The 71,596-nt window shown below is 38.9% G+C and overlaps 3 protein-coding genes, 1 long non-coding RNA gene, 1 other non-coding gene and 1 pseudogene across 11 annotated transcripts; 1 reads left to right on the forward strand and 5 right to left on the reverse strand.

Moving 5' to 3' along the window:
* Positions 1–916: 916 nt before the first annotated feature.
* LOC104611659 (RING/U-box superfamily protein) lies at positions 917–8,085 on the reverse strand. Of its 2 annotated transcripts, none has more exons than XM_010278824.3 (4): positions 7,681–8,085; positions 7,385–7,593; positions 2,290–2,480; positions 917–1,645 (listed from the first exon to the last, which is right to left on the reverse strand). In XM_010278824.3, the coding sequence occupies exons 2-4, from the start codon at positions 7,577–7,579 to the stop codon at positions 1,189–1,191; spliced, it is 843 nt and encodes a 280-aa protein (XP_010277126.1). In that variant the 5' UTR covers positions 7,580–7,593; positions 7,681–8,085; the 3' UTR covers positions 917–1,188. The 2 variants fall into 2 exon arrangements, with proteins under 2 accessions (XP_010277126.1, XP_010277125.1); XM_010278823.3 differs by having other exon boundaries at positions 7,385–7,599.
* A 3,020-nt stretch (positions 8,086–11,105) lies between these two features.
* On the reverse strand, positions 11,106–19,399 carry LOC104611658 (Syntaxin/t-SNARE family protein). Of its 3 annotated transcripts, none has more exons than XM_010278821.3 (5): positions 18,889–19,399; positions 18,651–18,765; positions 17,929–18,567; positions 17,624–17,807; positions 11,106–11,706 (listed from the first exon to the last, which is right to left on the reverse strand). In XM_010278821.3, exons 1-5 carry the CDS (start codon positions 18,963–18,965, stop codon positions 11,666–11,668), a joined length of 1,056 nt encoding a protein of 351 aa, XP_010277123.1. In that variant the 5' UTR covers positions 18,966–19,399; the 3' UTR covers positions 11,106–11,665. The 3 variants fall into 3 exon arrangements, with proteins under 3 accessions (XP_010277123.1, XP_010277122.1, XP_088750228.1); XM_010278820.3 differs by lacking the exon at positions 11,106–11,706 and adding an exon at positions 14,318–15,999 and having other exon boundaries at positions 18,889–19,376; XM_088894102.1 differs by lacking the exon at positions 11,106–11,706 and adding an exon at positions 15,795–15,996 and having other exon boundaries at positions 18,889–19,376.
* Positions 19,400–19,973: 574 nt separating this feature from the next.
* Positions 19,974–22,369, forward strand: LOC104611657 (uncharacterized). 2 transcript variants are annotated; one of them, XR_737704.3, is made up of 3 exons: positions 20,114–20,685; positions 21,011–21,438; positions 21,564–22,369. It is a non-coding gene; the product is annotated as an uncharacterized LOC104611657 (long non-coding RNA). The 2 variants fall into 2 exon arrangements; XR_737703.3 differs by lacking the exon at positions 21,564–22,369 and having other exon boundaries at positions 19,974–20,685; positions 21,011–21,506.
* Positions 22,370–25,500: 3,131 nt separating this feature from the next.
* Positions 25,501–30,642, reverse strand: LOC104611655 (ankyrin repeat family protein). 2 transcript variants are annotated; one of them, XM_010278819.3, is made up of 3 exons: positions 30,324–30,642; positions 28,053–28,448; positions 25,501–26,225 (listed from the first exon to the last, which is right to left on the reverse strand). In XM_010278819.3, exons 1-3 carry the CDS (start codon positions 30,595–30,597, stop codon positions 25,912–25,914), a joined length of 984 nt encoding a protein of 327 aa, XP_010277121.1. In that variant the 5' UTR covers positions 30,598–30,642; the 3' UTR covers positions 25,501–25,911. The 2 variants fall into 2 exon arrangements, with proteins under 2 accessions (XP_010277121.1, XP_088750229.1); XM_088894103.1 differs by having other exon boundaries at positions 28,053–28,256; positions 30,324–30,638.
* Positions 30,643–45,433: 14,791 nt separating this feature from the next.
* On the reverse strand, positions 45,434–45,540 carry LOC148803762 (small nucleolar RNA R71). Its single transcript, XR_016081566.1, has one exon. It is a non-coding gene; the product is annotated as a small nucleolar RNA R71 (small nucleolar RNA).
* Positions 45,541–53,703: 8,163 nt separating this feature from the next.
* LOC104611654 (subtilisin-like protease SBT1.7 pseudogene) lies at positions 53,704–56,834 on the reverse strand (annotated as a pseudogene). The gene has a single exon (XR_016080063.1). The product of XR_016080063.1 is annotated as a subtilisin-like protease SBT1.7 pseudogene (transcript).
* Between the last annotated feature and the right edge of the window lie 14,762 nt (positions 56,835–71,596).

The raw sequence follows: 71,596 nt of genomic DNA on the forward strand, positions 1-71,596 counted from the left end.
CGCGTATCTTCACCACATTATAACACTAGCACGTTTTTTGTGCGGATGTGCTGTCTGTTTTCCACACTTTTCAAATATCAATAAATCTTGTTAGATGTCATAGACAGGTGGTAAAAACTTAGGAACTTATGATATACGTGGCGTTGCTTCTTACTTAATTAACTCTTCCATCCTTGTTAACGTTTTTGATTTTTAGTTTTTGACTTTGTACAAGTACACTTCAGTCCCACAAGTCCAACCAAAAACGGTTTATGGAATATTTGTTATTTATAAAAAAAAACGAATAAATTATTTTGAAATCAGATTAACATGTGGTGTGGAGGACACTAATGAAAGAGAATTAATAATTTCAGCATGAGCTCCGATTTAACTAACATGTGACAAAAATTTAAATATCACATATGTAGTTGATGCATGCTTTAAAAAGTCTTAATTATTTTGGGACCAAAAAATACTTAAGTATGGAAAGCGAGTTAATGCTTTTCGTGAACATGTATTCTTCATCCTTTCATATTTTCGAAAGCATGAAAATACTTTAAAAAAACTACCAAACAGCACCTTATTCTTTCAAAAATAACGAAAATCCTCCAAATTCCCTATCAGACTATTATTGTTATTTATCAAAATTCTTCCAGTATCATATTTTTGCGAGACATATATATTACGAAAAGATAGATATATAGAACTAATAATCATGAATTCACGATGGTAGTATTGATTTTAATCCAATTGCATATGCAGAACGAGACAACAATGCACAATGTGAAACTCCAAAAAGCTCTCAACTTTTCTTATCCTTCACGTTTGTTTGGCATCTATGCCAGTAACACATCAGCACCATGTCAGAAAAAAACTGTTCTAAAAAACGCTAATATGCCTTGAAAATTGAAAAATTGTGATTTAGAGCAACACCAGATTTTGCTACCAACAGAACATGATGTGATACTAATGTGAACTTCCTATAATAGGTACCAATACCGGTACTTCCAACCCACATATCAGTAACACCATTTTCTCAGCATCGATGCCAAATATATCACCACCGTTATTTCCACTTCTTGCAGACAAAACACAAATATATGTCCTTCATATCGACAACAAACTTTAGTAAATTTCCTTACAGACTGTCCTATTCTCTCCCACTAAAAGAGACCCGAATTGATACAAAAACTAAGTTACAAAAACATCTCAGTGAGGATTTAATGGTTTCTTGATCCCCATTTGGTGATGACCTACAACAATTGCCGTTCGACAGTATGGGCAATCCCCACAAATTTGCACCCAGGGATCTAAGCACGCCGAGTGAAACCTATGCTCACAGGGTAGGCTAATTAACCAGTCTCCTCCTTGAAACCTTTCCAGGCATATGCTACACTCATTTGTTGGCCTTAGCGTTGCATCCAATGGGCCTTTGCCAGTATAGCTGAAGATCTCCCTGTGCAAACAGTCAATCTCCTCTCGGCTGAGTCCTGCTGGCTTCTTCTGGTTCATGCCTTGCGTGGATGACAATGCGTCCACTTGAGCAGTTGGTCCACCAAGTGAGGCACTGCCTGGTAACCATTCCCTTGGAATTTCAGTATCCCAGTCATCGCTGGATGCAAATTCATCCCAAGAAATGCTTGGTGTTGATCCACCCCTGCTTTGCCTAGAATTAGAGTCCCAAAAACGAAAATTAGAAGAAACAGGTCTTCACCTGAACTGATACCTAAGAGTCTACATACATGTAAACCAAGAAGGGCACATTTAACATGAGATCGGATTTGGTCCTCAGCCATTTGCAACCGCAACCGTGCATTGGGAACATCTCCATACTTGGTGTATTTTTTTCAATGGGAGATATTCCCAGTGCACAGCTCACAGTTGCAAGGGACTGTGAGGACCAAATCCGATTTCATTTAACATCTATGAATCAATCAGGAAGAAAATGAACAAAAAAAAAATAAACGATGCCATCAGAGTTGTACTGATATTACGTATATGGATGACAATAACTACTTACACCTACACTGTAATTGGCTAGCAATGTCATCTCTAACGCCACCATTCTTGCTGAACAGCAAGTGGTTGATCTACATGGGCAACAGATTTTATACTGAGCAAGTGAGTATACCTGTTTCCCTTTTTTTCTTTTTCTTTTTTATAAATGAGTAACCTGTTTACTCAGCTAACACAAAGTTAACTCGAAGTTGATAAAAAATGCATTTTATGTCAAAGTTGCAAGAGATATAAAACAGAATTTCGTGAAACATCTTAGCAAATCCACATGAATGCATGGACATGAGTTTTAACCTGTTTCCAGAAAGAGATACACCTCTCAATCTCTCAAGGAGTCTTTCCCTTGCCTGTATTACAGCTCCAGGAAGTCTGTTGCCACTAGAGAATCTCAATCTGTCGGTTCTTCTACTTGAAGTTTCTGTACCAGTGCTGTTGCCTGTACCAGATTGGCTACCACCATGGTTGATCCTAGAAGCTTCTCGCCCCTGAGGATACAAAATGCCAATGGTGAGGGCAGTAGTAACCATCTCATAAGCAACCAGAGATATATCGTGATCATGATTTCATTTGTTGATGGATGAGAGGATGCAGGTGGCAGTGGTGTGTGTTGAAGTGAGGAGAGTTGGGAAGATGGATACGAGGATGCAGGTGCTGCATGCTAGCCTAGTAGGGAGGTTTTTGGGGATGGATCCTGAAGTTGGGAAGGTTGAAGCATGGGCATCTCTTGAATGGGGGAAGGATTGTCTGATGGGTGTGAGGAAGTTAAATGGTGGGCTGCTTCTGTTCATTTTGTTCTATAGTAGAGGAGCAGAGAGGATTATGGAGATAAAGATATCGAAGGTGAGATAATACGACCTTCGGTTAAGTTGGTGGTTCCCAGAAGCAGCAGAAATTAGGGAAGCAAGAAGAAGGGTGGTGTGGTAAGGAGTGATAGGTATCCCCCTTCACGCATGGAGTATACTTACCTTTATGGAGATCAGGGATCATTGCAGGAAGTTCCTAAAATATGATGATAGGGATAGGATTTGGGAAAGGTTGGACATGACTAGAATATTTGTGGAAGTGGAGATTAATTTTAGAACAAGAAGACGGGACTTTCTTGAGGGCAAACATGAAAGAGCCTGGTGAAGAGGTTGATTTGGATAAGCTGGTGGGGGATGGGGGGGGGGGGAGGGATAGTGAAAAGAACCAGAGTTACAGAACGGAGGAGGTAGGGAGATGAAGAGTCAATCGAAGGTGGCATGTTCGAAGGGTAAAGTAAGAAGTTCGAAGGAAAATTTTGAATTGGATTTACATCGAGAGGGACACGTCAGGGGTGAGGGCAGTGAGAGAGCAGATCAAAAGTCAAATGAGAAGATTTCAATAGAAGGGGAACAAGCAGTAGTGGGTAATAGGGAGTCGAGAGGCCTGAGTGGGGACCATTTCAAGAAGAAAAACAAAACAAAGTTTTGAAAGGAAACGGCTGATGGAAGAAGTTGAGGGTTTTAAGAGGGAGGGGTAAGTTACTAAGAGTGGAGAAAAAATCTTTTGGGGCAAAGGATTCAATTAGTGGTAGGAATAGTGTCGAGGAGAAATGGGTTTGGGTTTGTAGAAAGGTAGGAAGAAGAAGACAGTGCTGAAGAAAAGGGAGAAAAGGAAAGGTGATCGCAGCTTTCGCAATGAACATCATGCATCTCTCAATGGCATCTTGGCGAGTGGGGTGGAGGTTGTGACAAAGATAGTTGAGGAGGTTAATTCAGAGAAGGGATTGGGTGACACAAGCGACATTGCTGAAACCGGTCTTCTTAGTAATGAGGTAAGTCCAGATCCTATGCCTCGTACTGAGGGTTGGAATGAATCTAGTAAGGAAGTGAAGTGGGAGAAGAAGGGGGAGGGGGGGTGAGGGGAGTTGAAGCAAACTGGAAGAATTCTAATGGGACGAAAGGGCATAATCTTCATAACAGAGTTTATAATAGAAAAAAGAGAAGATTCTTGCTGAATTTGTCTGAAGGTGCTGCTGACGAGAAGGGGCAGAGATTGGTGAGGTTGAAAGGGGGGATAAGGAAGAGACAAAGGGGAAGGGTGGTGAAGGGGCCTTAGAAATTGCAAATTCCAAGGTTGGAGAGGGTGGTGGCAATGGGAAAAGCACTTGGTCTGTTCTTTTGGGGAGGTGAAGGCTTTGCAAGGAAAGCCTTTGAACATTTTGAAAAAAAGTAAGAGAGGAAAAAAAAAAGAAATTAATTGAGGGGGTGAGATTTGGGATGTGGGAGAAGCCATCATCATCATCATCCAAGCCTTATCCCAACTAAATAGGGTCAGCTACATGAATCCTGTTTTGCCAATCCCTTTAAAAGCCAAATCCAGTGCTTAAATAATTTCTTACTATTTCTACCCATGTCCTTTTTGGTCTACCCCGAGCTCTTCTAGCCCTTTCAATGTGTAATAAATCACTTCTTAACTGGTGCAATTGGTGGTCTTCTATGCACATGCCTAAACCATCTTAGTCTACTGTCTCTCATTTTATCACCTATTGGAGCTACACATAGGTTCCTACAGATAATGCAAGAAGAAATTTTTGAGAGGGAAAAATGAGGGGTTTTGGTGTTCACTGTCCAGAGGAGTTGAGTGGGGTAGAGAGATCAAGGGTGGGAGATGAATTTTCTGAGTTGGTTATAAAGGGGTTGAGGAAGGCTAGTTGAAGGGCTGTGGTTAATGGTGAGGTGTGTAATAAGACACATTAAATCAGAGGTGGGGGTGATACAGGAGTCAAAGATAGAAAGGTTTGTGGCAAGATAAAAACTCGAAATTTGGGGTTTTGGCAGCAGAGTGGTGAAATCAAACTTTCATGCTTTTTTTCTTCTTGGCCTTTGCATAAAGGAAGTTGGTTGGTCAAGATTGTGTGGAGTTGCTTCACCCTTACTGGATGATGCATTAATTGGAAAGAAGGATAAGAAGGTTGTTTGTGAATTTGCACTGATCCATTGAGAAGTGGTGGCATTCAGTGGAAAGTCAGTGGCAGTATGGGTGTTGGTCTTTCCAATTTTCTTTCCAAGATAATAGCTTGGATTGTGGACGAGGATTCCATATTGCATTGGATTTGTAAGTCTAGATTGCTGTTTAGGTTTTGTTTGATTAATCCATCCCATGGCATTACCTTGACCTCAGAATGTAATCTTTTCTTCTGTTTTAATAGAATTTTTCTTTTTACTATAAAAAATACAGTCTGTCAACCCTTAACATTCCAATTAAAGTCTGTTAAACATTTCAAAGTAGCAAAGTGTTTAACCCAAATGATACTTAACATTCCAATTAAAATTATTTTTTATATTCCAATTGGAAATATCAAAATCATGACAAATTTTCAGTTAGAGCCAAGCTGTGACCTAGATAGAAGTTTCTATTTAGAACTTTCATTAGTGCATTAATTCCAAATCACTACAAGTGCTAAACTGATTCACTAAACCTCATCTGATGATTAAATTTCAATTCTTAGATTTTGTTTTATAGAGCTAATGTTTATTGAATTTGGACCTTTTATGAGGAATAGTTCCAACAGAACATACCACTGATGAACAATCCATGGCATCACAATTTGATCAAACTGATGTCTTATTTGGCCAATAGAAGAACTCAGTTCATAGAAGTTCCTATTCCAGAATAGTCTGGATTAGGATTAATTAAGTTGAGTTGAACATAAGTCAAAAACTAGACCTTTCATGGTACTTCATTTACTTATGAATTGTTGCACACTCACCAAAGTATCAAGGAAAAAAATGCATTTAAATGACAGAAAGAAATGTATCTGGAAAGAGAAATGGTTGACAAACCAAAGCCCTTAAATTTAAGGAGATGGAGCAACGAATATGAGAGTGAGCCCTTTTGGGTTGTCATTTCCGGCTATTCCTCCTTGGGTTGGTTTTTTTTGTTGGAAAATGTTCCTAGAAAGAATAAACACATTTGACCTACTCCAGAGAAAGAGACCCAATTATTGTCTACTTCCTAATAGATGTGCTCTTTGTAAAGCTGATAGGGAATCCGGCTACCACCTCATGGTCTATTGTAAGGTTGCTAAAACTGTGTGGGAGTGGGTTATCTCCCGCTTTGGGTGTTCTTGGAATCCGCCTGAGAGTATTCAAAGTTTGTTCTCTCCCTCTTTTTTCCAATGGCCTAAGAAGCGAGAGAAGACTATGTGGAGGAGTATTAGGGCAGCTGTGTGCTGGTCATTGTGGGAAGAAAGAAACTCACATATTTTTTCAGACAAGGAAAGAACCCTGGAAGAACTGTTAGACCTATTCCTTCTAAGGGCTATCCACTGGCTAAAATCTTTAGAGTTGTTTTTAGACTTTCCTATGGATGACTTACAAAGAAATTGAAAAGAGATTGCTTCCACTGCTAGGTGCAAGAGGACTCTTTGTCCCTCTTGGTCCCCCCCCCCATTGGGTGTTATAAAGTTGAATTTTGATGGCAATAGTGTAGGGAACCCAAGGCCATCAGGGATTAGAGGAGTCTTCAGGAATGAGGAAGGGATTGTTATTGCTTTGTTCTCTGGCCCTATTGGAGAAGGTGACTCTCTTAGGACTGAGATCCTTGCTGCGCTTGAAGGAATTTGTAGAGCAAAGGAATTAAATATCAGTCATTTGATCCTAGAAGGTGATTCGAAGGTGGTGGTTAGCTGGCTGAAGAAAGAGGACAGCGGATTGTGGAACTATAACAATTTAAAGAAGCAGTTCTTGTGGTTATGTAGGGACATTGAGATACAATACAGTTGAGTGAAAAGGAGTGCCAACTCATTTGCGATGGGCTGGCCAAGCAAGGGGTGAATAGGGAGTCTGTTTTTTGGGCTAGTCTTTAATTTTTTCTCTTTGTATTCAGTTTTTGGGGAGCTAAGATATTTTATCTCCCCTCTTGTATCCATAATCCTTCTTTTCTTTTAATTAATGAAGTGGGCATCTTAAATTCAGTCAGAGATACAATATATGTTGCTGACAGCACCACAACAAGGGCAAGGTTGATAAGATGGCTATTAGCTGCTACAAGTCATTCTACAATAATGGACGCGTTGCTTTCTTAACCCCAAAGAACTAGAAAAATGATGAAAGTTTTATCATGTGAAGGGGACACAAAGAACGTTTTTAATCTTAAAATAAAGAAATCTCATTTAATCTAGGGTTTTCGCATTCAAACCGAATGGTTGACAAACCGAAATGTATCTGGAAAGAGAAATGGTTGACAAACCGAAGCCATTAGAAATACACAACATGTTTAGGGAAGAAATCTCATTTAATCTAGGATTTTCGCATTCAAATAAAAAGATAATATATTCCGTATTACATGTAAAAGAAAAGGACCATTGATACATAGAACAAGAAAAGGAAAAGAAAAGAAAATTAGAGAAATTAGTTTATCTGACCGTATGAAATCCAGGAGAACAGAGATGCCTGACATGCGAAGATCGCCGTAACGGATCGCAGTCGTCGCTGCGTTGGTAAGTATGGCGACGGTTCTGGTGGAGATTTCGATCGGTAGCGGAAAAGAGCCCTAATTCAGTGGTATTTCGGCCTGCGCGAGACCTGCGGACATAGAAAAGCTCCGAAGCACTCGTCATGCAAAATCCCTTCTCTGCTCCTACCGGCACCACAGAATCAACATAATATTATTTTCAGAAAATGAAAATGGGAAAAACGAAGGGCGAAGATTAGGAGCCACCTTCAGAGCAACCAACGAACCGAACAAGTCAGGACAGACGGATAGAAGGGAGGGAGAGTTCAAAATTGAGAATAGAGTTAGTAAGGTGGGAAAAGTTAATTTAAAGAAGAAGAAGAAGAAGAAGAAGAAGAAGAGTGAACGATGAATTGAAAATTCAATTTGAAGCGGTGGAGAACAGAAACGCAAAGTTGAGACCGTAAGGACACGTCGGACCCAAAGAAAAGTTGATGTAAGCAACGCAGCAAGCAAGAATATGATGAGATGAGACTGCCGTTTCGCGTGAACGTGCAGATATCAATCACTATTCACTATCACTATCCTCTCTCCTCTTTTAAGTCTTTTACAAGTCTTGACCAATAGATGGAAATGGATCTGGAATTGGATGGATAACGAAACCGGAAACCGTGAGTGTCAATTGAATTCTCATCTCAAGTCTTTAATATGAATCTTCGCAACAGTTTCTGTGGACTTTGACCGCATTATGGTCTATAGACTAGAGACAGCGTTCACAACCTTGGACTCGGGGATTGGATCTGGTTTGAGCGAGTTAATCTAGCCCAACCCATCCAATGGATAAATCGGGCTTGGGCTGAGCCAATACCACGTACATGTAACATGTTTGGACCAAGGTCCAACAAGGCTTTAACGATATTATAACACGAGAAATCTTATTTATTCACTTAGGCTTAGGAGGGAATACAAATACAAATATGTATTTTTTACTGTATAAATATATACAAAACAATATAAAATATAAGGTTTTACGCTCCTTCCAACTGGAGTTTTATGTTTGATTTGAAGGAAAAAGTAAGAAAATGAAAGGAAAGATAAGAAAACCTTTACAAATACTGCCTTAGTTTATTTAAATCAAGTAGTGAAGTTCAATAACTTGAGTTCTTCATTTGCATGGTGCCAATTGGTTAGTTGATAAGATCAGACTGAGATCAAATCCTGTCTGCACACCTAAGGGTGTTAACGGACCGGTTTTGGACTGGATCCCATTCAATCCAAAATCAATTTAGATAGATTGGATGGACTAACAAGACATATTGGATTGGATCAATTTAGCCCAAAATATTTATTAGATATTAAATGAATATCTGATCCATTGATATAAGATAAGAATATGGATATCAATGGACCAGGTTTGGGTTGAACCCAATCTAAATTAAAGCGAATTTGAATAGATTAGGCGGCCTAGACATTGAATGGGACTGATCCAAAATATTCATTGGATTGGATTGGACTTGGTCTATTTGTAATGGACTCACATCACACTGGACTATATTGGATTGGTCCAGTCTAATTGACACCCCACACAGTTGGGGGTTATGGGTTTGAGAGATGGACTATCCCTATTGTGTAGTCCAAATGAAATTTTCAAAATAGTAAAATATCACCCAAAATTTTGAATAAAGGTTTTGCACGGATCAACTACCCAAAATTGGCCAATTATTTAGAACTTAACTCCATTTGAGAAGAGTGCAAATGTTGGTTCAACACATATTTAGTCTGATTAATTTTGCTAATTAGGCTTGTCAATATCTGAAAATCTGTGACCCAATCCAACATCCAATCCAATTATCTTAGATTTAGATGTATTTATGTAATCAAATCGGATTTGGATTTTAGAATCTATATTTGATTAATAGTCGGATTGAATTTGGATTTAGCTATATCTGATCCGATTAAAATCTGAATTCAATTATATTATAATATTTATTAATTTTAATATATAAATTTTATATAATTATATTTAATTTTATAAAAATATTTTTATACATTATATTATTATATATAAATTTATATACATAATAAATACAGCACATTATATTTACACTACTTTATTAGGATTCAAATTTGAATCCAAGGTCTTCAAATCTGATGGGATTCACAATTATCAGAAACGTAAGTAGAAGTGTCAATGGACCGATTTTGGGTTGGACTCCATCCAAATCAAAATCCATTTGGATGGATTGGACGGACCAATAAGACAATGAATTTGGACGAAATGGACGAACCAATATGACATATTGGATTGGACCTGGTTCATCTATAATGATTTTATATTGGATTGAACCAATATTTGGTCCATTGATAGAATATAAGAGCATAAGCGTCCATGGACCAGGTTTGAGTTGAAACCAATCTAAATTAACAAGAATTCGAACAGATTGAACAGTCTTTGAACCGGTCCAAAGTGGTCCAAAATATTAATTGGACTATATTGGACCAGGTCCATTTGTAATGGACTCACATTGGTTTGGACTAGATTGGACCAAATCTAGTCCAATTGACACCCCTAAATGTAAGGTGTATCGGAAAAGGTAATTTTAAGAGATATATTGAGATACACTTTGGAAACGTATAGATACCGATGAAAAATCAAGATATGCATAAAGTCATAGATATGTTAGAAAATCCTAAAAGAATCATTAAAAAATATTAACAACAATATTATAAGTTTATAACTAATTTATTTAAACATAAAAAACATATATACTAATATTTTTTAGAAACCACTTATTAATTAATATTTATTATATATGTAGATTTAGATAATATTTATTATGAATACAAGTTAATATATATACCTTCTTTTTTAATAAATAAATATAATTGATACTAATCTTATTATTATATAAATTTTAATAGTCAAATTTTAACAATTGTTGGGAAACATCTACCAAGGCAAGAAAGGGCAAGAAAGATTACTTTATGCATAAAAAACATGTTGTTATGATAAGTAATTAAAGTTGCCATAATGGTTAATTAATTATTATCATAAGCAAATGACTAGGGTTTGAAACATGTTACCTTTAGTTTATAATTTTTTAACAAATTATTTGACTTAAATAATATTTAATGACAAATTAAATGTCTTAATTAAAAGTAACTGAAATAAGCATTTAATTAAATAATATTACGATTTAATGACGTCTCAAACTTAAAGGTTAAAGGCTTAAGTAAATAATATTAACATTTAATGACGAAAAACTACGAAACCATATAATTGGGAGAACTCTTCCGAAACAATCCATCCGGATCTGGATCCTTTTTCAGCCCTATTGCTAGTGTTTGGTAAGAGTATATTTATGTTTGAAAATGCCTGTAAAAACAGATTTAAGGCATGATTGCATTTAAAATAAATACAAACTTTTCAGTCAAAGTTAATTAATATCAAAAGAATATATTCTAATCTTAAGGTTCATGTTTATACATTTAACATATCACAGTTAAAAATCATTGAGCAAGAATACAAAATTATTATTATAAAACTAATCCAACTTTACATTTTCTTCAATCAAACATATTTGCATTTATACCAATCATTTTTGTATTTACACACCAATGAGAACTACCGATCAAAGAGAAAAAAAAAAAGGCGGATCCTACTTTTAAATAATAAATGACAATAAACAACATAACTAAGGACCGCCGACCGCCATCATTATAATATTAGAAAAATCAAAGGCATCATCATACAAAGCATACAGTGAAGATTACATGCTTGAGTGATGAGTTCCCAAGATTTGTCAAATTGCATCGAGGAAAATATTTCTCCTCTACCGTTTTTCTGAAATCTGAATCAACTACTTGTAGCCAACTCTAATGCCTTCCCTTCTAAGTTTTACCATGTTGTGATGATACAAAGTACAAAAGAAAAAATAAATGAGAATCAAAACATAAAAAAGTGAAAAAAAAAATTTACATGCTTGGTTCATCACAGTGCACAAGTGCTTCTTCCAGCAAAAAGCTCAAGTTACACATCTGCCAAGCACAAGAAAGACAAAACAATCTTTGGCCCAAGATCACTGTTCGAGTACTACTGTCGCTTGTCTCCTTTGCTCAATATAAATGAAGGCCACATTAACACGTTTCCAATAACGTGCCTTGTCCAAAGATTCTTTCAAGCAAGTGTGAACATGAAATTGCATGCAAGAAAACAAGTGTAAACCTCCATTGGCCACCAGGAAAAGAATGTTCAACTACTACTGCCACAGATTGCACTCAAAGCAAATAAGGCTGTAAACATAAACAGAACATTATAAGCTCAAATTAAACAAAACAAAGATTATGATTAGAGTAATTAAAAACACCAACCTAGTTTTATGTTCACTTCAATACTTGAATACAAGAAGCTATTTTAAATAGTTAAAAATAGATCTAACAACTTCCTATACTTTGGGCCTCTCGAAATACTCGGGAGGTTTACAGACTATATTTCTTTGCAAAAATCATTAATTGGTAAACGCTGTCTCCAGCTTGTGGACTGATTTAAGTTCATTCACTGCATGTTGGTTTATTACTTTGTTAAGGTCCCACCTATTAGCTTTTCAGGATACATCATGATCAGTAGAAAGAGTATTCGAAACGAAGATCATCACCAATTACCAATTGTATAATCTGAGTTATATAGGTGCTGACTGCTGATTACAGTTTACTGGACCAGGTACATTGATGCTTCTCTATGCAAGTTACCCCAGATATCAGGGAACTCTGTGACAAGGATACTCCAATTTCTGAAACATGCTTGCATCATAGTTGTCAAGGCGATGTTTATGTAACAAGGATACTCCAATTTCTGAACTATACCTGTTTCATAGTTGTGAAGGCGATGTCTAGGTGACAAAACGCCCATGGAGGGTGACCTTGCTTAATCGTCAAGATACTTTGTGCATGGTACTATTATTTACTTTTTCTTAATTTTTCTAGATTGTAATAATAAAATAAACACTAGGGGTGTTTAGTGTTTGGTTGATTGGTTCAAACTGCAAAACCAAACCAAATTTGCAGTTTGGTTCGACCTGTACATGAAAGTGGTTTGATTCGATTTTATATTTTGCTAAATTATAGTTTGCGGTTTCAGTTTGGTTTCTTGGAATTTATAAATCGAACCAAACCATAAACCATAAGCCAAAATTATATATAACACAAATATCTATAAACATTCATATATAATTATATAAATTATGATGTATAAATATTATATATAATATAATATATCTAAACCAAGTGTATAAAATTATAAATATATAATAAACTCATTTATTTTATAATAAAATAAAGTTTTAAGTTTTAATTTTTAAGAGTTATTTGAGCTTTCCAATGGAATCAAAGAATGGTCCAAAGTTCCCTAAACCATATCAAAGAACCGTAATAATAGTTTGGTTTGGTTTAATTTCTACGCCAAAACGGTTTGGTTTGGTTTGAGAAATTTTCAAACCGTAATTTACTGATTTAGTCTCAAATCTTCTCTAAACCGCACTAAACCGGATTGTGAACACCCCTAACGGACATTATTAAACTAACTATTCAGTTTGTGAGATAAAATTAAGATACTACTTTATTTTTAGGGTAAATTTTAAATTATTACCCTATATTTTGGGGATAGTGGCAATTACACCCCTTAAACTTTTGGATTCCAACAAAGACTCCCCTCTGTTAACATTCCATCAGTTAACTTAAAAAAAAAAAATTCTCCTGTGACTGTCTCAGCCCTTTTATTCTCTGAAATTTCTTTTCTTTCTTTCATTAATATGTTAATTTTCTATGGTTGGTGCTTGCTGCGGAACTTAGGAAACTACCCTAAGATTCATGTATTTATTCAAAAGAAAAATCCATCACCAAAGCAACCAGAAGACAAGCCACCCCTCCCCCTGTTTCCTAACCTCACTTTAGTGCCTTGAAAACTATAGCATGTTTCTGACAGCGTCATTTTCTTATTTCTAGATGTTCGCATATACTTAACCAGCTCTTAATTAATTAAGAGAATCATCAAGATAAAGTAACAACCTTCTTGGTTTATTTATTTGTGCTTATTGAAACAGACGACTTAATCTCTAATACTAAAAAATGTAAAATCCCCCCCCCCCAAAAGTAAATAAATAAATCGAAGTCATGTTCATTTTATCTGCTGATTTCAAGGGTTGTTACGCAATGCTAGTCCCAGTTAACTGTTCAGGATCTTGGGAAGGATAGATTGGATATGCCCCGTCCCCAGCATTTTTGGCATTAAGTGGCCATTACCAGACCCAAAATCCATGTTCTCATGCTAATCAGCTCTAAGATTTTTCTATTGCACCAAGAAATGGTACCTTGATCTCAATCTTTTTATCTATTGACAATTTTTCTGTATTTTGTTAACCAATGGAAATATACAACTCAAATTAGCTTGAACCCCGACCATTAAGGTCGGTTACACAAATACTGTCCCACCATCGTGCTCTGTCAAAACATGTTTTGTTTCAGATTATAAATCCTTGAATCATTTTTCACCACTTCGGACCACTTTTTTTTAGGAGAATCATTCAGCCCCGAGTTAGAATTTTTAGGCCCAAAGTACAATTGGGGTAAATGCCAATTCGGAATTAATGCCAATTTACAGACAGACATTGGGGCATAGAATGAGGGTATTTGACATTTAAAATGTTTATAGGTTTGTAATAAAATTCAGAAATCTGCATTGACCCTATCCGTACTTTTCCGCTTTTTCTTCGGCATTCCTTGCTCTTTTTTAGAACCTTCTTAGTCCAAATAGATTTAAATAAGCTTTGTCCGAATTATAACAGGTTGGCTACATGAATATTGTTGTCATTCCACTCTGTTCACTGCTTAGAGAAAATGTCATTCCATTCTTTTAGAACCTTCTGCTTGCATAAATGCACTCTTTCCCATTGGTGAATCAACGCACATGACAAAACATCTTAGTTGACTTTCTATCATCTTTTCACTAATTGGAGCTACTCCCAAGCCCTAACTAGTACACTCGTGATTCTGTCCTTTCTAGTCTTGCTCATTTATCTCAGCATCCTCATCTCAACTATTCTCATTTTATGTAACACGTTTTTTCTTGATTTTTTTTTTATAGAACCAGAATCCGAGGGTAGCACGTCCCCAGAAATCAAAACAAGCGATTACACTTAGAGGCCTAGGAATGGAGCTGAAAGATGCTTCGTTGGTGTGAGCATGGTTAACTAGCCAGTTTGCAGCAATATTTCCTTCTCTGTAGATGTGCTGATACTCAATTATTCCCTCTAATCTCTCCCTTAAAGCTCTGCACTCTTCAATAATTGGACGCACTCTCCACGGGGGGCTGGAAATCCTTTTTAGACTATCAATACTAGCTTCGAATCACCTTCGATGATGATGATGTACCTGTTAGGAAAGTTAAGACCAAGATTGTGGGCCTCCCATACAGCCCACGCTTCAGCTACATTAATTGTAGTTTTACCTAGCTTGTAAGCCTTGAAATCCAAAATATGACCCACGTGATCCTTGGAAACACAAACAACTGAACAGTCCCCATTAATACACGAGGCACCAAAATTAATTTTAATAGCCTCAAAATCAGGACTATTCCATCTAAAGGAACAACTTCCTTCTTTCTCAAACTACTTTGATCTCCACCATTCACCCCTTTGATATCCAAAAACGTATTATAAGCCCTTTCAATGATAATAGAGGGTGGCAACCTCCTATTTTTAAAAACACATTCATTGCAATTCTTCCAAAGTTGCTAGAGGACCACAAATTTCTCCTTTCTATAGGAGCCACCCGGATCCATTTCATTATTACTCGAGATGAGATTCCACCAATCACAAATATTACTGTTGATGTCATTGGGAATCCGGAGTGAGTCTAGCAATATCCCACACTTGTTTAGCAATAGGGAAATTTATAAAAATGTGGTCTATGTCTTCTTACTCTCCACACATCACACAGGAACCATCAATATTCAGCCCTCTCAAAATTAGCATTTTCTGTGTGGGCAGCTTTAGGTTGAGAAGCAAGAATAAGAAATATTCGTACTTTGGAAGGTTTTCATACCCCACACTTTTTTGGAACTATTCCAATTTCCTGGGTTATTGCCATTCATTATGCAAGTTTCATTGTAGGCTGATTTAATGGAAAAACTGCCATTCAGGTTGGATCTCCAAATTTATTTGTCACTAGCATTTTCTTGATTGCCTAGAACTCTGTCCATACAGCAATTTTGGTTTTAAAACTATCCTATAGATTTTTCCTTATAAAGATGAAGGCCCGTTTGGGAGGGCTGAAGCTTTCGAGTGCTTTGGAGAAGCCACTGAAAGGAGCTTCAACTGAAAGCCTTTTTTTGGGGGCTGAAAGACAGAAAAATTAGGCTTTCCAGGTTTTCCGCTAAATATTGATTATAGGCTGTCCGGGAAGGTCCCACCTTGCAAGTTGCAACGCCAAGAACTATTAGGGGAAAGCCCTCTCAAACAGGCACTTATTCTCATTGGAATGTGCTGGTCACATAGAACACACCAGATACACCTCTACACTTCAAACACACTTCTGGGCAATCAAAAAATAATTGAACTGATTAATTTATTAAAGGAAACAAATAATATCCTCCACTTTCTAATAGAAACGACAATCAGGGTGACTTCAACATTATTAGCAGGATTGATGGTTGGGAAAATATCACTGAACAATATCATACAAATGGAAAAGGTCATATGACCCCATTCTTTCAATATATGACCAATCAGGCTAAAATAGAAGCAAGATTAAAAAAAAAATAAACCCAAGCAGCCATTAGAATATTATTGTCTCTTACATCTCTTCTGTTTCAGGTTTAAAGGTTTTCTTTATCATTCACCACTCTCACATGCCCCATCATATTCACAAGGCAGGATCAGTTGATTGAATCATCTTCAACCTATTGTTAACAACGGCTTCTTTTTCCTTTCTTTCCTTCCTTGGGGGTTAAAAAGATAGAATTAACAAGAAATACCTTTTCCAACTTTACTTACTTTGTTACCCTATCACCCTATCCATCCAAATTGCCAATTAAATAGAATGCATATTTTCTTCTCTCAAATATGAGTAAATTGTTTGACTTATAATTGCACATGGCCTGCAAGACCCTTGACCCATGGTTCCCCTATCCTAAGCTGAACTTCCTTTTTATCTATCCAAGTCAATTTCATAATCAAACAAAACTAAATCACCAATCCAGATATAAATTGCATCCTTCCTTCATTCACTTTAAAATCCCAATAGCATTTGAAATTCAAACTAAGAAAACATTATCACTACCCACTGAAAAAGGAAATGCTTTTTTGAAAGGTAAAATATTCAATTTTCTATCACAACCCACTGAAAAAAAGAACTGTGCAACTGCAGTTTCAAAAAAGTATATCCATGTATGTTTCCCAAATTTATTTCTATCAGATATTTATGGGAAGTTCCTAAGAAGACCAGTTTATTTCTATCAGATAATTATTTCTTTCCCTAACTATGTAGGGTCAGCTACACTCTGCCATTCCACTCTGTTCAATATCATATCAATTGTTAAATTATGGACACCTCAAATTTAAATTATAAAATTAAAAAAAAAATCAACAAATCACACACTAAGCATAGGAATTAATAGCAAATGATTTCAACCCTTTAGCTTATAATTGATTCTTTTTTTGTGTGTGTGTGTTTTGATCGGTAGGCTATGTTGGGTTAATATTTTGCTCCAATGAATAACTACTTAAAAAATGAGTTTTGATAAATAAATTATTCTTTTTTGAAGCTAAATTTTCTATCTCCAGAGAATCAATTCTTAGAAGCCCAGAGGAGAAAAAAGAACTAGTTCCAGCAATTTTCACATTCAAACTACAATATGGTTCTTAGAATCACAAAATTCATAAAAATCAATCCTCTGAAAGCATGCCAAACATAGCTGAATCACTCAACCTAGAATCAACAGAAGTTAAGGTGACATTTTGAGGAAAATACAAAAATGTAGCAATGTGGTTCAAGTAGAAAAAGTCTGAAATCATTTTGGAAATGGAATTTATAGACAACAGGAAAAAGAACTCTTGGGGCTGTTCATTAATATGTATGATTATATTTTTTTTTTCAAATATTTCGGCAAACGCCCCTTTAATTGATTAAACAGTGGTTAGAGTCCAGTTAAACTCACCAATCAAGAATAAGGCCAGAGCAACCCAGATGATCAGTTGAATAGGCCGACCATATTGTATCTGATATTGAGACCGCTGTAGTTGTCTCTGGACAGCTCCAAAGCAACCATAGAGTTGTTTATCATATGAATCATCATAGCCATCAATGCAGCTCTTGCTTCTCTCATAGCACGCATTAATTCCCTTTGGGAAAAGAAAGCAAGGAAAAGAATTATAAGTATCGAAAGCCAATTAAGCATGAAACAAATGAGTACTTGCAGTTCTAATTGTCAAATGTGATAACAGCATTTCTAAAATTTCTTACCCGACCCAACTGATCAGACCGCAAGAGGGAAGTACCTTCTGCTTGATAACGATCCCCACACTTCCATTTCCTAAAACCATTTTTGGTCCACTTCAGTTTGGAGAGAGGTTCCATTGTCCTTAGGAACCCAGAGAAACTAAGCACCTTAGGAGGGGGTAAATCAGGCGGTCTATCAAAAGAACTATTTTGGAAGTCTTCGTGATCAATTGCAATCTTCCATAACCCAATGTCGGCACTAGCACTTGTTGTTCTCCAATGCCCATGCAACCTATCGTCTTTAGTCTCTTGTGAGCCACAATCGGCGGAATGGTTCCAATTTTTGGAACAATCAGGCAGTGATTCTCCACGCACACCTGGTGGAGCACCTTCTTCTTCGTCCCTGCCAGGGATCGTAGCAGGGATCCTGTCTCCATGTGAAGATGGAGATGATAGAAACAATGCAAGCTCATCCCGTTCTCCTTCATCCAAACTCACCCAAGGTAACGACTTGCCTTCTGCATGGACCAATTCCTTTAACGAATTTTCAACTGTAGCAATCTTACTCTCGATTGCAGCAATGAATTGGCGATGCCTGGTTCTTGCATCCTGGGCCGAGCTATGCCGATAGCTCGATCTCACCGCTCGTTCAAACTCCTCAAGCTAGCATTAAAGACACCTAATAATCAAATTGACCGTTCGAAAACCCTGATTTGAAAAATTAGACCATGGAATAGGGAATTCACCTGCCATTTTGCTGTGCCAAGGGCTGTATGTAGATCCCTTCGAAGCTCATCCGAGTCACACATGCCAGAAGCTTCCTTCGTTTCGTGGATCCAGGTTCTATATGCGGATTCCATCCTTCAAATAGAAGAAAAATTAGAACGAAAAAAAAAAAAAAAAGAATAGCAGAAGAAATCGTAGAAATAAAAAAGTAATAAGACCCAACTAAAAGCCCAATACCAAATTTATAAGTTCTGCTACCTGTCAGCGGATTCCTGAACTTCCTCTGCGGCGGAGAAGAAAGGATCCTTCTCCCACCGGTCGAAATTCGAAGCCATCAGAAATCTGAGAAATCTCCCTTCGAATAATAATGTTTTATAAATAAATAAATAGATGCTTCGTCAGAAAGACTACAAAAATTATAAGCTTTTATCTGCTACTATGAAAAACTCTGCCGGAAATCTGTAGGCAGTCGATGGAGAAGATAGTAGTAATAAATGAGTAGCGTAGGAACAAAGAGAAAGAGGGTTTTCCGCGTTTCTAAGGAACGGGGCGATGATTAAAGAAAGAGCAGATTTTGAGATAAACGAGCAGGAGCAGCAGCTTCGATCTAGCTTTCATGAACGAAGAATCATCTAGACCATGGGATCAGGGGGTCACGACCACCAACGGCCAGGTTTTGTTTTGAGTTTTGACGCAGAGCTCGTGAAACCCCCTGCGAAGCTACAAGGAAGAAATAAAAGCAGATTAGTAGTATAGCATGTTGTTGACTTGTTTCTTGTAGCATTATGTAAAATTTGAAAAATCTTTCGCTCCTTCTAAAATTAAAACTAAAAAGAGGAAATGCTCCTTTTGACTGTAGATAGCAAAGCCACGTCACCCATTTAAGAAAATCATATAAGTCCTCACAGTAACATGGGTAACGTGGTTGCAATATCGACCATGAAAAGTAGCTTTCCCTTCTTTTGAGAATGAGATGAGTGAAAGTTCATAGAATGGATTGGATTCACTGAGATCCCACTATTTGGTGGTTTTACTGCAATTTTTTCTTGGGGGTACAAAGGTAATTTTACTGATGTGTTTCTGCTAAATGCTGGAAGCTCAAGCTGATGTATTATTATTTTCACTAAAAAAAAGGCTGATGTATTATTATCATATAGCAGCCACCGCAAAGGCAAGTTAAATTGGATAAAAAGGATTCCAGTTGGTGGCCCAACGCAAGTCAAGTCGGAAAGATGTTCGATCTGGACCGAACATCATTGGAAAGATATGGATTCCTTGCTCCTCGAAGAAAATAATAATAAACAAGTTCCTCCAATCTGACAATTATAAAAAGATCATAAATTCATAAACAGTTCCACCATCCACTGCAGCCAACGATTGAATAAAGCATTATCAGCAAACACAGAGGACACGTGTTACGTGCATTTGGCCGCCTAATTCACCAACGTAATTACGTGTGAGGTCCAGATGTTTTGTCCACAGGTAAGAATTTTGAGTACGACCTCCATCCATTCTTTTTGAAGGACTGCGTCTACCCACTTTGATTTTGAATTTTTGATCCGCGTGTAGTTGGCCATCAGTACGTCTCCTACCGTCCCACCAAGTCCTGAGGGAAAAAACCCCTAACGAGAGATATCTCTCTCCCCTCGCCCTCCCCCTCCCCCTCCCCCATCTCTCACTCTCTTGAGTTCTATCTCTGTATTGAGTGAAAACCCAATGTCCCTCTTTCTTTGTTTCGGGGAAAACCCCAGAATCCTCTATGTCTTTGTACGCTAACATCCAGTTGCAATTTCTAAGGCTATGGGATAGGTATCAAGGTCAGTGGATCAGTGGTCTCTGCGTAGAAGTTGTGAAAGATGAGATTGTCAAATTAGAGAGGCTGATTAGTACTGAAAGAACCTTCTATTGACTCCACCTCCGAACCCTACAAAGCATCCAATTTCCACCACAAGGTAGCTTCTTCACAGAATCTTGGAATCTCCGAGAGTCCTAAGGTTGATGCCAAGCAGTCCTCAGGAAGACGAGGTGCTGGTTGAATCAAAACACAGTACATAGGTAAAAAGGATAAATAGACTTCCCTGTTATTAGTGATTGATTCTTAGGGTTTTTGTTTTTATCTTGCTTATTTTCTATATATTAAATTAAGGTACAAGAAATACTCATTCTTCTCTACATTGTTTTTATCTTGCTCATTACTCATTAATGACTATTATGCTCTGCTTGAAAATCTTTTATTTTTTTCTTGTCAGAATCCTAGAGATATTTTTCTTATTTCATAAGAAACTTGCTCATTATCTTAATGACTCAACATGGCTCTCTTTAACAAGCCATTTTCATTTGTTTTCTTTTTCTAATACAACGTGTTTTGGTCTGGTGCAAGATATTGGAGTGCATTTTATGATTGGAAGGACTACTGCCCAATGGTATTCAGGTATTGGCTCCCTGGAAACGAAAACCCAGCCTATGTTTTGCTTTCTGTTTGCATATTAAATGGTCTATTTGGATGTAAATTTGGTGCTCAAGCATCAGGCCTTTCCTTTGTGTTGAATTTCTATTTCTTATATTTTGGTTGGTGTTAATAAACTTGAGGGAGTTGCTCTAAATAGATCTTGCAGATTGCATATGCTAGCATTTCCGGAATTGATGTACGAAGAGGGCTGGTCATTTCTGGAATTGTGGGGAAGACATTGGATGTAAATCTGCATTAAGTTGTTTTCATGTGTATTTATATTTAAACACATTGTCCTATACACTCCCTGTGTACAAATCAACTACTAGAGAAACCTCAGCTGGACACTTCAACCGCTGGTAGGTTTCTAACTTTGTTTTTTTTTTTTTCTTTCAAATTATAAGAATGCCACTCTCTCTTCTACCAATTTTTCTCTCTCTCTCTTTTTCTTATAAATTACAAGAATGACATCTCTCTCTCTCAGCTCGGCATCTCGGCTGCTAGGGGACCTGCAATCAAAGGTAGTAGAGTTTGAGTCGAGCCAAACTCGAACTTCTGAGCTCGAGCTCAAGTTTCTAATTTGAATCGAGCTCGAGCTAGACAACACCTCAACCATTGAGGGAAATCTTGGCTCAGCACCTCGACAACTGAAGAAGACCTTAGCACGGCACCTTGTCAACTAAGGGAGACCTTAGCTTGACACCTTGCCTGCTAGGTAAACCTTAGCTCGACACTTCAGCAGCTGAGGGAGATCTCGGTTTGGCACCTCGACAATTGAGAAAGACCTCGGCTGCTTAAGAGACCTGCAATCAAAGGTAACTGAGCTCGGCTGATGGTAGTATATTGATATTATACTACCACCAGAATTGAAGATGGGAGTTTCGGAACTTTGAGCTTCAACATATATTTATAATATATCTTGAGAATTCTGATGATGACCACATCGTTTTGCAAATTTGCACGTTAAATTAGAAGGAATGGTTTTCAACTCACACACCAAATTGAAGTAACCAGTTTTACCTTTCGATTTCTTTTGCAAGTGTATTTGATGGATCAATGAGAACCTTTTGCTTATTTATGCAGCTTTTTTTCGTTCTCTTGGAATAACTATCAGGACTTTCATATAGAGATATCAAGAGACTCCAGAGGTTCAATACCTTTGCATCGATGATCCAATTAATAATTGAACGGATAAAGACCCTATCCAATCCAATTAAAAGCCGAAGTCGATATAGGAAAACTCTATGCTGCACCAAAGACATGATACATGTGATTAGAAGTTTTTCAGTATCATAGTTGTACCCAATACCCATTATACATGTATCAATTAAAAATAACTAATTTTTTTTTTTAACTTTTTGTCGCTTTAAACACAATAACATGCATGAACACAGATTAACTGTGTACGATCTTATCTTGTTTTTCAACAATTAATTTCTCTTCTATCACCCGAACCTCTTCTTCATATTCTTCTTCTTCTTCATTTTTCTCTACTAAGTTCTATTACGTATAATTTATCACATAAGTGCTTATCAAAGTATACCGGTCTCAACTGAACAAATCTTATTCTCAGCCACTCTAAGGCCATGTTTGGGAGTGATTAAGTTAAAAATAAATATTTACTGAATAAGAGTTTAAAAACAATTGATTATTCAAATAAGCACTTATTTGTATTTGGCACCTAACCTTTTCAAGTGCTTATTTTATATTGGGCATTTGGTAGTCTTTTTCTTTAATAAGTACTTAAATAAGCATTTGTAACTATTTGTCCTTTATTTTCTTTAAAATTTTCAAAATGTGCCCTTATGAAAGTATTTTTATTGAATTACTTTTATAAAAACACTTTTATGAAAGTACTTTTACAAAAGCACTTTTATAAAAGCAATTTTATGAAAGGTACTTTTATACGAAAGCACTTTTACGAAAGTACAGAAGTACGTTTACGAAAGTAATTTTATAAAATTCAACTAGGGATATGATGAAGCACAATCCGCTCACACCCTCGTGTCTGATGATGTGGCCCGAATTGGGTTCAAACCAGGCAATGCCAAGCTATTTTGCTGAGCTGTGAATTGCAAGTTTGAGCTGAGAAGAGTTGAAAGGAAAGACGAGTTAGAGTGCTTGGGTAGGATTTACCCAAGAAGACACTCTAATGCTTAAGTCAGTATGGGGTCTTTAGTGAGAGTATGCGAGAGGGTATGAGAGCTTATGTGTGCATACCTTTTTGGGTGGATTTGGACGTCTTATATAGGCCCCTGGACTCTGGGGGCTCAAGGTAACAGTCTTGAGCTCTTTGTGGAACTGCTTCCATATTTTCAGGCGCATTAAGGTGTCAGTTGAGAGATTTTTGCAGAAGTTATGATACGTTTACATAGAATCTAGCATGCGACACGTGAACTGTTCTAACGGTTGCACTATCGGTGCTTTTGGTAGCAAGCTACTGGGGACATTAGTGAGCTCTTTCTCGTAGGTTGCCTTAAGTCCTCTCATCTTGGCCGGCTCTTAGGATAGCTTGCCGTAATCTTACGAGTCTGCCAGCTCGGCCTTACCGAGCTGTATTGAGAACTGCAAGGGTGGTTAGCAAGCTCTCCTTAGTAGGTCGCCTTAAGTCCCTATAGCTTGATTGACTCCTAGGATAGCTCGCCGTAATCCTATGGGGTCAGCTAGTTAGGTCTCGCCGAAGTGGAGGTCGGCCTAAGTGAAATGTTTTGAGCTAATTTTATTGAGTTAGCTTGTTGACTTGGTGCGAGGTGTAATTTGGATGCTATGTGTCTCCAAAGGTAGGTCGCCAGGTCTCCAGTAGGTCTTTGGAGGTAGGTCTCTAAGTCTCCAGCAAGCCTCTGGAGGTAGGTCTTCAGGTTTCCATCTAAGGCAGGTCATCGCCTATATGGTGTCGGGTGTCATCCAGATGTTTTTGAGATGTCACATGTCATGATGTCTGTGGAGGGTCAAATCTACCTTCATTAGGATAATTTTATAAGTGGCATTTTAAAATTCAACTAGAGATCATTTTGGAAGAAAAAAATTGAACAAGTGCTTATTGTATAAACACTTGAAAAAATTGGAAATTAGGGCTTAAAAAATAAGCCCTTATTTTTAAAATAAGCACTTATTTCAGGCATATTTCCCAAACACTAATAAGTGCTTAATGGTGTAGTCCCGGTACAAATAAGCACTTATTTTTAAGCACTCCCAAACATGGCCTAAGGATAAAGTATGTGTATGGAACCGTGGGCATTGATTTGTTTGCAAAACTGAGAAAAGTAATAATGAATCCGTTTATTGACACTTAGGCACCACTAGATGCTACATCAGCAAAACAGTGAATAAACACTTACTTACCCATTGGGGGAAGCGCTAAAATGAAATTTCCCCAAATGGTAGGCATGCACATAAATTACTGCTTGCTTTTGCAAGTCTCTATGCATACAAATCCACATAATAAGGGAAATGCTGAAGTGGTATCAATGTGGCAGCATTTATTCAATAAACGCCCACGGTTTCAAACACCGCCAAAGATTTTATTCAAGTTGGGTGAAAATGGAAACAGTTATGTTCCATAGACGTTTTACCAGATTAATTAAGAAAACAAAAGCTGCAATGCTGTATGGTCTTTCATTCCCTACCCTTGCACAATAAACATGAACACCTGAGGTGGCATTGGCTGTTTTCTTGTGGTTTTCAAAGATTGGCGGTTTCGATCAACCCTTACTCGAATATGAAACTTGTTTGGACCTAAAAGCTTCCCGTAAAAATAAACTTTGCTTACCCAATGGTGGAAACAATGTGCTAAAAAAATATCTTTTAAGAGCATATCTGATGACATTGGCCATTTGGTTTTTTATCCTGTGAGCATGCAAGTTTCGAGGAAATTTTCCATAACAAAGATAGTCTTTGCATCCATAACGAAGAATTTATACCAAATCAGCTACCTTTCTTCAAACAGAAAAAAGGAATCCCAATAAAATGGTGAAGACTGAAAATGTAGAAGCTCACAACAAATGTGACAATATCTCGTACAGAGGTTTTTAAGAGGTTCTTTTATCTTCTTCACAAGGTTCCACCCAAAAAAAAAGCAAGGGGAATCTTCTTCCTTTTCTTTTTTATTAATTAAATGGTGGCACCGCTGTACAACTGATCCGTGTGAGAGGCTGATTCTATTTCCAAGTTTATGCAAATTCATAGAACCAGTAGAGGAGTCGAACCACTGACGACCATTTTATCTTCTCCCACAAATGACAAATGCGAGCATAAAGCCATCCACTTCTCCCACTTTGAGGAGCCCAGCCACAAATTGGGGGCATCTTGTTCAATTCATAGGGAGATGTTCTCACTTGTCAATGTGAGACTGCACTTTGAGCCTCTTGTACATTTGGACATGCTTTTTCTTATTATAATTTATAAAAATGAAACACTCAAGATAAAATTATCATGTGATCAAATGAAACCAATATCGAACCGGATACAATTGTATTGAATCTATATATTTTCACAGGGAGAAAGCTTTAACTGTCCATATGAACTCTGCTGTCCACAGGCTCCATCCACGTGATACACCAATTCATACAGCCATGTCTTCAGCACTGACACCGTTGCATGGAATTCATATGGACTATCATGCCGCACAGGGAGAGCCCCGTGGATGGCAGAGGCTGTTGAATGTAAACGACAAAGGATCTTCCATATAGGAATTCGTCGTGCTGACATTGTTCATCCAATTCTGAGGTTATGCAGAAGAGATGGAATACATAACAAGTATTTGATTCCAGGAAAGCCAATTAAAGCTTCGAAAATATAACACAAGGAAACAAGTTCTCAATCAAGTTAAAACATCAGTCAGAATCCAGAGAAGCCTGACAAACAGGGAGGTAGTATGTATCTAGCTGCCAATATTTGTGCCTTACACCCTCCCAGACTTCCTCTCCTAAGCAATCCTTGACAGGCAAGGGAATAAATTGTGTGGAGTAACCCAAATTACAAAGTTCTAGGGAAACCAACTGACAGTAAACAACATGAAAGAAAGCATTACCACCACATAGGCCATTAAAGAATGAGTAGATTCCTCCAGGCTTTAATAACGCAGGTAGATGTTGGTGAAACTCCCTCATGTCTTCATAGTATTCCCCATATGTGTCAAAGAATATCCCTGCATAGGTCAAAAGATTTCCTCAATTTTCTTCTTTCTTTTCTTTTTTTTCAAGGTTTTCCAAGATCAGAAATAATGATTTCCTCAATCATAAAAAAATGAACATAAATGGTAAAGAAAATGAAACTTCCATTTCACAATGCAAGGTTTAGATAAAAAAGAGGCTGATAAGCCAAAACATTCACCAACCATCCCATTAATCAAAGATTCAAAACCAACCATGCAACTGTGATACAGCAGATCTTTCCAGATTGCAACAGAGATTAAACTGGTGTCTTGATCTACATCAGTGTTGTCATAACTAAATCCACTTACACTTGCAGTTTCACTAGCCAAATGGTAAAGAAAATGAAATTTCCATTTCACGATGCAAGGTATAGATCTAAGAGATTAATAAGCCAAAACATTGACTAGCCAACCTACAAATCAAAGATTCAAAAGTATACATACAAATGCGGTTTGACAGTTTATTCCAGATTGTAACAGAGATTAACTGGTACCTTGATCTACATCAGTGATTCAGTGCTGCCATAATTAAATCCACTTATGCTTTAAGTTTCACTAGTCAATTCATGCAAGGGCTAAAAGATCCACATAGTGATCAAGTCATGTGACCTTGGGAGTCACATGCTACTTATTGTGATGCAAACCACAAGATCTATAGATGGTTAGTTTTAGCTTCTTGATTTGTCCCACATTATGGAAGCAATCATCAATTAACAATTGGTAATCACAACAAGGAGGCTCAATCTATTGCCATGTGAGAATAGAACAATTTACATCACAAAAAAGGAGTTGGAATTTGTTGACCGTAAAAGATTTTAAACTTCAAGAATGACCTGAAGCAAAACCAATAAAACAAGACCAAAAGCAATACCATCCTTCAAGAAACTGCAAGCCCATAAACCTTGTAGAAGAATTTATCAAAACAAATGGCAAAAAAATATCTTAAAAGTGAAATGATGGTTGAGGAACTAAAATTTAGTGAAAAGGAGTAAACTCAATTTTCCAGGATAAATACATGGATATGCAAGATAAGACATGCTACCTTTTGACAACCCAATTAACTACACAGCATATAGACATATTCACATGGACAACCATAAGCAGCAACTAGAAACATACCCTGCATTCTTGATATGAAGGGGCATTATAACTATAGGCTTAAAGATTAAAGTAGCATTTAATACTTCATTTCAATTTGTTAAGCAGAAATTATGATGACGAAATTTCAAAAGCCAATTTTCAAATATAATAGTAGACATTCATGTATGATTTCTCACTTGTTCATGGTGTAATCTACCAAAAAGTCGCCTTTTGTACTCTTAGCTTCCTATTACACTTTAAATGAAAAAGCTCTTGACAATGCCTTCTTCCATGCAAATTTCAGTGATCAGATTCATTCCAAGTTAACAATATTCCCTGCCTAAACTACAGAACTGCAACTGGAAATTGCACATAGCTCTAGTTACTGTTGAAACTTTCATTAACCAACATTCATGGAAGGATCCTATGGATTTAAGTGCCTAGATGTCAGTTATGGAGGATTGATATTTGCAAAATACCAAGAATTTTTAAATAATGAAACTTCAATAATAATTAAAGCAGGAAGCAAACTAGCAAATACCAGAATGCATGATCACATAAAACTAAATAGCATACTATACTAGGCATCACCTAATATCTCAGAGGAGAAAACCAAATGGCAAACACGATCATATAAAATTTATAATCAGTTAATCACAATATACTAGAAAACAGATGAACCACAACAAAGACGAAACAAGTATTTTCTTTTTTCAAAAAGAATATTGAGTCTAGTGTTACCATCATAAGATTCCAGCTGAGGAAGAACATCTTGCCAGCGACCAAATATTATCTTTACATTGTCCTTCTCAGCCCATCCAGTACGAAGCATACGATCATAAACATCTGGGTGAGCCTCAACAATAGTATGTGTAGTTGGTCCATAATGTTGAATAGCCATATCTACAAGTCCCATTCCGAAGCCAATATTCAGGATGTGCCCACCTGTGGAGCAAATGGCTTTTGCATGAGCTTCCATCAATGGTTTCTCCCAAGCCATCATGACTGCTTTGCTATTGCCATCCGTAAGCCTATCCTCACTAAATGTAACCCTTTCATCTAAGTAATCCCCATTAGAGTTTCCATTTTTATTAGTTGCCCTTGCAATTGTTCCCAGCACCAACTCAGCTTGTATTCCTGCTCAAGTATAGATACTTCTTCTCAAAACCAAAGGATACACCAGCGTTGGTCAAATATGCAATATTTACATTTAAAAGTGCATAAATATACAAATCTGATATCACAGGAATTTTCATGTCCAGATCATAAACAAACATAATATATCAGTATCTATATGTCTTATCCATTGTATGCCGATATCATTATTTTATGTCCTAATGAATGATTGTTACATGCATGGAATGTTAGAAAAATCAATGATTATAAAAGTACTGGCGGGCACCATTGTACACTTTATAAACATGTCTGTCTACATGACTAATTGTAAACTTCCTTGGAACCATTAAACCTCACTCCCTAAGAAACATCATTATAACTTTAAAATATCAAAACAAACCATGAATTCACAATTCCCAATATAATATTCTCGAGTTTCCTAAGGTTAATTTAATTATCTAATAATGCTCATATAGATAAACTAAACCTATTCCTTATTAAGTGATTTAAGAAATATAGAAAAATAAAATAAAATCATTCTATTATCAATAAAGCGCTAAATATTGTTAGCATTCATTTTATCATCAAACTGAACATTTTGCTAAACATAGCATATGAATAACAGGATAATAGGATAGGGGAATTATCCAAACTGAAACCAAATTAAGCACTGTACAACTTTTAAGTTAATGAATTCAATATCAATTAAAACAAAAAAAGGGGGGGGGGGGGGGGGGGGAAGAACAAGAAGAAGAAACGAAACAAATGCAGAAGGGAAACAATAAAGTCTCAAGAATAGAATGCATCCTAACTACAACCCTACTTTATTGTCAAGCAAAGATAATTACATTCTAAATTTTTTATATGGCAAGTAAAACTCACAATCCATGAGTGGGGAAAGACACAGTAAAGGATGTCTAGATGAAATAGCTTGGGTTTGCATGAAAGGACTGGCCATTACCTCAATACATTAGGAGCTGTGTTGTAAACACTAAGTAACCCAACGAAATAAGATAAGGGATATATTTTCAGCTCTAATAATAGAGAATTCTTAGGGAAGCTTCCCTAGAGTAGCAGCAGTGTTACTTACCATGGGATAAAAGCAGCTCTAGCAAAGAAATGTCAGAATGTAGTGCTTCTGACATTCCACGGGCAGCATTCTGAAAGGTAACACATAATATGGCATGGATTTAGTTAGCCAAGCAAGGGGTGAATAGGGGATCTTTCTTTTGGGCTCATTTCTAATCTTGTATTTTTTGTTTTGCTAAAATGGGGGAGTTAAGAAAGTTTACCTCCACCTCTCTTGTAATTAAAGATTCTTATTCTTAATAAATTCTGCCGTTACTGATAAAAAAAAAAAAGGCATGGGTTTAGTCACTCTTTTTTGCTAAGAAGTTATAACTTCCAATTAATAGATATGCATATCAAGTAACAAGTCAAAATCCCTCAATTTGGTTCGGTTCACTTGAAGCTCATCATTAATGACTGAAACATAACGGCCACGGAAGGAAGAAATATAATTTGCAAAGCAAAACTGTTCTTTTTGATCCCGGAAAAAACACCTTCTGTGTCATGATAAACCATATTTAATGCTCAGGTTGCAATTATTGGTTTACAATTGTCAGTACCTGGAGGTTTTTATAACAAACTATAGTAAACTTTGTCGAATTTAAATCTCTAACGGTTACTGAAATCCTCAATGGTCTAAACCTCATTTCCCATTACAGAAAGTCATACTCTTTCGTAACAATGAGCAACCGAGCTCTTAATTTCCGAAGATTATTGTTTCAGTAATTGAGACGAAAGAACCTTTTAGGCTAATCAATCAATGATTTTGTTGTTGGAGAGAGAAAGAGAAAGAGAGAGAGAGAGAGAGAGAGAGAAAGAGAAAAGGACCTGCATTTAGAAGGACGTCGAAGGCGTCCTGATGACCGTTATCAATGGCGAAGTCTCCAGCTGAGAGGTTAGAGGGAGAGAGGGCGTTCCAAGGAGCGCCGGCTGCGAGCAGACTCTTCACTACATCGGCGTGTCCGTGCTTGGCCGCGTGCATTAGTGGAGTCAGACCTTCACCATCGAAGTACGAAACGTCAGTGCCGGCATCGATCAGAGTTCTAATCTTGGCGGAGTCCCCGGACCTCGCCGCCTCGCACAGTACCTCTCCTTCCTCCATGTTTGCTTACTCGAGTCTCCACTCTCCAGCACCCTCATCGCCAAACGAATCTTTTAACATGGAGGCAAAAACATGGGCCCGTGCCTTGTGGGCTGTGGGCCGTAGCATAGAACTCCTTTAACGCGATCCTGGGCCGTCAATGGATCCCGTCTAGTTTGTCCTCGACTGAGTAAAGTTTTAAGGCTGCAACTTGGGCCGGGTTAGCCCGAACCTAATCCAATCGGGTTGATGTTCGGGTTAGGGTTAGGGTTGAAATTTATTAATTCAAATTTATTTCGGATTGGGTTAGGGTTGATAACTTGTATAGTCACTACCACATACTATCATTTATTTCATTTAAGATAATCACTTTACTTAATCTTAATTGGAAATACTAAAACCTTGATAACATATTTTATGTTTTCTAAATATTTTATTTTTTATCTCCTCTATGTTGTTTGCCACCCATAACTTGCTGCCCATAAAAGATCTATTATGAATCATCATAATAAACTATAGTCATTTCAAATACATTTTTTTTCTGAATTTTGTACTTAAAGAACCAATAAAAATATCAACAAACAAATACTAATACAACATAGGATTAATATATATAATAAAAGTTAAATTAAGATCTAAGATTAAGAAGTTCTACAAGATTTTAAGGGATGGGAAGAAGGTTGGGTTGGGCCTAACCTGAAGTTGACTTTGGGTTGGGCTGGCTTAGATTATGGTTGGGGATTTAGAACTTAAAGGTTGGATTTAGGGTTGGCCTCAACCCCATTTAACCCAGCCCGACTTGCAGCCCTAATAAGTTTGGTTGGTAATATTTTCACATCAGTATGTGGGCATGGTCGTTTCATTCCAATTTGGTTCAATCGTTTAAGTAACTTCAATACACTTTTTGAAAGAAACACCAAAATGATATTTGTTACAATGAATAAACATTTTAATCTTTTTGATCACCTAATGGCTCCAGCAATTAGGTATCTTCAATGGACTCAAACTTCTCTTATAACCTTTAAAGTATCCCTAGATTTTATCGACAATTGACATTGTCAACAACAGAAATATCGAAATGTTTATTTTATGCTTCATTATTGTAATAGTAGCAAATCTAAATCCAAACCCATAAAATCTCACAAAATTTTCAAAATATCTATTATAGTTTTTATATTCTTCAAATTTTTAAATGCATACAATACTACAACATCTTGGATCTTGGATCTAGAAAATGGGATTTCTTTCTACAAGTTTAAAAATAAACATGTGTACTACGATATGGAAAAGATATCGAAAAAACGATTGACCAATAAATTGGAATCATAAATGTGGAAGAGAATCAGGTGTCATAACAACTGACCAATAAATTGAAATCATAAATGTGGAAGCGAATCAGCTGTCATTTATCAAAATTCATGGGTGGGTTTTGATTGATCAAATTTTTTTCTATATCATATCTTTCCCTTATCATAGATTTTCCCTAGTTCATAAGGACAACTTGAAACTCGAGTGAGGAGAAGATTCTGTTGTAATGCAAATAAAAGTGATGCGGTATTAATTCACCCTAGTTGAACCGCCATGTGGACTATGGACATGGAAGAATAACTAGTCAGGGCATGGACCACCATGCATCTTAAGCTGGGTCGACGTGGAGAACAACAACATGGTGCGACCTCACTTGCTGTAAAGAGAAAGATGAGAGCATGCCACAATCCTCGAATACAGAAGGGGCATGTGGTGAACACCAAATATAGCCCAATGTTCCTGCATTCCTCGTTCCACCTTTTGCACAAAACATACGAAGCCCCTGAAACATTGATTGAAGATTACCTTGGGACATGAAAAGCAAGGAGCACAACCAGACTCCCCAATAAGTGTTTAACGACACATTGTTCAAGGTAATGCTCTCTCACTTTCTAGCTCTCTTTCTCTCTAGCTTTCTAATGTGAGTCAAAATTGGTGACATCTCCGGAGTAGCTTGAAATTCACCTATAAGGGAAAGACGAGGTCAAAAGGCCCAAGGTGATATCCCAAGCTTAGATCTCTGACAATCAAGTCAGTGGCCGAGCTATCTGAAGTATGTTAGGTGAGAATTTAATGAGGCATAAAGTATGAATTGAATGCTAGTTTGACCTTTATATAGGTTTTCGGATGCTTGCCGAGTGTGTACGTGTCAAAGAGGTGGGGAACACACGTTGCCTTTGCAAGACACTTGGAGCTTGGCTTGGACACCTAGAGGTTGGTCAGGACACCTAGAATCAGTTAGGACACTTAGAACACGGTTAGCGCTACCTGGTGCACGGTCAAGACACCTGGGACTCGGCCAGGCCACCTAGAACTTAGGTGTAACATGCCCAACTAATTTGTTCTCCACGTTGTTGATGCATGGAGAGGGCTCGTGACCCATTAAATGATAGGGCTGTCATACGTGTTGGTGACTTCACTACATGGAACTGCTAAATGGCCGCTTCCTATACACGTAGGGAAGCTCAAATGTGACCCTCCTGGGGTAGCTCTTCTCAACGAAAGGTGCTTTCTGCACTTGTAGCTTGGGTTGCACTCTGAGCTATTACTTAGTTGGATCTCGGGGACATCAGAGGATAGCTCGCGTCTATTTGATCAACGAACTATGCACAACACAACGAGGTGACCTATAACCACTCAAGGTGTCTTTGTTGCCCCAAGGTCATACTAAACCATTGAGGTCTAGTTTGTGGGCCAAACATCAATTCTCCTACAATTGCCACATACCCAATCACCTTGGGGGTTAGTTTTGCCCCCCCCCCCCCATTCAAGGTCGAGGTGATTTAGCTTGGGCAAAGGATGTATCTGCTCCAAAGATAAATCTTGTCAGGTGTTTGGTTGCTCATTCTCGTTTGAATCCCCTAGTCTATTTGGAAACACTATTTGGGGGAATTCTAACAGGTGTGCCACTTGCACGTATGGACCTGAAACTATTTATTAACTCAATGTGGACTTCAAAAACGTACTTAGTTGGTTTGGAACCTTGAGGAGTCTAATTGTTGGCAATCCTGACCGTCAAACCCGTTTGGTCATAGCCATCTATCGTCCACTTCCTCCGTCTATAAATAGGAATGCCAAGGGGGTCCATTTGCACATTTGTCTTTGAAGTGGTCCCTCCTATCTAAGGTCGAAGAGCTCGCTGCCAAAGGTTTCTACACGTAGTTGTCTTCTCATCTCGTCTTCATTCTCCACTTTGTCATGGGTGAGTCTTTCCTTCCCGAGTTCTTTTCCATTCTGTGTTACTTTTAATAGAGTCCCATGTTGAGCTCCACAACTAATGACTTTAAGGAAATGGATAGGGTAGAGAGGGAGGTCGTGAAGTCGACCTCTACAGCTTATAAAGTTGGGGTAGCTCACCTCGATCTCTAACAAGCTTGAGATTATCCCCAATGAGCCTTTCACCTTGACCTAGTGTACCTTAGCCGACTTGGAGAGGATCTGTCTCCTATATGGGGTCCCTGATGACTACCAATTTAGGCCTCTAGATCCTAACGAGGCTTCTTGGCACCATAGCGACAACGAGGTTTGTGTATTTGAGCAACAATTCATTGCTAGGTTGAGGTTTCCCATCTGGTGTCTTGTGACCGACCTCTTGAATTGCTTTTGATCACCCTAGGGAACCTCTCCCTTAATGGCATTAGGCTTGCTATAGAGGTAGCCTTGCCACATGGGGTCCCCATTAACGTTAGGGCTTTTGGGGCTTTGTGTGCGCTCAAACACCACCCCAAGGACAAGAAATATTGCTACTTTGCCTTCAAGAACAACAAAAAGTTCCTTGAAGGCCTCCCAAATAAAGTCTCAAATTGGAAGTTGATGTACTTTTCGTCATCCAGGATCATTACTAGAAGTTCATCAACCATTGGGGCTCGATTTTTAGCAACTTCGAGGGCCATCACCTAACCTTGGAGGAAGCAATTCGGTTACAAGAGATTGTTGCTCTCGGGTTGAAGATAGATGATTATTTGGCCGAGGATGCACTCTTGTGAATAGGCATGAGTCCAGGGCACCGAGGTAATCTACCTTTAGTTCTCCAAAGTCCTATCCTTTTTTATTCTTGTCTTTTTTCCTTAGCTAAAATGGCACTAACTAGGTTCTTTGCTTTTCAGCAGTTAACATGGACCACATGTCAGGGAGTTTTGTCACCAAGAAGCTGAAGCCAAAGAAGAGCAAGACCATTGAGGGTGAGTCTTCCCGCGTCATCAAGATGCGGGTTACCATAGGCACCACCAAGGTCATTGCTTTGGAGGACGAGGACCCATAGGTTTAGTTGGCCGAGCATTCCTTGAGGTTAGGGGAAATTGCTGAAACCAGTAACACGTTGACGCCCCCGCCTCCATGGGCCTCCCAAGTGTCAATCTCTACAACCCCTCCTCTAGCTCAGGTGAGGGAAGGAACCTCCATTCAACTTTCTGAGCGCACACTGATCTGGGTTCTTGCATGGTCAGTTTGCCAAGCAGATCATGTGTCACCACATCGTGGCCTGCAAACTGAGTAGGGGGTTTGTGTTGCCTTCGTCATGGGTCGAGGTCAAGAGCCTGCCCTTTGATGTGGTGGAGATTTGCCTTTTTAAGCACATCATGAAGGTAAGTCAGTATCCTCACATTTCTTTTCTTCCTACACTTTCCTGCCTTGTATTTCCAACTTCAGTTAATGTTCTAGGTAAATGCCATGGCTCAAGGGGTTTGTGCACAAGCTTGGAGCCAACAATATTGGGTTGACAACTTGGCCTAGGTCGAAGAGGGTTACCTCACCGAAATCAACAAGGTTTTAGAGGAGAAGGATCAGGTGGTGTCTGACTTGGAAGCTCATAATGCCAAGCATGAGGCAATTGTATCTAGTCACCAGCCCACCATTATCGAGCTATACTAGAAGCTCCAAGCCTCTGGGTCCAACCGCCATGGCCTTCTAGCCCAAGCTAGTGAGCCCAAGGTCATGATGGAGAAGGAGGCGAAGAGGGCCCAATTATTGAGGGTCCGGGAAGAGCTTAAGGCTGAGCTAGAGAAGCTGAGGGTGGAGAGGGCCGATGAATTGAGGGCCCGGGATGAATTGCTAACCACTACTCAAACGAAGGCTATTGCAGCTTACAAGCTCTCCCAAGAGTGCGAGATGGAGAGGGAGTATTATGCAGAGTACTTTGTAGAAAAGGGGCTTAGACTTTGCAAGCTTCTATCTGCTAGGATGCCAAACCACCCCATTAGTGAGCTAAAGATGTCGGAGGTGCCTGGAAGCTCTTTATTGTTGCCAACCAGGGTAGTGAGGCTGAGGAAGATCATGAGGTGACTGGGTTTGATACCGAGACTCCTCCTGCAAGTGACTAGGTTATCGACAACCTTCCCCCCTAGTGATTAGTTGATCTATTTTCCTTTTGCTTTGATGTGCTTTCCGAGCTGATGTGGTCGGTTTTTTTTCTTTTTGAACTCTATGTACCAACCCCTTTTTTGATTAGTAATAAAAGTGATTTTTTGTTATACTTGTTGATTTTATTGAGTTATTTGACTTAATTCACTTGCCCACATTTTCCACCTCAATCGAGTTATAGACCCTTAATTGTTGCCCCTCTTTTCCCAAGATAACTATTAGTTTGCTCAAGTCATCCTAGTAGGAAACCGAGTTACCCATCCCGATGTGTTAATGCTTTTTAGGAATTCTTTTAACATGACATCAAGCTGAGTGATCAAGTTTCCCACCTCAGTTAGTTCCAAGTTGAGCTAAAATGAATGATAGACAAATGAACTTAAAATTTCATTTTCATTCATACATAGTACATCCTTAAGTTCATGGCATGCAAGTACGAGGTACAGATCGTCCACCCATAATTTGTAGTTTGTAGGTCGTAGGTCCTAGCACCTTGACAAACCTATAGTGGCCTTCCTAGTTCAAGCTGAGTTTTCTTACTCTCAATTCTAGCACAATCAACTTTTTAAGGACAAGGTCATCGACCTTGAAGCTTCTCTTCCGAAATCGGGCATTGTAGTACTGAGCTACTTGTTATTGGTAGGCTACAATCCATACTTGGGCTTAGTCTCTCACTTCCTCGATCAAGTCCAAGTTATTCATAAACTCGTCTTCATTCTATTCTTCCTCATAAGTCTCTATTCGTAATGTGAGTACTTCGATCTCGACAAGAATCACAATTTCTGTCCCATATGTCAAATTAAAGGGTGTTTCCCCAATGGTCGTTCTACTCATGGTTTGGTATGCCCATAACACACTAGGGAGTTCTTCCACCCAATGTTCCTTATCTCTATCCAACCGTGTCTTCAGTTCTTGGAGTAAAGTACTATTGGTCACCTCGACTAGACCATTAGTTTGAGGGTGGTTAACCGAGGTGAACCTATGATGTATGACCATCTACTTGCACCGGTTCTAAAACCCAATGTCATCAAACTGCTTTCTATTGTTCGAGACCAGAACCCAAGGTAGTCTAAATCTACAAATAATATTCTTCCAAATAAAGTTTTGAATGTTTTGAGATGTAATGATGGAAACCGGATTGGACTCTACCCACTCGGTGAAGTAATCTATCACGACTATGAGTTGTTTGCATTGTCCCGTAACTAGAGGAAAAGGCCCCAATAGATTGATCCCCTATTGTGCAAAAGGCCATGGACTAACGAGGTACTGGAGGTCGGTTGCAACTTGGCAAGAGATTCTGGCATGGCACTGGTAGCGGTCACACCTCTTAACAAGTTAAAGTGAATTGACTTTCATGGTAGGCCAATAGTACCCTGCCGAAGTGCTTTTTGGGCCAGCAACATGCCCCCCAAGTGTGCATCGTACATCCTTTCATGGATATCCCAGAGTACCTGTTTAGCTTCAGAAGGCCTGAGACACTTAAGGTATTGTAGGGTGAAAGACTTTTGTATAATTGATTTTTGATGATTACATATCGAGCTGACTTCCTCTGCACTTTCTTGGCTTCCAAGAGATCTGAAGGTAAGGCGCTTATTTGCAAATAGCTCAGTATCGGGTCCATCCAACTCGATTCGAGTAACAACACTAAAGAGACCTCGGCAACTGGGGTATCTAGGATGTTGGGTCGCTGTAAGTCCTTGACGTGCACAGTTCTCTGGGAATTAATATCTATTGAGCCGACTAGCTTTGATAGTGTGTTGGCTTGGGCATTTGAATACATGGGAATTTGATAAATAGAGAATTCCTCGAAATGGGAACTAATCCTTGTACCTTCACTAAGTACTTGGCCATGGCGGGCTCCTAAGCCTCGTAACATCCTATCACCTGATTGACCACGAGCTGGGAGTCGCTATATATTGTGATTTTTGTCACCCCAACCTCTTTGGCTAGGTTTAGACTAGCAATTAGTGCTTCATAGTCCGCTATATTGTTTGATCCCTTCAACCCGAAGCATAATGCATATTCTAACTTAACTTCTTTAGGTCTGAGTAGGATAAGGCTGGCCCACTGCCCTTCTAATTGGATGAGCCGTCCATGTGCAAAATCTAGGTTGTCAACAAATTCGGACTGGGAGCTAGTGGATGCTTCTTTTAGAGTTGGTGGTTTTGGCGTGAAGATATATTCAGTGATGAAATCAATCAATGCTTGTGCTTTGATCGTAGGTCGGGGTTCATATCTCATGTCGAATTCACTGAATTCGACTGACCATTTGAATAGCCTTCTCGACACCTCGGGTTTTGTTAGTACCTGTCGAAGTGGCTAGTTGGTGAGAACAATTATAATATGTGCCTGAAAATAAGGTCAGAGTTTCTGAGCTGAGATGATCAAAGCATAGGCTAACCTCTCAATGTTTGGGTATCTAGTTTTGGTATCTCATAAAATTTTACTAACGAAGTATATGGGAAATTGGACCTTATCCTCTTGTCGTATAAGACCGAGCTTATGACCTCATCACCGATAGACAGGTAAAGGAATAATACTCCTCCTGGTTCAAGGGTGGTCATCAAGAGAAGTGAGTCGAGCTACTGCTTCAATTCTACAAAGGCATTTTGACACTTTTTCGTTCATTCAAAGTCTTTAGCTTTCTTGATAGCTGTAAAGAACGACAAGCACCAACCTACAAGCTTGGAGATAAATCAACTAAGGGAAACATCTTGGCCAGTTAGTCATTGGACTTCCTTGACAAACCTCGGAGGTTGCGTGTCTAATATGGCCTGAACCTTATCTAGGTAAGCCTTGGGGTCACGTCGAGTTACCATGAATTCCAAGAATTTTCTTGAGGTGACACTGAAGACACACTTGTTCAGGTTGAGTCTAAGTTGATAATCTTTCAACACCCCGAATATCTCATTTAAGTCAGATATGTGATCGCAAGCAGCTCGACTTTTAGCAACCATTCCATCGACATACACTTCAACATTTTTTATTAGATCTTTCAACATTCTATTTACAAGTCTTTGGTAAGTGGCCCTGACAATTTTCAAGCCAAAGGGCATCACTTTGTAACAAAACAATCCCATCTCAAATACAAAAGAAGTTTTTTCCTTGTCACTGGAGTTCATCAAAATCTAGTTGTATCCGAAGAATGTGTTCATGAAGTTGAGCAACTTGTAGCCAAAGGTTGCATCTACGAGGCAGTCTATCCAAGGTAGTGGGTAGCAGTCTTTGGGGTATGCTCTATTTAAGTTAGTGTAATCTATACAAATCTGCCACTTCTTGTTCGCCTTCTTTACAAGTAGCATTTTGCTAACCCAGCTGGGGTATTTCACCTTCTTGAAGAAATTGGCATCCAACAACTTCCCAACTTCCTGCTCGACCACTTGTAGATGATTAAAAGCAAACTTCTATCTTTTCCGCACTATAGGTCAGCTCGTCTCATAGATCCGGGGGGAAAAGAGAACTAATCTGGATTGTTTTGTTGGGCTCCGTCGATGAGATGGGTACTACTACGATCTGCTCGATGGGCTAAGCTCGATTAATAGTCTCCCCCATAGTTCAGTCTAGGTTGATGGTGATGTCTTCCTTCTTCTCAATCGCCGACTTCTTCGCTCTCCTTAGCTTCTCCTCCTTCGTCAGCTTCTTTCCCTTTAGTGTTGCAATGTAGCATTGTCTCTACTCGACCTGTTTACCCTAGACTGTCCCCCCGTTGTTCTTGATCAAAAACTTCATCGTCAAGTTGTATGTCGAGACACGATGTGGAGGGCATGGAGTAAGGGTCTTCCAAAAATGATGTTATAGGGCGAGAGTGACTCTACTACAAGGAACTTTGTCATAACACTAGCTTGTCTTGGCGTGGTCCCTACTGTTACCAACAGGCAAATCTTACCAATTGGTTTAACTAAGTCCCCTAAAAAATCGACAAGAGGTACATTGGTAGTGGCTAGCTTCTTCTTGTCTAGCTTCATCTACTCAAAAGCTGTGTCAAACATAATATCAGTTGAACTTCTTGAATCAATCAAGATGCATTTTACCATGTCATTCGCTACAGTCATGCAAACGACCAACGTGTCATCGTGTGGAAATCTGACATTCTTCATGTCATCATCGGTGAATACGATCGACTCATTGGTTTTTGTCTTCTTTACTGGGCGACTCCCCTGGTTGGTTCGTAGTTCTCGGACCGAGGCTCTCCTCATCGTCTGGCTGCATCCTACTATAGTCAAGCTTCTTGCAATGACAGTTATAATAACTACAATATTGTCAAGGAGTTTGAATATATCATCAAGCGCCTTCTACTTCTGTGTGGCTCGCTCTTCTTTCAAGAACTGCTTCAGGTAGCCTTTCAAGATCAATTTTCTTATTTCATTTTTTAGATCACAACAGTCTTTTGTGTCATGTGCAACTGTGCAGTGGAACTTGCAGTATTTGTTCTAGTTGTGTTTGGATGGGTTCCCCTTCCAACGAGGTGGTTACTTCAAGAATTCTTCATTCTGGATTTGCATCAGGATTTGACCACAAGGGGCATTCGAGGGCGTGTATGGTTCGAACTTCCAAGGAGGAGTTTGAGATCGTGTTGATGACCCTTCACCCTTGTTTCCCTTGGCTTTCTTCCTTCCTTCTCTTTAGTCCCCATATATCTTGTGCTTCTTTTATTTGCGCTTCCTCTTCATCTGGAAAGCCTCCTCTGAATTCATGTACTTCTCGGCTCATTCCAAAAAATCTTCCATGCACAACAATGAGTCTTTGTAAGGGAAAAAGCGAAATACATGTCCTTCATTCCTTAGATAGCTACTACTAACTTGACCGCTGGGTTGAGTTCTCTCACTTCTAAGGATTCATTTTTAAATCTCTACACATTAGGTAGCTACTACTAACGTGTCCTTTTGCTTAACATGCATGAGCATGACTGCAATCTTCTAACACCTGTGACTTGTTACAAAATGAGTTTTGAAAAGCTTGGCAAACTAAGACCAACTCATAATCGAGCGAGGTGGTAGCGCAGAGTACCAAAGTCTCGTTGCTTTCCAGAAGGTAGTAAGAAATAGGGATGCACATGGGTCAGTTCAGTTTGGTTCCATAGCAGAACCTAGAACCTACCCTGTAAAGGTTGGTTCTGACCTTGGCGGTTCCAAGGTTGGTTCCAAGGTTGGTTCCAAGGTCTACTCATGGTGTAGGTACATAGTGCCCGCTCAGACCCCCATAGAACATCAAATACCAAGACAAACCCTGCAAAGGTGCGTGCGAACAACCACAGTCAATCTCCATGCTATGATGAACCTGCAACACACCATCAACCTTGCGATGAACTCACAACGCGTATTGCAAAACTGCAATAAACTCACGGTCCACTGGGCCTACTCGATGCTCGAACCAAGGGAAACCATGATTGAACCCATCCAAGGGCCTTAAGATTACTCGAGCGTGCTGTAAACCCACGCTCACCAAGGTTTGCAATAAACCAATGACTAATAAATCCACTCATAACCCAAATCAAGAAAAACCTAGGCCAAACCCACGGCGAGGCCCACATGCGCCTGAAGGCACGTGAAACCTACGACAGTAAAAGACGTGACGAAGCGCCACGTGGAGTCCGCAAAGTGGTGCCCGCCAAGCAGTGACATCATTACCACCACATCAATTAAGTTAAATTGCGCAAAAGGTAGTAGCACATGTGAGTAATGAGGAATCTTGAGGAGAAGAAAAGCCAATCCTCAAAAAGATTCTCATGAGACACATGGCAAAACCCCATTAGCACACTTAATAATTGACAATAAGTCCAATATTCCCTTTCCTGATACAACGCAAACATTCTTATCCCCTACCTTTTAGGATCTCGGGCTCACCCCCATAAATAAAGCTTCTCCTTGCATTGAAAGACATCAGATCTTTAGCATTCTTGGCATCCAGCGCTCTCGAGCACTCTCTCTAACCCCTCGCCCTCACGTCCTTAGTCCCCAGAAATCTCATTTTCCCGATTCACAGGCCTCTCTTTGTCTTTCAAAGAGACCACCTCTAATTGAGCCTTACCCCTCCTACACATGGAACATGTTCTTTCTTTACTCTCCTCCTTCAAGAAAAAATATAAACATGTCCTTCAAAAACTTGATTTTCAATAATGATAATATATAGTTTAAAACTTATATTATCTTTATTGATTAAATTGAGTAATTTAATATGTAGATTATTATAATATATTAATATATGGTTAAAATTTGTCACTATAATTTAAATTTTGTAAATATTACTTTTTACATTATTTATTATACACATAAAAAATATTAAAATGAAAATAAATGATCAAATCACATAAGTAAATTGATGGTCAAGTGAGACCATGGCTTTTGTAACCATGAGTGCTTCGGCTCAAATCTTCACATCTTTAAAAATACTTTGGGGTTTATTTGAAGGCAAGTTCGGTTCCAAGGTCGGTTCCACCAAGGCCAGTTCATTGGGTCAATCCAGGTAGGGTAAACCCCAAGACCCTGGAACAGACCTGGGCGGGGGTCGGTTCCAAGAATTTGGAACCAAATCCCTACCTTGTAACAGATCAAGTAGGGTTGGTTCAAGGGAAGTTCGAGGTCAGTTACATTCATTTCCAGGTAGAATGTACCCATTTGCTCACCCCTAGTAGGAAAGGCCAAGCTCATGTTAGCTTTTCGAGGCACCATGGAATAGCATTAAAGCTTGTAAGCTTTCAACATGGTTTACAAGTTCAATGGTTCCATCATATGTTTCGAAAGTTGGGGCCTTAAACCTCAGAGCTTGCAGCTCTAACAGGATCTCTAGATAGAGGGGGGTTGCTTTCATTAGGTTTGGTACATTAGATGTGAGTCTACTTATTACCTCTTCAGGAGCGGAGTAATGCCTATCATGAAATTCCCATCACTCACCCTAGTTGTTGACTAGAGACTGATGACGTCGTCTTCTCTGTTGCTTGGATGCCCAAGAGTGATTTGTTTTGGGGGATGAGTTGGATCTGCTTAACTCCCCAAAAATATACGAACCCCGAGTAGTTGGTTCTGGTCAACAATCTTGCCTTTCATGTCGATCTTTTTCTTCAACCCTTCTCCGATCTGGCCACTTTCCTTGATGTTGGTCATGGCGGAAAGGCAATCTGTCTCTTCTTTTGTCCCCCCCCCCTTCCATTATGTTAAGTTAGTGGAGGAACGACAATCGAAGGGATTGGTGGAGCTAGCTAGTTCTGTTGTACTTATTAGACGGGTTGGACAACCTGATTTTGTTGGATCAGCTGGACTAGGTGACGAGAGTAGAATTTATCATATTTTTATCCCCAATTAATTTGTCTTTTATACTAAATTAACATCTAATTGGACTCATATCTCTTGTATTTTAGTCCAGGGTATGAAATAAGGCATCAAGAGCAAAGAAAGACAAATCGGATGATTTTTCACAGTTTCGACAATGTTCAGTGATTTGGGTCTAACTCGAGTCTCCTTACTCCGAATGGGTTGATACAAGATCCACTGGAAAGATAAGAGAAAAAACCATAACTTTCATGTTTTGGTCTTTCGCAGATTCAGCCTGCATCAAAGTCAATTCTGGGCCCGAAGTCGGGGAAATTTCGCAAGAAGGCCCAATCCGCAGCTGAAGCCCAACTCGCAGAAAAGCCTGGCTGAAGCCCAATTTGCAGAGGAGGTCTATTACGAATCCAAGAACAAGAAACTAAGAAGAATCCTTCTAGATCTAAATTCTTGATGTAATCTTAGAGTGAAAAAGGGATTGAGCTCAAGAAATAAAAAGATAGGATTAGAATTAGGATAGGACTTTCTATTTCTTATAAAGATCAACTTTAAGAGAAAGTAGGAGACCACCCCCTCCCCTTTAATCTATATAAAGGAGGGGGCGGACCAGCTTTAGGAATCACTTGATCACTGAATCATTCAATCATTCAACTTCTGATTTGAATCAAGGAGCAAGGAGCAATCAGTCAAGAAGGGTTCAAGAAAGGTTCAAGAATTCAAGAAACTTCAAGAAGAGGAGATCTTAGCACCATGGGCGAATTCAAGAGTTCTTTCTTCCCCTTTCTTTGTTTTAATTCTTCCATTATGAACTGATTTGTTTTCTTGCTAGGGCTGTGGAAAGCCTAACCATGTTAATGAATATATTTTTATCTTCTTGATTTATCCAAGATTGTGATTTCCATATAGTCTATGAATTATTGTGCTTAATGCAATTAAGAGCTTGGCCACCTCTTAATTGATTTGGGTTATGTGAATGAATTGAGAGAGGAATTCACATAATTGACAGAATAATTCATAGTTTGATTTGAATGGTATATAAAGATATATATACATGATTCATCTGACTTTAATGGTTTTCTTGGACTTAATGCACTTCCATCTTGAGAGCTCTACTCGAGAGATCGAAGGGTTACCTGATGGGCGTAGGTTTAGTATATTTCGAGAGAGAATATTAAATAGATTTGTGAAAATCTCAGCTTATGGGAATAACAATTAGTCTTGGATAATTGGACCCATCAATATTCATTGCATTGGTTAGGTGGACCAAAAGTCCTAGCGATTCCATCATTTGCATATTCAATTAGTGATCACCCTTGTTTTTATTTTCTTTGTTCCAGTTTTTATTTTCAGTAGTTCTTGTTTCCTTAAATCTATTTCGACTGTCCAAATAATTAGGGAAGACTGTGATTCTAATACTTATTTTGTTAAATCCCCATGGGAACGATATTATTATACTACTTGATAACTAGTGCACTTGCTAGGGTTATATATTTATAGCTATCAAGTTTTTGGCGCCGTTGCCGGAGATTTAATCCTAAAATAATATTAGAATTTGTTAACCTTGATTAATTTGGACCTTTTGTTTCTGTTATTATTTTTTATTCTTTTTCCCTTTATTTCTTTTTATTTTTGTTATTATTTTTATTTGTTTGTTCGAATTTTTTTTTGTTGGTTCAGATTTACTAGTGCATGACACGCACTAGACAGGAAGGGTTAGCTGAATTCGATCCAGAAATTGAAAGGACCCTTCGTTTGTTGCAAAGGGCCAAAAAAGGAAAATCAAGAGAAGAGGTTGTTATTTGCGAACCAGCCATAGAGATAGAAGGAGAGATGGTAGAAGGAAATCGCACACCCTCTTGGACTATGCTTGTCCAAACATTGATGGGGCGACATCCAGCATTTGCAAGCCTACCATCCACACCAATAATTTTGAAATAAAACCTGCAATAATTCAAATGATCCAAACTAATATTCAGTTTAGTGGGTTACCAAGTGATGACCCTAATGCACACATCGTTAACTTCCTTGAAATATGTGATACATTTAAACACAATGGAGTTAGTGATGATGCAATTAGGTTAAGATTATTTCCTTTTTCATTGCATGATAGAGCTAAAGATTGGCTCAACTCAATCCTTGTAGGAAGCATCACCACTTGGAATGATTTAACCCAGAAATTTTTGGCTAAATATTTCCCACCCTCCAAAACAGCAAAATTAATTAATGATATTACTACTTTTGCTCAATTTGAGAGGGAGTCCTTGTGTGAAGCATGGGAACGATTCAAGGAAATGCTTAGGAAGTGTCCTCACCATGGGATACCAACTTGGCGACAGATTCAAACTTTTTACAATGGCATTAACCCCTCTAATCGATCTATTATTGATGCAGCCATAGGTGGTACGATCATGAGGAAAACATTGGAAGAAGCTTATGACCTAATAGAGGAGATGGTGTCAAACAGCTACTAGTGGAGCAATGATCGAACCAATCAGAGAGGAGTACACCATATCGATTCCCTTGCAGCCATATCTACACAACTTGCTAGTCTAAATAAGAAGTTTGATGCTTTTAATATTGCAGCCATTAATACACCATCTAGCATCTCATGCGATTTATCTCTCATGCTGGCAGGTCAAACTTCAACCCATACTCCAATACATACAACCCAGGGTGGAGGAGTCATCCCAACTTCTCTTGGAGAAACAATCATCAAAAGGCACCCATGGGATTCCAACCACAACCGCCCCCACAAGAGAAAAAGAGCAATCTGGAGGAGATGATTTCTAAGTTCATCAACACTGCTGAAGCAAAATTCCAAAGCCATTAAACAACAATTAAGAACTTAGAAGTTCAAATGGGGCAGGTTGTGAGCATGTTATCAGAGAGGAAAGAAGGAAGGCTCCCCAGCAACACAGAAAAAATCCCAGAGAACATGTGAATGCCATAGCCCTAAGAAGCGGGAAGACAATCGGTGAAACCCAAGAAGACGACAAGGAAGCTGAATCGGCCAATCTGCAAAAGGAGAATGAGGGAAGTACCCCTAAATTTACATTAAATCCAACTCCCTATTCCCTACCCAAGAAGAGTTTTGAAGGCCAAATTTGATAAACAATTTAAAAAATTTTTAGAAGTGTTTAAAAAGATTCACATTAACCTTCCTCTTCTTGATGTGTTATCGCAAATGCCCAAGTATGCAAAATTCCTGAAGGAGGTGATGTCCAACAAAAAAAAATGGGAGGATTGCGAGATGGTAAAATTAAACGAAGAATGTTCAACCATTCTTCAAAATAAGCTACCACCAAAACTGAAGGGTCCAGGGAGTTTCTCTATACCTTGCACCATAGGAAATGTTGAATTCGATAAAGCCTTATGTGATCTTGGTGCTAGTATAAATTTAATGCCCTATTCTATTTTTAAGAGACTTGTATTACATGAACTAACATCTACCACCATTACCCTACAACTAGCTGATCGAAGCATCAAATACCCTAGGGGAATAGTGGAAGATGTCTTAGTTAAAGTAGGGAATTTCATAATCCCTGCTGATTTCATTGTGTTGGATATGGAGGAGGATAGATCGATGCCATTAATTCTAGGGAGACCCTTTCTTGCAACCGGTAATGCTTTAATTGATGTACAAAAGGGTCAACTTACTCTTAGGATTAATGAAGAAGAAATGATATTTAATGTTTTTCAAACCCTGAAGTATCCTAACACTAAAGAACATGAAGTTTATGTAATCGACTCCATTGATGTGGTGGCAGTAGAAATTAATAATTCAAAGATAGATGACCCACTTGCAAACTGTCTCATTAATTCTGGTAATAACATGCAAGTAGTGGAGGACGAAGTAGAGGAGGTAATAAACTATTTAGAGGCCGGCCAAGAAGAATGCAAGCCAAGAAAAGGGAAGTTTCTACCATTAGATGGGCCGATCCCCTCTAAACAACTATTACCCTCCATCAAAGCACCTCCAGCTTTGGAACTCAAACCCTTACCTTTTCATTTAAAATATATGTTTTTGGGAGACAGTTCCACCTTACCTGTAATCATCTCTTCTGATTTGATAGGCCTCCAAGAGGAAAAGCTTGTGAGGGTACTCAAGCAACACATATCGGCCATAGGATGGAGCATTGCAGACATAAAAGAAATCAGCCCGTTGGTATGCACACACAAAATTCTGATGGAGGAAGGCTGCAGTCCCAAGGCACAACCACAAAGGAGGCTGAATCCAAAAATGCAACAAGTGGTAAAGGCAGAAATTCTGAAATGGCTCGAAGCAGGTATTATTTATCCAATTTCAGACTCATCATGGGTAAGTCCCGTTCAAGTCGTACCAAAGAAAGGTTGGATGACTGTAATCATAAATGAAAATAATGAATCAACTCGCACAAGAACAATAACTGGCTGGAGGGTGTGCATAGACTATCGAAAATTAAATGAGGCCACCAGGAAAGATCACTTTCCACTGCCATTTATTGATCAGATGATAGAGAGACTTGTAGGGCACGAATACTATTGCTTCCTGGACGGCTACTCCGGGTACCTTCAAGTACCCATTGCACTAATAGATCAGGAAAAAACCACTTTTACTTGCCCTTACGGGACCTTTGCCTTTAGGAGAATGCCTTTTGGACTGTGCAATGCCCCTGCCACTTTCCAACGGTGTATGATGTCATTATTTGGTGACTTCATCGATGACTTCATGGAAGTCTTCATGGACGATTTCTCTATTTATAGATCATCATTCGATGAATGCTTGATTAATTTGGAAAAGGTACTCCAAAGGTGTGAGGAATCTAACCTCGTTTTAAACTGGGAAAAATGTCATTTCATGGTTAGAGAAGGAATCGTTCTAGGGCATAAGGTGTCCTCCCGGGGCATCGAGGTTGATAAAGCTAAAATAGAACTAATTGAAAAATTACCTCCACCACAATCAATAAAAGATGTTAGGGGCTTTCTCGGGCATGCCGGTTTTTATAGGCGGTTCATCAAAGATTTCTCCAAAACCGCCAGGCCCCTAACAAATCTGCTAGTTAAGGATGTGCCTTTTGATTTCACTGATGATTGTTTGCAAGCATTCAATACCCTTAAAGAGAAATTGGTTCAAGCACCGATTGTATCAGCTCTTGAATGGGAACTACCCTTCAAAATAATGTGTGATGCAAGCAATGATACCTTAGGCGCAGTTTTAGGGCAAAGAAAGGATAAGAAATTTCATACCATTTACTATGCAAGTAGGACCATGAATGAAGCACAAAAAAATTATTCCACTACCGAAAAAGAACTACTTGCAGTAGTATTTGCTATTGAAAAATTCAGATCCTATTTACTCTTATCTAAAGTCAACATATTCACTGACCATGCTGCCCTGAGGTATCTGTTTGCTATGAAGGATGCAAAACCTAGGCTGCTACGATGGATCTTGTTGTTACAAGAATTTGATTTAGAAATTAAGGATAAGAAGGGTAGTGAGAATACGGTAGTTGACCATTTATCAAGGCTGGATGAAAAGTATGTTGAAAATATTGATAATTCAGCCTTACATGATGAATTCCCAGATGAGCAACTCTATGCGATTAATGATAAAAATGAACCTTGGTTTGCTGATTTGGCTAATTTATTGGCAGGGAATGTGATGCCTCTTCACCTAACATATCAACAGAGAAAGAAATTTTTCTCTGATGTGAAATATTACTTGTGGGATGAACCCTACTTGTATAAAATCTGCAGGGACGGCTTGATAAGAAGATATATTCCTGAGGAGGAAGTACAAAGTGTCATACAATTCTGCCATAACAAAGAAGCCGGAGGTCACCATGGAGCATCAAGAACTGCTTCAAAAATTCTTCAAAGCGGTTTGTATTGGCCATCACTCTTCAGGGACATATTCAAATATGTAAGTGCTTGCGATCATTGCCAAAGGACAGGTAATATCTCCCGAAGAAATGAGATGCCCTTGAGCAACATACTTGTTTGCGAAATATTTGATGTGTGGGGCATCGATTTCATGGGACCTTTTCCAAAGTCTGTTAATAATTCTTATATACTTGTGGTTGTGGACTATGTGAGCAAATGGGTGGAAGCATGTGCCTACCCTACTAATGATGCTCGAGTTGTCATTAAATTCATGAAAAAATTCATATTTACTCGTTTTGGAACATCTCGAGCCATCATAAGTGATGGGGGAAAGCACTTTTGCAATATGCAATTTGAACAACTGTTAAATAAGTATGGTGTTACACACCGAATTGCAACCCCTTACCACCCTCAGACCAGCGACCAAGAAGAGGTTTCTAATAGGGAATTAAAGCAGATTTTAGAAAAAACGGTTACCACATCCAGAAGAGATTGGTCCTTAAAGTTAGATGATGCACTTTGGGCTTACCGTACTGCATTTAAAACCCCAATTGGTATGTCGCCCTACCAACTAGTTTTCGGCAAAGCATGCCATCTACCCGTTCAGTTGGAACATAAAGCTTATTGGGCTACCAAATTTCTGAATTTTGAATTAAGCAATGCAGGTGAGGCAAGAAAACTTCAGCTCAACGAGTTAGATGAATGGAGGAATCACGCTTATGAGAATGCACGCACCTACAAAGAAAAAACCAAGGCATGACATGATTCTTGAATTGCTGGGAAGGAGTTCAAGGAAGGAGATAAGTTGTTGCTCTTTAATTCTCGCCTAAAGCTATTTTGAAAACCAGATGGAGCAGACCTTTTGAGGTGGCTAAGGTATTCCCGTATGGAGCAATCGAACTACATAATGATGATGGGAGTACATTCAAGGTAAATGGACACCGGTTGAAACATTATATTGAAGGAGAGCAACCCATCCACCATGGGTCCGTTCTCTCCTTAAAACCACCATGAAGGAAAGGTGAAAGTCAAGCTCACGACTTAAAACGAGCGCTTGTGGGAGGCAACCCATTAAGTTTGTTCAGTTTTTTTTTTTCTCTGTTTTCTTATGAGTGTGTTTTTCTCTTTTTAGTATCTCACATCTGCAGGATCTCAACGAGGCATTCAGGGAAGTCCTCTTAAATCTCTCTCCTTGTTCTTTTGATGCATTCCATACATTGAGGACAATGTATATCTTAAGTGTGGGGGAGGAGTAAGGGGTTGATAAAAAATTTTTCGAACTCTAGCATTCTTTGATCATCATTTTTTACCTTTCCTTTTGAAATTTCTGCTCCTTAGAGACATGTTTTTGAATGATTGCAAACCACCTTAAATCATGTGCTTAGGGAGGATAGACAAGAAAGGATGCAGGCAAATCTAGCTGAAATTTCTAGCTAGGGAAGGCATCTCAGTAGTTTGAATGATCAACAGGCAAGATGCAATACAGAGTTGACCCTTGTAAGCATTTGGTTTCTAATGGAAAAACAGGGGTTGATTATTCTAGAGCGGAGTAATGCCTATCATGGCATTCCCATCACTCACCCTAGTTGTTGACTAGAGACTGATGACGTCGTCTTCTCTGTTGCTTGGATGCCCAAGAGTTATTTGTTTTGGGGGATGAGTTGGATCTGCTTAACTCCCCAAAAATATACGAACCCCGAGTAGTTGGTTCTGGTCAACAATCTTGCCTTTCATGTCGATCTTTTTCTTCAACCCTTCTCCGATCTGGCCACTTTCCTTGATGTTGGTCATGGCGGAAAGGCAATCTGTCTCTTCTTTTGTCCCCCCCTCCCTTCCATTATGTTAAGTTAGTGGAGGAACGACAATTGAAGGGATTGGTGGAGCTAGCTAGTTCTGTTGTACTTGTTAGACGGGTGGACAACCTGATTTTGTTGGATCAGCTAGACTAGGTGACGAGAGTAGAATTTATCATATTTTTATCCCCAATTAATCTGTCTTTTATACTAAATTAACATCTAATTGGACTCATATCTCTTGTATTTTTGTCTAGGGTATGAAAGAAGGCATCAAGAGCAAAGAAAGACAAATCGGATGATTTTTCACAGTTTCGACAACGTTCAGTGATTTGGGTCTAACTCGAGTCTCCAAACTCCGAATGGGTTGATACAAGATCCACTGGAAAGATAAGAGAAAAAACCACAACTTTCATGTTTTGGGCTTTCGCAGAGATTAAAGGGAGGCTTTTCGAAGCGTTTCCCACAGACGGCGCCAAATGATGCTACACGATCTGGGCACTCCTAGCTGCCTGTGACCTGTCTTCTGACTAGAAAGAACAGCACCTGAGAGGAAGGAGAAAGTAAAAGGTTACCGTGGGGTTATCCCGGAGGGAACACTCCGATGGCTATCTTAGAACTAGAGAAAATCTCAAAGAGAGTAGAGACTAAGAGTGCTCAGAGTGCTTAAGCTTCAATACCTTTTCTTTGTGTGAGTTAGAGTTATTTTATGTTGGAGCCTGGTCATACTTGGCATAAGCGCCACCGCCCTTGCCGTTACTACCCCGAGGTGCTCGAGAAACTTAGCCACGAGCCAGGGTGCTTCCTCTTTGGGAAGGGAGAGCTCCAGGCCCCTTAGGGGGAGCTCGGGCCCCTGGGAGAGCTCGGGACCTTCCACACTTGGTGGGAGTCAAAATTGGCCAGGCGTCAGTCCCCGACGAGTTGCTTGACTCACCGAGTGGCTAGCATTGGACTCGGCATGCCTCTCCCGTCGAGTTGCGGTCGTGCTGTCAGGCTGAGCTGTTCACTGGGCCAGGTCATATACACGTGTCCCCGGGCTACGAGGTCGGGCCAAATCACCCTTCATCAGATTCCATTCGAGGTCACTTCTATCTCCATCACTTAGGATATGTTTGGCGTCAGTTCTCTCAGAAAACGGTGCCGTATATCTGTGGGTCGGAAGCTTCATTTTTTGAGAAAATGGTGGTTTTTTTGGAAATATTGGTATCAGGTAGGACGTTTTCTGGAGCAATAACAACACCTTCTGTTTGGTATCAGTACTCCATATCTGTTGATTACCCATTATAGGAAATTCATATCATTGCCACATCATGCCCTTGTTGATAGCAACGAGCTCTGATGTCACGCAATCTAGAAGCTCCCTCGTGTCTGAGGACTTGGACTCTGATTTGGATGTCTCCTGGTCAGGGCCAAGCTGTTATGTACTACAAGAAGTAGAGAATTAGAGTGCCTAGGTGTCATTACCTAGGGAGGGCACTCCGGTGCTTAAGTCAGAGAGTGTTTGAGAGTTTTTTGAGAAATTTAGAGAGCTTGAGAGTGTATGAATATGCGTACCTTTTAAGGTAAAAATGAGTGCCTTTAATAGGCACCAGTGATCAAGGCCCTCTTATAACAGGCTAGAGCTTATTGGGGAACCATTTCTACTTTGTTGGGCGTGTTAATGCGTCAGTTGCAAGATCCGCACGAGGTTATGATCAGCCCGAGTGACTCTGAGGCGTGCGATGTAGTAGGTCGTTCTAATGGTCGAGATATCAACGCTCCGGGGATCTCAGCTTGGTGGCGTACTGTTGGAAATGGTTAATGGGCTCTTCCTCGTAGGTCGCCTTGGATTCCAACAGCTCGGCCTTGCCTAGGTGGAGGTCGGCCTGGGCGAAATGCTCCAATCTTCCTCGCAAGTCGCCATAATGGTCGAGATATCAGTGCTCCAGGGATCTCGGCTTGGTGGCGTACTGTCGGAAATGATTAATGGGCTCTTCCTCGTAAGTCGCCTTAGACTCCAACAGCTCGGCCGATTCCTAGGACAGGTCGCCATAATCTTATGGGGTCTACTAAATCGGCCTTGTCGAGGTGAAGGTTGGCCTGGGTGAAATGCTCAAATCTAACTTGTCGAGCTGGTTTCGCTTACTCAACGCTGAGATATCATCCAAAGGCCACGTGTCGCTATATGATTGGGAAGACTAAATTACCCCTCATCAAGCTTTAATCTAAGAACGTCCAATTTAGTGTTACTCCAAACTACACCTTCTCAGTTTTTTATGAAAAAACGGTTCCAAACATATTAATGTTTGTTGGAACACCGATTTTTCCGACGTAGAGCTGATGTGTCACTGGGAACAACGGCACCAGTACCAAAAACCGCCTTAGTTTATTCTTTTCTCCGGCCGATTCTAGTGGAGAGTGGAGACTTTACATCCAATCCTGACTTCACCAGGGTTAGCGGCTTATGGGTTTACTCGTTGCATTACTAGTTTTGTAATATAAGCATTTATAAATGAATTTCACCTTTATGACCCTTCCTGCTCTTTGTTTGTTAGTTCCGTTTGATTTTTTTTATGGGGAGGGGGTACCTGCACAAAACAGTCTTCCTCTGTTTTCTCTACATTTTTTAGAGAGAGAGGGATCAGAGGATATTTAACTTCGCATTTTATCTTTAAATTTTGCTCTTGAATTTCTTAATTAAAAGGCTATCCTAGAATCTAAATGGATTCTTAATTGTTTTCAGAGAAGTCTGAATCGTTTTCAGAATAAAATGCCGAGAATGAGAGGAAATGAAGGGCAGAAGGGGGGGTAGGAGGAAAAGGAAAAGAAATAAATAATTAACAATAGAGTTACAGAGTAGAAATCGATGGTTTTTAACTTCTATCATCACATTGTACAACTCCCAAGAAAAGCATCCTTTCTTTTTCCTGGTTCTTTTTTTCTCCAAAGGACAATATAGAACAATAGAACTTAACCGGCTTTGTTTGATTGCCGGAAACCAAAAGCAGAATCATAAATATGTTAATATTAATTAAACAACTTTTGGGCGAACGATGAACCAAAGCTGTCGTTTCTTCCCTCTGCTCTTCAAGCAATCACGTCCAACTAAAGGCAATAGGACTACCCACAACGTGCTTCCCGTCCGACCACTCCAGACGAGCGAAGCTAGTCGTCCCTGATGGCATCGAACCCCCGCTGAACGTCACCGTATACGTTTTCTTCTCATTTGTTTGACTGAAGGCCAACGACTCTGGCTCGACCAAGATCTTTACCGACGCCACCTGCGATGTCACAGACGCTTTATACGTCGCCGGAGTGCCCACGTTCGTCAGTGTCCGTGTATATTTCACTGTGGTGGTTGCAGCGGCAGTTCGTCCACTCTGTGCGGTGTCGAACGGGATGGCGAACGAAGGGTAGTTGAGATCAGTGACGCTGTATTTCTTGGTGGCGTCGCAGGTGAAATTTCTCCTCGCTATGCTATTAATCTGCAGGGAGGTGTACTGTAATGCGCAAAGGAAATCTAGATAATCATCAACGGTGATGTCGTAGACGAGACCAGGATCCAGGGCAGATACGGGATCCACGTGGCCCGCACCGTGATCGAAGGGCGTTGATGCTCTTCCCGTGGCCACATCTTGTATCTTGATGCCGTTCTTGTACGTGATATAGGCCGTGGTCATAAGGGCAGACTTTATGGCCGCGGGGCTCCAGTCCGGGTGCGCAGCCTTGAGGAGAGCTGCGAGGCCGCTCACGTGCGGGCACGACATGGACGTACCTGATATTATGTTGAAGTTCACACGCCTCGAATCCATGGATAACCCAGTTGGACCTACCGCGCCAGACCAACCAGCTATTATGTTCACACCTGGCGCGATCAGATCGGGTTTGAGTATTTCCGGCGTAATCGCGTTCGGACCTCGGGAGCTAAAGGCTGCCACCACCGGTGATGGTTGAATCCCAACCTTTGTTCCTCCAAATAATATCGTAGCTGTCGGACTAGGGTCAGAGAAGAGGTAATTCTTTATCATATCTCCGGTTTTCTCACCCACTGCAGTCGCCGGCAACAGATGCGCATCGGCCACCAGTTCCTCCCCATTCGCTGCAGTATTCGCTAAAATCATGCCTACGCCACCGGCTTGTTTCACTACGAAGCCCTTTTGAACTCTAGCATTAATCCCCCGATCACACAATACAATCTTTCCGGCGACCTTCTCCGGTATTAAAGTACCAACCATGCAAAGATTCCCGTTTGTAACGTTAGTCGCGTTACCAGCGTAGACGAACTCTATTAAGGAATCTGGTAACGGTTTTCCACTATAAAGCGACACGCCGGAGAAGTTTTTTCCGTTTCCAAGGTTAACGTAAGCTGGAAAGTCGCGGTCCAATGTGCCCGCACCTACGGTTGTTATCCAAGGAGCTACATTCGACAAGCTGTAAGAATTCGGACCGGCGTTTCCGGCAGAGCAAGAGACGAGTATTCCTCGCTCCATAGCCGCAAATGCTCCGACGGCAACAGTATCCTTGTAATAATCAGCCATTCCGCCACCGAGAGACATGGATATAACGTTAACTCCGTCATCGATGGCTTTTTCCATCGCGGCCAAGATATCGGCGCTGAAGCAACCGCCAATCCAGCATACTTTGTAGACAGCAACTCTCGCACGTGTAGCCATCCCGCGTGCCGCCCCGGCAGCATAACCAAATAGACTGGCGCCGTCGACGACAGACCCAGCGGCCGTAGTCGATGTGTGGGTACCATGGCCATCGTCATCCCTCGGCGACTTAGATTCTTTGGTTTCATCGATGGGACCCAACGTGGCCTCATACCCTTTTGAGAAAAACCGCGCGCCGATTAGTTTCCGGTTGCAATTGGACGTGTTAAAATTCTTACCAACCTCACACTCGCCTTTCCAACCACTGGGGACGGGTCCGAGTCCCTTGTCGTCGAAGCTCAAGCTTTCGGGCCAGATACCTGTGTCTAAAACTCCGACGAACACCTCACTGGCTATGTCAGATTGGGGGAACAATCCCTCGTTCTTATCTAGTCCCAGGAACTCTGGCGTCCGAGTAGTGTGAAGCTCGTATCTGACTTCAGGTAAGACAGAGAGAATCCCCGGTTGGGCCTCTAGTAATTTGGCTTCTTCGTCCGTCAGTCGAGTGGAGAAGCCGTGAATAACGTTGTCATACGTATACAGCATTTCAGCAGAGTCGGAAACAGATTTCAGGGACGAGTCGTACCAGTGAGTGTGCTCGTCGAAACTCGCTGGCATTTGGAACTTGGCCATGTGAACGATGTAGGTCTTCTTTTGCTGCTGCTGCTGCTGTTGCTTCCATATTGCTGCCACAGAGACATGGAAGAAACCCAGAAGCAGCAGGAGGAATAGAAACTTCGGCATCTTCATCTTCTCCCGCGCTCCCCGAGTATGAGAGAGATCAGGAAAGGGAATGGAGGAGGAAGCCTTTCGCAATGCTTTGCTTTTATAAATAAGTATCAAGAGAGGTAAATCGAGAGAGGAGAAGAGAGAGAGAGAGAGAGAGAGAGAGAGAGAGGGGCTGAGCTAACCAGAGGTGCTGCTGGTAAGTGGGGACTGGGGACGGTGGATGGACGTTGTCCGTTTCCAGTCTTTGAATAATTGAGTTCAGAAATTTTTATTTTTTGGGTCAGACAAAAGTTTTTTCCGCTTTAGGGCTCGGGAGAGACACTAACACCAAAAATAAAAAGAAGGGTAGCTTCGCGGTACACCTCTGAGTCACGTGTTTATTCTCCAGATTCTCCCTCCTCTGGTCTCTGCTGATTTCGCGGTGTATATAGAACAAATCGTCATCTTCCGTCGAATTTATTCATTTTGGGTAACAACTAACGAGGGTTAAGTTGCAGTTATCCATATTTCTTGAATAAATTATAAAAAATGTTTTGGTAAGATAAAAATAATGTAAAATTGTATCTAATGTTTATAAAGAAAGGTACCTTTATCAGTTTTCTTAAGATATAAATTCCAAAGGGTATTTTGAATAAAAAATATATTTCCAATTTCCATCCTAACTAACAAACATCCTCCAATGAGGTGAAAACAGTGTCGCCTACTCCTGCACTTCCACCGTCCCACTCCCACACTCCACTGCTCAATTTGGTAGACCCAGAAAATTGCAAGCCTACCTTCCTTACTCTCCATGTATAAACCCGATCGAACAGACAACTTATGGGATACACCAACCGAGTATCTGATATATCACCACCCAGAATGGAAATGGAAGTAGTAAGTACCAAATTACCAATTCCAATTCTTTTTGCTTGGGAAGCGCACAATACCAAAATAAAGACAAAGTGGGGATTTGAAAATGGCGATCCCAAATCTTATTTTCTCTTTCTTATCAGTCACGGGAGTATTTGTTATATATATTTGGACATGGTGTAGGAACCAGGGAGAGTGCAATTGTGCAAATTAAATCTAGTCGTCAAATCCGCTATTTATATATGTCCACCCAGCACAACTACTCAACAAGATAAAATTTCACTATATGCGCTGCGCACATTCTCCGAGGGAAATTCCGATATGGGAGGACTTTGTGCCCTAGTAAGTATTTAATTGGAAATTGGAAGCTAATAGTACATCAACTTTTATGAATCTTTGAATTTGTATACGAGTTCGTCTCGTCTCTTTTCTCCACACAATGAGTGAGACAGAGAGAGAGAGAGAGAGAGAGGCATGCATGAGCCATGAGGGTAATAGGACTGGACTAATTAGATGACTTCATGGAGGATTGGAGTTTCTTGCAATAGAAAGTTGTATCCTCTGGCATTCTGCAACTGAATTGTCTTTGTTCATTTAATCAAAGCAAGCTTAATAATCAATAATTTGAGATACGCTAGAGCGTGCATGTATTTCCAAAAGCTAGGAAAATCAATAAGAATAATTAAAAATTCATTTTGAATTTAATTATTTATTAATAGAAACATAGAAATAACATAATAACGTAATTAATTCAAATATAAATATAATTCATCATGGTTTAGAACTGGAATTCTCCGCAAGTTTCATTTCACTTCAATTTAATTTAAATTGGGACGACTTATCTTTTAAGAAATGAAGGAATTTACTAATTAGTAGGTTGCATCAAGCAACTTACTGGTAGGTTGGAAAAGAAATTAAATGATTTAACTTTCGCTGGGCTCATATTATTTGATTTATTTAGAAGGTCTTTTCCATATGATGGTGACAATTAAGGGCCTACGTGTAAGATCCAACCTCTTGAGTTTTTTCGATTTTTTCATGGACCAATTTAATTTCTTGAGATTCATCCAGCAAATTGTAAATCAAGTAACATGATTGGAGATAATACCAAGGATTAAGAAAAATATAAAGCTGGGAAACTTTTTTCTCCACTCTTAAAAGATGCATAGAGTGAGAATGCTATGTATCAGAACTTCAGAAAAGGACTCCACGGCAGTACTATACTGGATAAATCTGCTGGGTTACACATATACCACAATCATGATTACAACTACACGAGAAAGAACCCAACAACAACTCTGAGATTGCTTTCGATTAAGCACCTCCTAATCAAAAGCAAGACTACGAAAGAAGCTATATATACAGATATATATAGGCCGGGTTCTGAATATTTAGAGGATCCATCACCAAGCAATTTAATTGTAACTTGAAGCAATTTAATTGTAACTTGTAGTTTGTTGAACAGGTAGGGATAGGCAAGAATAAACAAAGTTGTCGGTGTGATACAATCACTGAAACGCCGTAGGAAGAATAAAGCTTACCGATAGCTTCAAAATTGTTGGTATTGACGTTGATATGGACATAAAGATTAAAGAGTTACAAAAAGGATGATGATTTAATTTTGGAGATAAAAATGATATCTTAGGGGGTGTTCTCTAGGGGTGCTTACGGTTCGGTTAATCGAATCGTGGGGTATTTTCTTGAAGCGAATCGTTGGTATTGGTTTTTGGAAAATTAATAACTGGAACCAAATTGAAATTAGTCAGTTAATCGTCGGTTTTCAATCTTTTAGTTTTTACAATATATATTATCAATAAATATATAATAAAAAATTATTAATATATAAAATATTATATTTTAAATAATAAATAATATATAATATATTATAAATATACATATATATAATGCACATTTATTAATTTATAATATATAAAGTATATAAAAATATATGTATACCGGTCGGTTTGGTTTCAATCAGTTTGGTTTTTTTGGTTTCTTTTTGTTCACCCTAGTGTTCTGTAGTGTGGATGAGAAATTGGTGAGTGTGGACTGGTCCACACCACACCCGGTGGCAGGGACAAATCCACACCACACCATAGTCCACAGCTATTCTAAACCGTGGATAGATTGTGTGGACCGGACCAGTCCACATCCACGGTAGCATTCTATAGGTGTGACACCACACTTTTTCATTTCATGTATTTTATATGCATTTTATGGGAAATCTATACAGTCGATCATAAATGTCTAATTTTTACATTTTATATGGTAAATAAATTGAAAAAGGCATTAATATGTAGACAACAATTGCATTTTTTAAATAATCAAAAGAATATTATTTTAAATATTAAAAAATAAAAATTAGTATTTTAAATATTATTTTGTTGATAAAATATTAAAAAATTAATATTTAAATAATTAAAAAGAGTTGAGAAGGAGAACCGTCAAACTTGTGCTAGAATTAACATTAAAAATTATTATTTTATTGATAAAATATTAAAGTTTGAAAATTTAAAAATTATTAAAAGATTAAATAAAATGAGAGTAATTGGACCAATGTAACGCAGGTGTGTTACACTAAAACCTTCCCACAAACTGTCCATCCCATAGTGTGGACCATCCATGAGAAAATACTACGGACAATAAATTGGAGTGTGGTCGTCCCTATCCATGCTATTTTGTGGACGGAAACCGTCCACACATAGCAAAACACCATATCTTACCATGGGCAAGACCAAAGCAGTTCCGTTCACGATATTTACACACTACTAAATGCCACCTTAGGGGGTGTTTTGTAGTGTGGATGAGAAATTGGTGGGTGTGGACTAGTCCACACCACACCACAGTCCATGGCTGTTCGAAACTGTGGATAGATTGTGTGGATCAAACTAGTCCACACCCACGATGGCGTTCTGTAGGTGTGGTGTGGACTGGTCCACACCATACTTTTTGATTCCATGTATCTCATCTACATTTTATGGGAGATCTACACAATTGATCATAAATGTCTAATTTTTGCATTTTGTATGGTAAATAAATTGTAAAAAAGGCATCAATATGTAAAAAATAATTGCATTTTTTAAAAAATTTAAAAAATATTATTTTAAATATTAAAAATAAAAATTAATGTTTTAAATATTAATTTATTGATAAAAATATTAAAAATTTAATATTTAAATAATGAAAAAAGAGTTGATAAAATATTAAAAATTAAAAATTATTAAAATATTAAATAAAATGAGAGTAATTGGATCATCCATGTGAAAAAACTATGGACGATAAATTGGGGTGTGGCCCATCCCTGTCCATGCTATTTTGTGGATGGGGACCGTCCACACATAACAAAACACCATATCTTATCGTAGACAAAACGAAAATGGTCCCATCCACGATATATACACACTACCGAATGCCACCTTAAGCTTTAATGAGTAAAACAATAAAAGGTCAGTTTGGGTTTTTCAAAAGACTTTTGAATATTATTGATTAGTCATTATTAAAACTTTGGGAAAATTCTTGATCAGTACCCTGTACTTTGGCTTGAGTGACAATTTGGTCCCCAAACTTTAAAATGCAACAATCCAGTACCCAAACTTTTAAAATGTGACAATCCATTACCTATTGTTAACCAGTCCATTAAGTGACATTTGAAAAGTCGAAAATGCCCTAAGAATGCCATCTAATTCTCTTTATCAACCATCCAAACATTGACAATAAAATGAATAGTCCCAAATCCTAGCCTCTTCTAAACAATCACCAACTTTTTTGAATAGAAGAGGTTAGGATTTGGGAGTATTCAGTTTTTTGTCAACATTAGGATGGTTGATAAAGAGAATTAGATGGCATTCGAAGAGTACTTTTGACTTTTCAAATGTCACTTAACAGCTGATTAACGGACTGGTTAATGGCAGGTACTAGATTGCCACATTTTGAAAGTTCAAGTACAGGATTGTCACATTTTGAAAGTTCGAAGACCAAATTGTCACTCGAGCCAAAGTATAGGGTAGTGATTGAGAATTTTCCCTAAAACTTTTCTTCAAGGTGTTTTGGTAATCAAATTAAACATCATTAATAGGAGAAGAAAAACCAGCCGAACACAAGACAACACCTCGGATTCACACAATTACACACGACAACACCACGCGAGCCACAAGCAAAGACTTCAAACACCTAAAACAAAGTGAATTCGGATTTGCTTCTCACAGAGCGAATCTCACACCAACTTCATAGTGCATATCAACTATGCATTGAGAACATCTTCCCATAAATGATAATATCAAGCTAGGAGATATTCTCAATCCAGTACCCAAACTTTTAAAATGTGACAATCCATTACCTATTGTTAACCAGTCCATTAAGTGACATTTGAAAAGTCAAAAATGCCCTAAGAATGCCATCTAATTCTCTTTATCAACCATCCAAACATTGACAATAAAATGAATAGTCCCAAATCCTAGCCTCTTCTAAACAGTCACCAACTTTTTTGAATAGAAGAGGTTAGGATTTGGGAGTATTCAGCTTTTTGTCAACGTTAGGATGGTTGATAAAGAGAATTAGATGGCATTAGAAGAGTACTTTTGACTTTTCAAATGTCACTTAACGGCTGATTAACGGACTGGTTAATGGCAGGTACTAGATTGCCACATTTTGAAAGTTCAAGTACAGGATTGTCACATTTTGAAAGTTCGAAGACCAAATTGTCACTCGAGCCAAAGTATAGGGTAGTGATTGAGAATTTTCCCTAAAACTTTTCTTCAAGGTGTTTTGGTAATCAAATTAAACATCATTAATAGGAGAAGAAAAACCAGCCGAACACAAGACAACACCTCGGATTCACACAATTACACACGACAACACCACGCGAACCACAAGCAAAGACCTCAAACACATAAAACAAAGTGAATTCGGATTTGCTTCTCACAGAGCGAATCTCACACCAACTTCATAGTGCATATCAATTATGCATTGAGAACATCTTCCCATAAATGATAATATCAAGCTAGGAGATATTCTCAATGCGTGTCTGCCATGTGTTGTGAGGTTGGTGCAAGGCGAATTTTGTGAAGAGCAAATCCTATCTCACCTAAAACAACCAAAGCCACAAAAATATAAGTAAATTTGGGAGGGTTTTTACCAAGTTGCTTCTGTATGGCTAATGGATGGTAATCGCAATACCAAGTATTTTTTCTCATCTATTAAAACTCAACAAAATTATTCTTCAATTAATAGAATTTGGTAGGATGCTATGGAAATTATTTGCCAAAATGCTATTAAAAACCATGCCACTAGTTTCTTTGAAAGAATGTTGACTGATGAAGGGTGTGAAAATCATGACTACTTGTTTCAAACTATCTCTTTCCTTGTAGCTGATGAGGATAATCGAATGTTGACTCGGGTTCCAAGTAGCAAAGAAATTAAAGACATTGTCTTCTCTATGAAATTAGAAAGTGCCCCTGGTCCAGATGGGGTTGATGGTATATTTTTTACTAAATGTAGGAAAATTGTTGGAAAAGATGTGTGTAATGCAATTAGAGAAATTTTCTATACCAAGTCTCTCCCAAAGTACTATACATCCACATTCATTATTCTTGTCCCAAAGAAAGAAGTACCTAGAACTTTTGCAGACTTTTGACCAATAAGCTTATGTAATTTCTGTTATAAAATTTATGCAAAAATCCTATCTCAGAGATTGGCTATTATTCTCCCGAAATTAATATCTTTAGAACAATGTGCATTTGTCAAGGGGAGAAGTATTGGTGACAACATCGATTTGGCTCAAGAAATGGTAGTGGAAATCAGCAGGAAGGTTAGGCATAGTAATGTGATCTTTAAGTTGGATATGGCTAAGGCTTATGATAGAATGAATTGGGGGTTTGTTTACAAATCCCTTCAAAGTTTTGGATTTAATAGTATTTGGATTGATTTAATTCGGGTCTACATTTGTAATTGTTGGTTCTCAGTAATCATTAATGGCTCTCTAACTGGTTACTTTCATTCTACTAGGGGCCTTAGACAAGGAGAACCCTTGTCCCCTAGCCTCTTTATTATTGCTGAAGAAGTTCATAGTAGAGGGTTGAAAATGATATTTCAAAATGAGCACATCCCCTACTATGCCTTGCCAAGAGGATGCAATGTGGTATCACATAGTCTGTTCGCTGATGACACTATTATTTTCTCAAGGTGCAACAAAAGAGGTTTACCGAATTTAATGCAGTTGATTGATGTTTATCAAAAGGCCTCGGGACAGCTGGTGAATAAGGAGAAATCATGTTTTATAGTGAACCATAGGATAAGAGCTGCTTTTGTTAATATAATTAAACAAATCACAGGTTTTACTCAAAAACATCTCCCTTTCATCTATTTGGGTGCTCCAAGGAACCCAAGATCTAGAGACTTTGATGAGCTTGTGTGAAAAATCAAAAGAAAATTGAAGGATGGAAAGCCAAATCTCTGTCAGCTAGTGGAAAGTTAATCTTACTCCGCCATTTTTTTCAAAGTTTACCCATGCAAGTTGTCATTAAACAGATAAATCAGTTGTTTGCTAGTTTTCTTTGAGGGACTTCAGATTTTGGATTTAGGATACAGTGGATAAGTTGGAGTAAGGTGTGCAAGCCTGCAAATGAAGGTGGCCTTGGGTTAAGAGAAATTTCTGACATAATAAAGGCCTTTCCAATTAAAGCTTGGTATAGATTAATATCAAATGACAATATTTGAGCCCACTTCATTCAATCAAAATACATAAAAAACACCCATCTCCCACTTCTTTCTTTGCCAAGAACTTGTACTAGAGTCTGGAAAGAGATGCAAATTGCATTATCTCACTACCAATGGATTGTGGGAAGAGGAGAAGTATCATTCTGGCATGATAATTGGTTGGGTCCGGGCCCCTTAATAAATAATATAGGGATGGTGGACATTGAAGATTTTACTTTCAAATAGGTTCTTAATTGTGATGGGTCATGGAGCTTTAATACAAGTCAGAATATCCCTCCTTGTATCATGAATCAAATTAAGGAAGCTAAATGCTTCATTGAAGATGAGGATGATCGGCTGATTTAGAACTGTAATATAAATGGTCACTTCTCTCTTAATTGAACATGGGAGCTATTTAGAAGTCGAGATCCTATAATTGATTGGGAAAGATTTGTTTGGAAAAAAGGCATGCCTACTGGAATCTCTATTTTTATGTGGCGTTTTATGCATGGTGTTCTTCCAACTGATGACAAAGTCATGAAGCGTGGGGTTAATTTGGTTTCAAAATGTTGATGTTGTGATAGCCATAGAGCTGAATCCTTTCATCACTTGTTTGCAGGCGAGGTTATGGTTAAAAAGTTTGGAATTTCTTCTCTTGCTTATTTGACATACACATTAATCGCTCACAACATATTGGTGATCGAGTGAGAGCAAAAGAGTTTTTTGGATTATTTGACAATTTTAAAGCTATCACCCCATGCCTCATTCTTTGGATTATTTGGAAGGAGAGATGCAAAAGAGTTTTGAAGGAAAAGCCTCAACATCTAATGAGCTGATTTCAAGAGTGAAGAAGTGGTTGATTGATATTAATGCCATCCAAAAACCCCCTCTCAATGCTAGCTCTAACAACCTTGTGCTCCAAACTCTTAATATTATAACCAAGGATGTTAGGCGAAGGAAAATTAGATGAGTAGCATGGAAATTTCCAATCCATTATCATTACAAATTAAATATAGATGGTGCTAGTAGGGGGAACCCAAGTGACGGTGGTGGGGGTGGAATTATTAGGGATTCCTTGGGAGGTTTTTGCTTTGCTTTCTACAATTTCTATGGCTATACTTCCTCCATTCAAGCTGAGTTTTTGGCTCTTCTAGATGGGTTAGACTTTTGTCTCTAATTTGGAATCACTGAATTAGAAATAGAGAGTGACAATGAGGTGTTAGTCGGCATCATTAACGGGACAACATCTCACCCATGGTCAATTGCCTACACTTATATAAAGATCAAACGAATACTTGGTAACATGAGGTATTATATTGATCACTCGTTGAGAGAAGGAAATAGGTGTGCAGATTACCTTGCAAATGTGGTGTGAATTTGAAAAGCAATGCAACTTTTAATTCCGTACTTCATACCCCACCAAAGCTTAAAAGATTGTTGCATGAGGATTATGTTAATCTTCCCATTTTGAGAATTGGTTAAATCTGATTGTATTTTTAATTTCTTTGTTGGGGTGAGTTTTGAGAGGGTGGTGATGAGTGCTTTTTGTATTGGGCATGGGGCAAGGCAGGCTATGTCCTCCTCTGTATGTTCTGATTTTTCATTTGATAATGGTTAATAAAATTTGAGGTGAATGCCCCTCACCTGGAGTAAAGTTTGGAGATCAAAAAATAAAAGTATAGTTATCTTAGAGGAGAGATCAAATCAGCCCCCCACAACGTCCCACAGTACATCCTTGCCGTATATTGGGAACATCTCTGACATCATCATTGGGAGGTGTTCTTAATACACGGTAGGGATGTGCTGTGGGAGGCAATTTGGTGGGGGGTTGATTTGAACTCCTTAGAGGAATTAATTGTATATATAAGTTTCTTTTTTATCTTTCATTTATTTATTTATTTATTTTAGCTTCATGGGACTAAATATAAAAAAAAGGTTTTGATTTACCTAAAAGGAGGTTGTTTTCTTATGCGCTTCAATTCGAATAAATCGTAATGGTAGGTTTGAAGATTCTGGCTTGCTAATGAAACCTTTTGTTACCTTCTAACAACAAACAATAATCTACCTCTCGTTTCTAGAAAAAGAACAAAGGCAAAGGCAAAGAAGAAAAGAAAAGTGTTACCAACTGTAACCAATCCATTTCACAGAAACTTCTTTACTCCTTCGGAGTGATAATTTTTTCGTCTCAAGCGATGCCTCATGCCAACTCGGCATAAAAGATTTCTGATCTAGCGAGGTTAGTACCGGTGGTCCTAGTGGAGCTGTTTTGGGCTATCCCAATCCCACTGACCATGGTAGAGGCGTAGAGCGAGATGAAATATTCGAAAAGAAGATTTGAGTCCTGTCATTTGATTTTCCAATTAGGATGTGCAAATCATCAGACAGTGGCCGGTAATGGCCGTAAATGTTCCACTTCCACTAAAATTGAGGGCCTCAGGCTCTCAGTCTCTCAGAAGTCAGAAGTATGTTTGAACTTTGAGAGCTCTGTGTTCGCTGTTATAGGTCAGAACACTTTATATTCAAGAGTGATTTGATTCTTTCTGGCTGGAATATGACTTCCATTGCCACAATATATAACTGCGTAGAAACATACCTTCATCCGTGCAGACTGACCTTTACATTTCATCCAAAACACTTTTCAGTAAATAAAGATAGTGGGTGGGAGAATGGAACTTGGAAGAAAACAACGCCACACCTATCGATATTAATTGGGCTGTAATGATACTGACTGCCGATGCTGGAGACGAACCATCCTTTAGATTGAAACCCTAAATTGATTCGTGGACGACGTTGTGTATTCTGAAATCTGTTGTGGAATTTATTATGGTGGATAACGGTGTTTTCTGAATTTCTGAATTCAATTCGACAAACCAATGAAAAAGAAGCTGAATAGGACGTCGACAAATTCTCATCACTCCTTGGGAATAACTTTTGGAAAGATAACTTGTTTGTCATGTTGTGATTCAATTGGATCACCGATTCCTTCCAAGGGAGAATGATGTAGTGCGGTCTGTGCAGATAATGCGAAAGACTCAAGTAGATTGGAATACGATGATAGATGTGATGGGATTCCAATCCAACTGCTCTGGTACAAAGTACAAACGATAGATGCGATGTATCAGTGATGAATTATTATTTATTTATTTTTACTAATTATTAATATGTTCAGTTCAGCTATTGTTGCTGTTTTCTTCTCCGGTCCGGTCCCGTCCAGATTCCAGAATGAATTGAAAATGGAAATGTCGCTTCATTACACCAGAAACGACCAAATTCACAAGAAAAAAAAAAAAAACTGAAAAGATTTAACGTATGTGAACTACCGTGTGGATCACCTCCACATTTCCTTCGATCTACAAATTAATAAATTGTTTTTTCATAGTACTCACCTTAATTACAGGTGGCAAATCAGATTGAGAGAGAGAAGGGATAGACTTGCTGTTATATCATGTCCTGGTTTTGAAATATTTGGATTCTTCAACCACGTCAGGCGGGGATCGGCTTCCATCAGGGTAAAGCTGTGCTTTTCATACTTGCATTGAGAATATATTTTCCTATGAACAAGTATAGAAATATTCTCAATGCAAAGTAATAAAGGGTGCTCGAACTTTGAATTCAGGGCTTATTCATTTATTATATTAAGATACATGTCTGAAGTTTATTCTCAATGCAAAGTAATAAATGTATGAAGTTTGACATTTGAAAGTCCAATAATTATATTAAGATACATATTGATATTGGTGAAATTTTTTTTCTCTTAAACTTTGAATGCAGAGAATGTTATTTTGAATTTTGAATTTTAAATTTTAAAAATTATCAAATATCTATTTCAATATATATAAGAATTTTTGTTTATCTTTTTGGGAAATTGTTGAAAAACAAACAATTATATGATTACATTTTAAAAAATAAGAGATAAGAGATAACGAATACCTATTTTCTCTTAAAATTATTGTTGTAGTTTGATTTAATTTGTAGGATCATATGCTTTTACCCGGCCGTTGGATCCACCCTTACACAGCGAATCTGGGCTCCATTCCACAGCGAATTTCATCAGAGCAGTAGTTAGATCGAGATTAATAGACAAGTGAGGTAATCCATCCAGTAATGGGTGTCTTTGTCGTCTTTTAGGTTTAGTAGCTGCTTAGGCGTAAAACAAAGAGTTTGAACCCTAACATGTTGTTTTGCCAAATGAATCCTTAATTGTACTTTTAATTTGTATTGTTTCGGTAGCCCTAAAGCTCAATTCTAGGACCACACGATAAGCAAGGTGTCACTTCTCACTTGCATATATCCAGATGAGTGGACCCATTGTTGAATGTTTTGGCTTTGTAGACTCTTTCTTGTTAGGGTATTGAAGGCTGGTCTAAATCTAATCAATCTAAGGGACGCCCCACCCACGTCCTCTTCAAGTTCAAGAATGCGCTAATATCAGGTTTAAATGATTGAAATGATCCACAGCTAGCTCAACTGGACCACTGGGCACACTACAAGCGTACAACAGTCAACCCGGGAGGAATTAACAACAGAAAAACTCTCCATCCTGATCATCTTGTGAACATTCAATCTGGATTGAATTCATGACTCCATGGGAGAGAGGGAGTGATGGATAGATATCTATTAGAAATGCAGCTTGATATTGAAGGTTTTGGCCTGATTTGGCTTCGGTGTATTATTGCATTGCACATCTGGGAGAGGGAGTACTGATTAAAATGATTGTTTTGGATGCTCAACCTAATATCAATTATTTGACAGGTCAGGTCTTTTTCTTTGTTAATTAAGTTTTCTATTGGCGAAAGGCTTAAAAAAATAGTTTTCTATTGTCTGTTTGGTTTATAAGAATAGGGGTCTGGAATTATTATCATAATCTATTTGATTGGATGGAATTGAAATCCCATTTTCATTTCTAGTAAAATGGCATTTTCTATTTCAAGAAATGACCATTTCCTCCTCACCCTTAATAATGAATGAGAATCAGTTCCAGTTGATTCCAATTCCTGTATGAACCAAAAATGTATATAGACTATTCTGATTTCAATCCCAATGAATACCGATTCCGATTCCGACCGCAAACCAAACGGACCCAGAAGTGAGTTGTATTTCATTGATTGATTTGGTAGGTTAATTTCATTTGCTTTGATTAAGATCGAAGCCGGCCCGACATGTTTAAGAAGGGGGGAGGTTGCCAGTAATAGGCCACCTCGGTCTCAACTGTTTATTAAATTGAAGGATTTGGCCTTTCTGTTGTAGTTGTAAATTGTAAATAAGCTTTGAGAGTCCATCAGGTTTTGAGATAGGATAGGACAAAATACGATTTTGTCTAGTTGCGTGGTATGGTCCCGCTAGGCGCAAGTCTAGTTTGTTGGTGTCTGAGTCAACGTAGAGTGCCCAGCCCCATAGGCCCATAACAATACAAATACCAAGAACATCAGTGATCAAACCAAGCACATACGTCATTGTGACTGTAGTTGGCGTATTGTATTGCGTAGCGGAGGTCAATTTTTGTGGACCAGCTCTTGGCCTCTTATACATCCATCACTGTAGTAGTGACTAGTGAAAGAGATAATAATAGCTGTAATGCATCTCCACCTATTTCTCCTACTAATTAAAAAAGAAGATTGACAAAACGAGCTAAATGACAATTGACAAACGCGACGTGCGCGCCTTCATTTGTGGGATAATAATATTAACAATGCAGTTAAAAGCTCTTTCAATTCTCTTAGCCCAAACTTGATTTCAATTGTCAACAAAGATTCAACTGTGTTTCGGACTTGATGGGAAACAGTCAATAAAAGTCAAGAGAGCATTTAAACCAAACGGTTATCTACTATCTTCCCTTCTGGTTGAAATTAACTAGTCTTCACTCTTCACTATAACCCAATCCAATAATCAAGAGAAAACACCTTGGAATCCGTTCAACGCCACTCGCCTGTGTGGATAAAATGCTTTATCATTCATTGTCAATTTGAGTCACTCCAACCCTCGACACCTCTGGCTAACGTAGGTCGTCAGCCGTGTCTTCTGCACAGCCTGGACGGTGGTTAGTTGCAGATTTGACTTGATCTTTTCCAGGATTGTAGACAAGACTGAGACAGAGAGGACTCCAGCAACTCACCCATATTTTGGACAAATATTACTGGGAGCAAGGCCCAATGCATAAAAGCAAGTTCCCTACTCTTGACTTTAGCAGGTTAAATATGTAGTAAGAACTGGTCATGATGGATATATCCGAATACAGATTAATCCATTGAACTTAGGTCAACATATAATAGCGGGATAATTCATTAAATCATTGCCATGTGCTCCACCATCGCTGAAACTGAATTGCGTTCTATCCCCAAAAGAAAATAATGAATTTGGTGACCATCATTTGGATACATTTGGAATCGTATAAATTAAGAATGGTGTAAAAGTTTATATCGGTTTAATTTTGTTTATGTTTGGAAAAGAGTGTAATTATGATTAATAAAATATTCTATTTTGGTTTAATTTTATATTTATATTTGTTTGGATAGAGTGGAGTTTTACATCAACAATCAATGTAAAACCTATTAAATGTAAAGTTTTATATGGATTGTTGATATAAATATTACATCGATTTTATCGATATAAAACTTTATACTCTTCACCCATCGCACATTTTTCAAAAAGCAACGATCTCTTTCACGATTCAGTTTTACACTGATGATGTTTTACACTAATTCCAAATGCAGCTGGTGAGAGGTAATTTGGTACTCCGAATTACATCACAACACGTGGCCTTCAAGCAACACATTGATACTGAGTAAGCAAATCATCTCGGCAAGTCAACCTAAAACACCTCGCCCAGGCCGACCTCAACTACCTCGGCCAAGCTGGATTAATAGGTCTCCCATCATATGGCGACCTACCTCAAAGACCGACCGAGCTTTAAGAAGAACAAATGGCGACCTGCAAGGCGAGCCTACTAACTTGTCTCATAGATCTATTACTAGCCCGAGATCTCCGGAGTAATGAACCGACCATTAGGTCGGCCTACCACATCTCACGCATCAGAATTAATCGGACGAACCACAGCCCTTGCACAAACTATGTAACCAACATAATTATTCTCCCGAGTAAGCAGTAACGGTTCCGCGAGAGCCTAAGACCCATTGTAAGAGGACTCAGGTCACTTACATCTATATAAAGCCCACATTCTTACATGTGAAGGTATGCACGATTAAGCTCTCAAATACTCTTATCTCCTAAGAACTCTTAAACAACTCTCTGACTTAAGCACCAGAGTGCCCACCCGGGTAAAAACAACCTGGGCACTCTAATTCTATCTCTCTTGCAAAACAAAACAGCTCGATCCCTAACAAGGCAAGCATCCGAATCAGCGTCTGAGTCACCAAACACGCGAGAGAGGCCAGGTCATGTTACATCAATTGGCGTCGTCAGTGGGAATCACTACTAAAAGCTAAGTTCTCACCTCTTTAATAGTTCACATTAATACACATGACATCTTCGAGCAACCAACCCTCCAATCACAACAACAACCAAGTCACTGGGGGCTACGAACAGCTCGGGATGATCCTGGAAGTACCCTCAGTGATCATTGGACAGATAGGAGTTCCTCTAACTCCACCAGGCATTCTGCCTGCTGTAAACTCAACTGTCGTGTTAGCTCATGTGAACACGCCTCCCCTTGTGGTTGAGCCAGTAGTGGCTTCCGCTGGGGTCGACGCACGCCAGTTCTACGATTTGGTGCAATACGTGTGGAGGATAAGCAACCAGATGAAATCATGGGAGAACAAGTTTGCCTTCATAGTAGGGGGGGGGGGGGCAACAACACAAC

Source organism: Nelumbo nucifera, chromosome 1, assembly GCF_055504915.1.
Source record: "Nelumbo nucifera cultivar China Antique chromosome 1, China Antique-T2T, whole genome shotgun sequence".
Taxonomy (NCBI): domain Eukaryota; kingdom Viridiplantae; phylum Streptophyta; class Magnoliopsida; order Proteales; family Nelumbonaceae; genus Nelumbo; species Nelumbo nucifera.

Excerpts from the sequence above, each read along its gene's own strand:
- LOC104611655 (XM_010278819.3), bottom strand. The coding sequence starts at position 30,597 with ATGGAGGAAGGAGAGGTACTGTGCGAGGCGGCGAGGTCCGGGGACTCC. Across the intron at positions 28,449-30,323 it reads CGACGTCCTTCTAAATGCAG|GAATACAAGCTGAGTTGGTG; the intron begins GTCCTTTTCTCT and ends ATACTTGAGCAG. Across the intron at positions 26,226-28,052 it reads TCAGCTGGAATCTTATGATG|GGATATTCTTTGACACATAT; the intron begins GTAACACTAGAC and ends TGACCTATGCAG.
- LOC104611659 (XM_010278824.3), bottom strand. The coding sequence starts at position 7,579 with ATGACGAGTGCTTCGGAGCTTTTCTATGTCCGCAGGTCTCGCGCAGGC. Across the intron at positions 2,481-7,384 it reads GTTCTCCTGGATTTCATACG|GGGCGAGAAGCTTCTAGGAT; the intron begins GTCAGATAAACT and ends TTGTATCCTCAG. Across the intron at positions 1,646-2,289 it reads GTATCTCTTTCTGGAAACAG|GCAAAGCAGGGGTGGATCAA; the intron begins GTTAAAACTCAT and ends CTCTAATTCTAG.
- LOC104611658 (XM_010278820.3), bottom strand. The coding sequence starts at position 18,965 with ATGGCTTCGAATTTCGACCGGTGGGAGAAGGATCCTTTCTTCTCCGCC. Across the intron at positions 18,766-18,888 it reads GTTCAGGAATCCGCTGACAG|GATGGAATCCGCATATAGAA; the intron begins GTAGCAGAACTT and ends TTCTATTTGAAG. Across the intron at positions 16,000-17,623 it reads TCTGGCCTTATTCTTGATTG|AAGTGTGTTTGAAGTGTAGA; the intron begins GTGAGTTTAACT and ends TTGATTGCCCAG.